Raw genomic sequence first — 61,547 nt, forward strand, 5'->3', positions numbered from 1 at the left:
TTTTTCTCATTTTCCACTTTTCCTCATTTTTCATGCATTACTGAATTTTTTTCCTTGTATATGTATGTACATTATATTTAGACTATTTTTTAGGTTATTTTTCTAGCCTTATCTCAGAAAAAAAAAATCTGAAATTTTTCAATTTTTTGCCTTACTATAGCCTTACCTCTGATTTGAGGTGTTTGTCATTTGTTTTTCACTTTCCACTTTTTCTCAATTTTCATGCGTTACTGCATTTCATTCCCAGTATAAGTATGCATATCATATTTAGACTAGTTTTGAGGGTTTTGTGATAGCGTAATTAAAAAAAAAAAAAAATCTAAAATTTTTTACCTTACTATAGCTTTACCTCTGATTTGGGGTGTTTGTCATTTTTTTCTCCTGTTCCACTTTTCCTCTTTTTTCATGCGTTACTGCATTTTATTCCCAGTATAAGTATGCACATTATATTTAGACTACTTTTTAGGTTATTTTTTATAGCCTTATCTTAGAAAAAAAAAATCTAAAATTTTTTGATTTTTTTTGCCTTAACATAGCCTTACCTCTGATTTGGGGTGTTTGTAATTTTTTTCCTCATTTTCCACTTTTCTTCTTTTTTCATGCATTACTGCATTTCATTCCCAGTATAAGTATGCACATTTTATTTGGACTAGTTTTTAGGTTATTTTGATAGCGTTATCTCAGAAAAAAAAAATCTAAAATTTTGTGATTTTTTTTGCCTTGCTATAGCCTTACCTCTGATTTGGGGTGTTTGTCATTTTTTTCTCATTTTACACTTTTTTTTTATTTTTCATGCCTTACTGCATTTTATTACCTCTATAAGTATGTACATCATATTTAGACTAGTTTTGAGGGTTTTGTTATAGCGTAATTAAAAAAAAAAAAATCTAAAATTTTTAAATTTTTTTACCTTACTATAGCTTTACCTCTGATTTGGGGTGTTTGTCATTTTTTTCTCCTGTTCCACTTTTCCTCTTTTTTCATGCGTTACTGCATTTTATTCCCAGTATAAGTATGCACATTATATTTAGACTACTTTTTAGGTTATTTTGATAGCGTTATCTCAGAAAAAAAAAAATCGAAAATTTGGGGTGTTTGTCATTTTTTTTCTCATTTTCCACTTTTCTTCTTTTTTCATGCATTACTGTATTTTATTCCCAGTATAAGTATGCACAATGTATTTAGACTACTTTTTAGGTTATTTTTATAGCCTTATCTTAGAAAAAAAAAATCTAAAATTTTTTGATTTTTTTTGCCTTAACATAGCCTTACCTCTGATTTGGGGTGTTTGTAATTTTTTTCCTCATTTTCCACTTTTCTTCTTTTTTCATGCATTACTGCATTTCATTCCCAGTATAAGTATGCACATTTTATTTGGACTAGTTTTTAGGTTATTTTGATAGCGTTATCTCAGAAAAAAAAAATCTAAAATTTTGTGATTTTTTTTGCCTTGCTATAGCCTTACCTCTGATTTGGGGTGTTTGTCATTTTTTTCTCATTTTACACTTTTTTTTTTATTTTTCATGCCTTACTGCATTTTATTACCTCTATAAGTATGTACATCATATTTAGACTAGTTTTGAGGGTTTTGTTATAGCGTAATTAAAATAAAAAAAAATCTAAAATTTTTAAAATTTTTTACCTTACTATAGCTTTACCTCTGATTTGGGGTGTTTGTCATTTTTTTCTCCTGTTCCACTTTTCCTCTTTTTTCATGCGTTACTGCATTTTATTCCCAGTATAAGTATGCACATTATATTTAGACTACTTTTTAGGTTATTTTGATAGCGTTATCTCAGAAAAAAAAAAATCGAAAATTTGGGGTGTTTGTCATTTTTTTTCTCATTTTCCACTTTTCTTCTTTTTTCATGCATTACTGTATTTTATTCCCAGTATAAGTATGCACAATGTATTTAGACTAGTTTTTAGGTTATTTTGATAGCCTAATTAAAAAAAAAAAATTCTAAAATTTTTTGCCTTACTATAGCTTTACCTCTGATTTGGGGTGTTTTTTGATTTTTCATGCCTTACTGCTATTTATTACCTCTAAAAGTATGCACATCATATTTAGACTAGTTTTGAGGGTTTTGTGACAGCATAATTAAAAAAAAAAAATCTAAAATTTTTTGATTTTTTTGCCTTACTATAGCTTTACCTCTGACTTGGGGTGTTTGTCATTTTTTTCTCATTTTCCACTTTTCCTCTTTTTTCATGCGTTACTGCATTTTATTCCCAGTATAAGTATGCACAATGTATTTAGACTAGTTTTTAGGTTATTTTGATAGCGTTATCTCAGAAAAAAAAATCTAAAATTTTTTGATTTTTTTTTCCTTACAATAGCCTTACCTCTGATTTGGGGTGTTTGTCATTTTTTTCTCATTTTACACTTTTTTTTATTTTTCATGCCTTACTGCATTTTATTCCCGCTATAAGTATGTACATCATATTTAGACTAGTTTTGAGGGTTTTGTGATAGCCTAATTAAAAAAAAAAAAAATTATCTAAAATTTTTTGATTTTTTTTTTGCCTTACTACAGCCTTACCTCTGATTTGGGGTGTTTGTCATTTTTTTCTCATTTTACACTTTTTTTTATTTTTCATGTCTTACTGCATTTAATTACCTCTATCAGTATGCACATCATATTTAGACTAGTTTTTAGGTTATTTTTATGGCCTTATCTCAGAAAAAAAAAAAATCAAAAATTTTGTGATTTTTTTTTTTTTTTTTTTGCCTTACTATAGCCTTACCTCTGATTTGGGGTGTTTGTCATTTTTTTCTCATTTTCCACTTTTCTTCTTTTTTCATGCATTACTGCATTTTATTCCCAGTGTAAGTATGCACATTATATTTAGATTACTTTTTAGGTTATTTTTATAGCCTAATCTCAGAAAAAAAAAATCTGAAATTTTTTTGATTTTTTTGCTTTACTATAGCCTTACCTTTGATTTGGGGTGTTTGTCATTTTTTTCTCATTTTACACTTTTTTTTATTTTTCATGCCTTACTGCATTTTATTACCTCTATAAGTATGCACATCATATTTAGACTACTTTTTAGGTTATATTTATAGCCTAATCTCAGAAAAAAAAATCTAAATTTTTTTTATTTTTTTTTGCCTTACTATAGCCTTACCTCTGATTTGGGGTGTTTGTCATTTTTTTCTCATTTTCCACTTTTCTTCTTTTTTCATGCATTACTGAATTTTTTTTCCTTGTATAAATATGCACATTATATTTAGACTATTTTTAAGGTTATTTTTATAGCCTTATCTCAGAAAAAAAAAATCTAAAATTTTTCAATTTTTTGCCTTACTATAGCTTTACCTCTGATTTGAGGTGTTTGTCATTTGTTTTTCACTTTCCACTTTTCTTCAATTTTCATGCGTTACTGCATTTCATTCCCAGTATAAGTATGCATATCATATTTAGACTTGCTTTTATGGTCTTGTGATAGACTTATTTCAGAGAAAAAAAATCTGAATTTTTTTGATTTTTTTTGCCTTACCTTTGATGTGGGGTGTTTGTCATTTTTTTCTCATTTTCCACTTTTCTTCTTTTTTCATGCGTTACTGCATTTTATTCCCAGTATAAGTATGCACATTATATTTAGACTACTTTTTAGGTTATATTTATAGCCTAATCTCAGAAAAAAAAATCAAAAATTTTTTTTGCCTTACTATAGCATTACCTCTGATTTGAGGTGTTTGTCATTTGTTTTTCACTTTCCACTTTTCTTCTTTTTTCATGCGTTACTGCATTTTATTCCCAGTATAAGTATGCACATCATATTTAGACTATTTTTTAGGTTATTTTTATAGCCTTATCTCAGAAAAAAAAAATCTAAAATTTTTCAATTTTTTGCCTTACTATAGCCTTACCTCTGATTTGAGGTGTTTGTCATTTGTTTTTCACTTTCCACTTTTCTTCAATTTTCATGCGTTACTGCATTTCATTCCCAGTATAAGTATGCATATCATATTTAGACTAGCTTTTATGGTCTTGTGATAGACTTATTTCAGAGAAAAAAAATCTGAAATTTTTTGATTTTTTTGCCTTACTATAGCCTTACCTTTGATGTGGGGTGTTTGTCATTTTTTTCTCATTTTCCACTTTTCTTCTTTTTTCATGCATTACTGCATTTTATTCCCAGTATTAGTATGCACAATGTATTTAGACTAGTTTTTAGGTTATTTTGATAGCATTATCTCAGAAAAAAAAAAATCTTAAAATTTTTTGATTTTTTTGCCTTACGATAACCTTACCTCTGATATGGGGTGTTTGTCATTTTTTTCTCATTTTACACTTTTTTTTAATTTTTCATGCCTTACTGCATTTTATTACCTCTATTAGTATGCACATCATATTTAGACTAGTTTTGAGGGTTTTGTGAAAGCCTAATTAAAAAAAAAAAAAATCTAAAATTTTTCAATTTTTTTTTTTTTGCCTTACTATAGCCTTACCTCTGATTTGGGGTGTTTGTCATTTTTTTCTCATTTTACACTTTTTTTATTTTTCATGCCTTACTGCATTTTATTACCTCTATAAGTATGTACATCATATTTAGACTACTTTTTAGTTTATTTTTATGGCCTTATCTCAGAAAAAAAAAATCAAAAATTTTTTGATTTTTTTTTTTTGCCTTACTATAGCCTTATCTTTGATGTGGGGTGTTTGTCATTTTTTTCTCATTTTCCACTTTTCCTCATTTTTCATGCATTACTGAATTTTTTTCCTTGTATATGTATGTACATTATATTTAGACTATTTTTTAGGTTATTTTTCTAGCCTTATCTCAGAAAAAAAAAATCTGAAATTTTTCAATTTTTTGCCTTACTATAGCCTTACCTCTGATTTGAGGTGTTTGTCATTTGTTTTTCACTTTCCACTTTTTCTCAATTTTCATGCGTTACTGCATTTCATTCCCAGTATAAGTATGCATATCATATTTAGACTAGCTTTTATGGTCTTGTGATAGACTTATTTCAGAGAAAAAAAATCTGAAATTTTTTGATTTTTTTGCCTTACTATAGCCTTACCTCTGATTTGGGGTGTTTGTAAATTTTTTCCTCATTTTCCACTTTTCTTCTTTTTTCATGGATTGCTGCATTTTATTCCCAGTATAAGTATACACAATGTATTTAGACTACTTTTTAGGTTATTTTGATAGCGTTATTTCAGAAAAAAAAAATCTTAAAATTTTTTGATTTTTTTGCCTTACGATAACCTTACCTCTGATATGGGGTGTTTGTCATTTTTTTCTCATTTTACACTTTTTTTTTAATTTTTCATGCCTTACTGCATTTTATTACCTCTATTAGTATGCACATCATATTTAGACTAGTTTTTAGGGTTTTGTGATAGCGTAATTAAAAAAAAAAAAAAATCTAAAATGTTTTGCCTTATTATAGCTTTACCTCTGATTTGGGGTGTTTGTCATTTTTTTCTCAATTTCCACTTTTCCTCTTTTTTCATGCATTGCTGCTACCTTTGCATCCACTGGGCATACTCATCCTTGTCCCACTTGCTGACCGAGATAAAGAACGGATCATTTTCCAAACTCACACTTTGAGAGGTTAAGAGTCAATGAGGCAGACAACAAACCACTAAACACCACCCTCAATTTTAAGATGTGGCTTTCCCAGTCTGATGAATATATAACTATATAATATATATCTACATCATCCAGATATGCTCTACAATCCATATGTATGCACATCATATTTATACTAGTTTTTAGGGTCTTGTGATAGCCTTATCTCAAAAAAAAAAAAAATCCAAAGTTCTCCTTTTTTTGCCTTACTATAGCCTTACCTCTGATTTGGGGTGTTTGTCATTTTTTTCCTAATTTTTCACTTTTTCTTATTTTTCATGCCTTACTGCATTATGTACACATCATATTCAGATGAGTTTTGAGGATTTTCTGATAGCCTTATCTCAGAAAATAAAATTAAAAAAAAAAAATCCAAAATTTTTCAATTTTTATGCCTTACTATAGCCTTACCTCTAATTTGAGGTTTTTGTTTTTCTCCTCATTTTTTATGCGCACATCATATTCAACACCCTTAGGTACAAAAAAAGACATAAATCCAACAAACTCTAAAACTGGAGTAAACGCTACAGGCATAAACCTGACAAAAAATAACATTATTTAATTCCAAAAAATAATAATAATTTTGTAATGGATCATTGTGATGCTTGTCCTTCTCCCTTAATTTGGATGTGACCCAGCTGAATAATCTGTGACCCACTTACAGCACCAGTGTGTGACTGTCTACTCCACTGATCCCACTGCCAGCTGCACTGTGCTATAACCTCACAGGCTGAATTAGCTGAGTGCACACAAAACTGCCTTTAGCTGTCTGAAGGTTGACTTTGGTGCTGATGACACATCTGTTTGTGTCGCGTGTTGTGAATTCATAGGAAGACAAAGAATCGCAGAACAGGTTTTTATTTAAAGTTGTAATATCCAAATGTCTATTCAATTATTTATTGTTTTTTTATTGATGTGTCACATAATCTAAAACTATGGAGGCCCAATTCCAGTAATAAAAAAATAAAATAAAATAATAATTGTGAAATAATAATACAAAAATTAAGATACTAAAATACTAATTGAGATAGGCTACTACGATACTAATTCAGATACTAAGTCATAATTATGAAATAGTAACTGATAATTATGACTTACAATGAAAAAATTCATCAGAATTATGAGTTACTAAGTCAAAATTATGAGATAGTATCTGATCATTATGATTTACTACAATATAGCATCTCACAATTTTGAGATACTATGTCATAATTACAAGAGTATCTGCTAATTATGACATACTATGACAGCATCTCATAATAATTAGATACTTAGATCTCATTGAGATATAATTATGAGATATATATGAGAGACTATCTAATAATTATAATTTCATAGCTTATTTCAGAAATATGACTTAATTTTGACTTACAAATGCATTATTATTAATTTACTTTAAGTTTTTTTCAATTCCAGAAATGAGCGTCAACATAAAAAAGCAAAATGTTGAACAATGATTAAGTAAATTAATGTGTTTTTTTCCCTCACTAGTTATAGAAAAATAAATATATCCTTAAGGCACTATACTAAAGGCTAGGTTTAGGTGCATTCTGGTAATTTTTTTAAAAATTTATGGGTGCAAGAAAATCACTCCAGTAAACACTATTTCTACATATAAATATAAAGGTTTCCATGTTTATTAGTCTGTGTTTGTACTGCAGCTAACAACTACTGCACTGTCTTTTTCACTCCTCGGTTTTTTGTGAATGAGTCGATCCTCCCTCAGATATTGATTATCCTTCATTTGCCCTCGTGTTGAATTGCATTGCTATCAGCAGCTGAAATAGACTACATTTTCACTGAGTTAGCATTTCGCTTTGGAAACATGACTATACTTGTCATAGCTGTTCAGCTAGGTTTTTACTTAAAAACACTCTCCATTCTTGGTAAAATGTGAAGATTTCAGCACTACAGCAAGCCACTGAAGTTTAAGATTTTGAAAATTCACAACAACTCATCCATATGTTCTACAGATTTAGAACTTATATCTAAAATTCAGCCCCAATACCAAATAAACTTTTGTACATTGAAACCCATTACAAATTTTGACTTTTATCACTGTTTTTTTTCTTATATCCTCCCAAAATGTTTGCTCAATTTACACCAAACTTACTACAGCACATCTTCAGACTGTCCTACACAAACCATCTGCACAGATTTTTTGATTCATCAAGAATTGAGCTAAACAGTAATGTAAACACATACTTACAAATTACATTTTCAATTTTTTTAGTAGAGGAGTTGTGGTAGATGATGTTTGAAAAACTATTTCAATTTTATGTCAAAAACTGAATTATTTGCAGCATTTTGAATTGCGCTCTCATGCGAACAATGGAGAGATGACATTTTTAAAAATTGCGTTGTAACCTATGTTGCCAATACATCATTGTTTAAAACAAATGACAGGAAAATCGCCATGCTCTCTGGATGCAATATATGTATTTTTTTATTTTTATATTATATATATATATATATATATATATATATATATATATATATATATATATATATATATATATATATATTAACACATGAAATTCTGACTGCTGCTTGAAATCTGCTGCTGTCTTGTTTGGCCTAAAATTGCTATAATTATCCTTTGAATTTCAAAGCGTTTACCCTAACCTTCTTAAAGATATGATGAAGGGAAAAGTCTTAACACTTCTGATACTGCCTCTTAACATGTTGCCAGTTATTTTCTATACTACCCCACAATGCTGCTTTAATTTCTCTCCATAAAACAAGACTGAAACCAGGCCACATGCATTGTGTCTTTATTAAGAATGTGCTGCAGATTTACACTCCCTTAGTGCCAGCTTTGCCTTCGTTTTCATCAATCGTCGTTCACTAAATAAAAATCCACAGCATGCCAATAAGTAGAAATACAATGACTGCCAGCACCTACGATAGATAATGTTATTTCTAACTCCGATTAACTACAGGATGATCACATTATTAAGAATAACACTTGAAGAATACAATACCTCAGATTACAGTATTATAGCAAAAGAAAGAAACGTATTTGCAGTATTCTTTACACAAGTTATATGCAGGTGAGGCTTTGCAATGAAAGACCTGAATATTTGGATTTATCTGTACATGATTCGTGTTTCAGATCACAGTAAAACTTTTTTTATCTGTTCTCCATTACACTTGAGATCACAGTGAGATTTGCATATGATAAGGTTTAATTTATTCAGAAAACTGGTTTTCAGAAAATTTACTTTGATCTTCTGTAATGTTTGGAGTGTCAATTGCCAGTCTTCTTCAAAGGTGTGTGAAGAAGACTGGCATAACATATTATTCAAAAAGAAGACAAAAAGAACTTTCTGGAATTATGACACGAAAGTCAAGGAATCATCAAAAGTGATTAGCAGACGCTTCTGAAGAAAACTGACAGTTGACAGTCAAAACATGTCAGGAGATCAAAGTAAATTTTCGAGAAAAAAAAAAGTTGTCTGAATAAATTAAACCTTAACATATTGTTCAAAAAGGAGACAAAAAGAACTCGCTGGAATTAATACGCAGAAGTCAAGGAATCATCAAAAGCAATCAGCAGACGTCTCTGAAGAAGACTGGCAGTTGACAGTTTAAACATGTCAGGAGATTAAAGTAAATTTCCTGAAAAACTGTTGTCTCTGAATAAATGAAACATAAACATAATATTCAAAAAGAAGACAAAAAAACTTGCTTGAATTATTATGCCAAAGTCAAGGAAACATGAAAGCGATCAGCGGACGCCTCTGAAGAAGACTGGCAGTAGACAGTCGAAAGATGTCAGGAGATCAAAGTACATTTTCTGAAAAACAGTTGTCTGAACAAATAAGACCATAACATATTAAGAAAATAATCTTGCTGGAATCATTACGCAGAAGTCGATAAAACTTCAAAGGAAACATCAAAGTGATCAGCAGACACCTCTGAAGAAGAATTGAGGTTGACAGTCGAAGCATGTCAGGAGATCAAAGTAAATTTCCTGAAAAGCTGTTGTCTGAATAAATGAAACCTTAACATATTATTCAAAAACAAAACTTTCTGGAATTAGTGAGATTTACAGCTGAACAACAAATATTAAAGGTTAGTTCAGGATATACAAGCAATATCATACCAATATTAGTCAACCCTATTTGATAGTTAGTCATACCATTGCTACACTAATCTTTTTAATTTTCATTTCCAATCGGAAAACCCTGTCAGAACCAGTTTTTTTTTTTTTTTTTTACAAGTTTACCGATGACACCATTGTGTATGTTAAAATTAGCAATTCACTATCCAAAGATGCTGCTGGCTCATGTAATTCACCACAGTCTTTCTGCGACGTGTGCCACATCCTTCATCGCCATCATGCTACAAAAGTGTTTGCGAAAACGTGTTTTTAAAAACATTATCAAAACACGACGGCTTTTCAAATGAAAGGGTATGAGTATAGCTTCACTTATACAGTAGATGGTGCTGTGCTACAGTGGGGGAGGCCTGCACCATTTTCTGCTCACAGTGGTGTCGACGGGGAAGTTCAGTAGAAACAAAACACGGCGTTTAGAGTCTAGTCCTCGCCAGTGTGTTGATTTTCCTCTAAATCTCTATTATTTGGCACGCGTTTTGAGAATAACCATTAATCCTTTCGTTCTACCACCTACAGCCAGTCCTTGATAAGATTCTCTGTTATTCTCTCCACCCCCTACTCGCTCAAATCTCACATGCTCAAGGTAGGAGGGCATTAAAGAGTTAGAGAGTCAGTGAATCAAAGTGTTTCTTATCTGTGAGGGGGTGCTATGCTGTGAATCCTTGGAGGAACTGAAAGGGATTTCTCTGCCAACTTGACGTCCAACATGTCCAGTAACGCTGGGATTCTGACGAATTAGCATCTTCCAGAAGAGTCGTTTTAAATGTGTTGGTCTCACAGTCTCTTTGGACAAAAACCTCCTCCTCAGGCACAGAGCTGCAGATTTACTATATTGTATTTAAGGAGATGTGAAACGATTAGAGGTGAAAGCGTTGTGTAACTGGTACAATTTGTCACATGTCCAGGTGGGCAAAGACGAGGCGGTGCAGAGGTGAGAGCCAGACGACACCCAGGGATAAAACTCAGGTTTTCACATTGACTAAAAGAAAAAAAGGAAGTATATTAGCCAGAGTTATATTTTCAAACACACATAAAACACATTTTTAGGATATCTCACACACTTGGGTCTCAAAAAATTGGGAATTTTTTACCAATTGTTCCTTAATAATTCAGTGGGAATTTTTTTTGTTTTATCAGATGAATACTTTTTGAGATATGGACAATTTAATGAGAGGGGTACAGTATGTGTTGATTTTTGCGGGTCCTTACAAAATAATTCTGTATGTTAATTCTACTACAGCAGGGGTTCTCAACCTTGGGGTCAGGACCACATTTAGGGTCATGAGAGACACTAGGAGGGGGGTTGCCAGATGCCTTAAGAAACCAAGAATATTTTCTGAAAAATTTTAGGCCATTTTTGCGCATTTTTTACCATTTTTTTTGCAACTACACCAAACTTGCCATATTTTAACCTATTTTCATCACATTTTCTTGCCATATTTTTATTCCTTTTAATGCATTTTTGCTACATTACTCCCATTTCTGCCACTTCTCCATTAAATTTCAAGGCCATTTCTGCACCTTTATTCCACTTTCAAGGCATTTTCAGCTCTTATAAACCCATTCCACCACTTTTCCACCTTATGTCACATATGTTGTCACTTTTAACCTCTTTACACTATATTTCATGCTTATTTTTGACAATTTAACCACATTCACAATATGTCAAAACGTAAGTTTAAACTAATTGTTCCTACTTTTTAAAATTACACTACCCCAAACCACCCTCCTTCCATTTCTAAGATAATATTGACAGTATGAACCCTGTTTCTGTCTCTAATTTGCAACTATTACACTACGATAGACAAGAAGTCAGTGTTTACAAAACACACAGCTCCGGCTTTGGGTCAAAGGTCAGATCTGGGACTCACTGGCTAGGTTGACAATGCAGGCGATGATAATAACCGCCCCTCCCACTAGTGACACAATGGACAACATTTTGGCCACTCGCCCCAGACGCACGGCACCGTCCAGGTTTCCCTGCTCCAGGCTGTTCTTGGACTGAAAGAGAAAGAAAACCGTTATCAGATCAATACTTAAAGACTCATAACAAACAGAGAGCGACGGATGCTCTCACCATGACGGAGTAAACAAATCCAACGATGTTGATTGGCCACACAGGACAAAAGCAGGCCAGCACGGATAGGAAGAGGTAGTCTTTGATCTTGGTCCGATCCAAGGGCGGGTTGGTGGCGATGCTGGAGTGGCGAGAAATGGACGGCCTGGGCGAGAAGGCAGTGTAAGCGATGGAGCTCGCCCTGCTTCCCTTCCTGGTCTTACTGGCGTGATGAGGGTAGGAGATGGAGTGCTGTCTTCTAGGAGGGGATGAGATGACTGGAGAGGAGCTTTCAGCAGGAACCGGATGAATTCCATTACCTAACGAAGATACAAGTACAAAGAGGTTAATGTGTGACTGCTTATACCAGATATGAATATTTGACTTTTCCACAGGAAGGCTGACTAAGCAGCTTGACTCCGCCCACTCCCCCATCACATCTATTGAAGGTCAAACTCAGTAGGGCTGGGCGATATAAACCAAAACTCAAAGCTCTATATTTTTTCTCAAAAAGGCAATATACGATATAATTCTTGATATTTTTAACTCAAAGACCTTTTTTCTCTTTTTTCTTTTTCTTAAAAAACCCAGAAAACAATACGAAACTCAATAAAGTATTTTTTCCATTTTTTTTTTTATTCCCCTTTTTCTTTTCTTTTCTTTTATGGTTTGTTCTCTTTTTTCTGCCTTTTTTTTTTTTTTTTTTTTAAAGAAAAAGGTCAATAAAGTATTTTTTTCTCTCTCTCTTTCCATTTTTTTTCCTCTCTTTTTCTTAAAAAAACAAAGGAGAAAATGCAAAACTCAGTAGTAGAAGTCTTTTTTCCATTTTTCTTTTTTTTTTTAAATCTTAGCCATAAACTATTCTGAGTTAAAATGCCACACAGGCACATTTATTATCAAACAGCTTCACAATATGTGCCACGTTTGGCTTTTTCTCCTATATGGGACAGCACGTGTGAGTGAGTTTTGTAGTGTGGCTTGTTTCAATCAGTGCTGCATCTAACTGTGATTTTTGCAATATTCTGAGAAGTAGTGAAAACAGCGACTCCTAAAACAAGTGCTTTAACACAAAATTTTAAAAATATATTGCTAGAGGCGATATTGTCATTTTCTATATTAGCAATATAAAAATCTCGATACATCTTGAATCTCGATATCTTGCCCAGGCCTAAAACTCAGTCACTTACTGTTCTTCAGTTTCTCGTTGATCACGATGACGAGTTCTTCTTCGGATTTGCTGCGAGGGGGCCCTGTGGAGGGGGGGCGGGTGCTGCCATGGATCTCCTCTTCACTGAGCAGTGGGCGGGGCACAGAAACGGGGCCGTGGCTCATCACTGAGGCTTCCTGGTCCAGCAGGGACGTCGGATGTTCATCCTCGGGCCAAATGCTGGGAGGTGGCATCGTGTTTGCATCCATGATGTCAGCAGAACCAAGATTCTGTTTGAGGTTGTGTCCTTTACCTTGGGTTAACCCTACCAACCAAAAAAAAAAAAGATATATTATTGTTAGTAACAGAGAACTGAGTACTCAAATACAAGTAAAAAGAAGAATGTATAAAATAAAAGGTTTGTCAAAATGTACTGTAAGGTTTTCTTTCTCTCCCTTTACTTTCTTCCTTCCCAGATCTTTAATGAACAGCTTTCGAGGGAAGATAAAAAGAGTAATTCTATTTCTCAGTGTATTTTATTCTAAATGGTCACTTCCTGCAACCAGCACTCAGGCTGTTCACAGGCTGAAATGAGATTTTAAAAACCACAGAAATAGATTAAAAGTTGCAAATTAGAGTGACTAAAAAGTAAAAGAAAAAATGATAAATAAAAAAATTTAAAAAAGGGGGTTCAAAGTGTCAATATTATTGGCTTAAAAGTGACAAACTGTGAATATGGTTAAATTGGCAAAAACATGCATGAAATATGGGAAAAGAGGTAATAAAGTGACAATAATGGGTCAACATTAGGTGGGAAAAGTGGTGGAAAGGGCTTTTCAGTGCCGAAAAGGTCTTCAAAGTGGGTAAGGCAAAAGAAAGCAATTTATTACCAAAAATGCATTATATTAGCAAAAACATGGCAAGAAAAAGTGATGAAAATAGGTTAAATGATGGCAAGTTTGGTGTTGTTGCAGAAAAAGGTAAAAAATAAAATAAGCAAAAAAAATATTCTTAGTTTCTTGAAGGCATCCAGGACTCCTTCCCAATGTCTTGCGACCACAAATTAGCTCCTGACCCCAAGGTTGAGAACCCTTGGTTTAATGACACCTTTATGGATACACATTAAGGTATTACTGCAGCTTCCCATTCTGCATTAAATGACTGCCCAGAGGCTAAAATGTCCTTTATATAAAATGTATTGGACAGTCGGAGTTTTTCTTTTTAAAAAGCACGTTTACTACACGGATTTACGCTATAAATGTTATTTTGATCCTGCTACACAGTGATTTGTAGGCACTGCTGTTTGCTCTCAGGTAACAAACACAAACACAAAAGCAGGTCACAATGACACAAAGGCAGGGCACTGGGCAGATGGAGGGATGTGTGCACAACAACCTGCTTTAGACCATGGAGGAACAAAAGGATGGAGACAAAAGGCAAAAGAAGGGTGGATTCATCGTGCTTAGAAAAGAATATCAAATATCACACGTCATGCACGTCGTGTTTTCACTGCATGCAAACTGACCTTCCTTTAGCCCACAATGATTAGCTTTACAACAACATGGTCGGCCTCAGGCTCTGGTGGATGAAGAAACAAAGTAGGAAAAAAAATCAAACGCAATCCAACATTTGTTAAATGAGGAGGACGTGATCTCGGGAAAAACGTCAGTAATCCGTGCGTGGTGTGCGTATGCGCGTGCAGCTGCTGGACGGGACTGTTGGACGGGACTGTTGGGTGCTGGCGGTGCGCTCAACTGGATGATGGATGGAGGGAGGGGTGGGTGCGCGCGCGCGTGTGTGATTTCACTTTCATTCCAGTGTACGTGCTGAGTGGAGAGGAAGGTGGAGCAGAGTCTTCCTCACCACACCAATAAACATCCAACAGCACTGAATATTTCATCCAACGATGCTGCTGCACCATCACAGCAGGACACACACACACACACACACACAGTTCAATTACATCTTTCAAGTACAATGACGTCTTCGATTATCTATATTTATTTACAACTCCATAACGATTACTGCCTTTTTCTTTTCAATTACAATTAAAATGACAAATATTTTCCTCCTGAAAGTAAATTACAACTTAATTCTCACTAAAAATGTATTTACTGAGCCTGAAATAAAAAATGTATTTGTATCATTCAATTTCTTTCTCATCTCTTGGATTCATTGTTATTAAGCTTCCTTATCCATGAAAATATTGATATTAATAGCATTTATTTGGGGGTATCTGAGCCTTTTTTGTGGTGGTATACCCCTGAATTTCGAGTTTATTTAAAAAGTAATTAAAAAAAATTGTAAAATGAGAAGGTAGTGGGAAAACTTGATATGAAACATATTTCAATAATTGTTAACTACATATTGTGTAAGACAGAACTGTAACATGGTTCCACAGGTTTGTAAATTGGCATGAAAATTCTATAAATTTTTTTTTTAATAAATTACCTGAATAATTTACAATTGCAGCAGAAACAGCTATTTTCAATTACAATTATGTCATAATTGTAATTAATGATCAATTACACAATTCCAATTGTAACTGATGCACACGTCCACCTGATTGTGGCGCTGCAGGCTCACACAGGCATGAAGAAGATTCGTCACTACAAAAACAAACAAGCAAGCGTTCAATAAAAAGTCATTAGAACTTTATTAAAAACAGCAGCAGTGCGCCCCCAGGCGGAAAACGGCGGCAACTACAAAAAACAACAATAGCATAAAAAGAGGAAAACAATAGGTTTTGGTTTAAAAAGGGAAATTACATGCAATGATTTAAAAAAAAAAAAAATGTTGAAACGCATCACTTTCCCATGGCACTCAGGATGTTTGCCTGCAAAAGGAGGGGAAAGCATGAATGAATTAACACCACCATGATAAATATTTCTTTGCTGGATGCAACATCTTAAATGAAAACTTAAGTATAATATTTATGAAAACAGAAATTATCCTTTATTTAACCATCTCAGTCATATTGAAATGTAATATTGCTTCTTCAAAAATCATGGGAAAGTTTAACAAAACAATAATAAAAAAATAAAAAAATAAATTCGCATTCAGAAAATAAATAAATTATATACATTTCAAACCACACTCGTACACTTTCAAGTGACTCAACCATTGCCCAGTTCCTCTAATATTCCATGACATCATTTAAAATTAATAGGATCTAAAAAATTTATTTTTCCTTTCCCCAACACCGAGACAAGGTGTAGATTTGTCAATATCCACTCCTTGCCTATTGTCTTATGTCTGTGTATAAATTGTTTTCATCAAGTCTCTATGTTGCAATATAAAAAAATAAAATAACTAAAAAAATAAATGAAAATAAATAAATTAAAAAAAAAAAATCCCAATATAGTTTTCGTATTTTATTAAAAAAAAAAAAAAAAAAAAAAGTGTAGTTCACTAAACTACTATTTTGATATAAAAAAAGATGTATATACAATTTTTTTTTTTTTTTTTTTTAAAAGGGTCAGTTGTCAATTAGGAAAGAAACACCTTGCCCACCTTCATAAAAGAGGAAAATCTTTTTTCCGTCATCCCTTCAACCTTTTTCAGATCTTCCACCTGTTGAAAAACAAAGGTCATACTGAGCATTAAAGTGCGTTCACACCAAATGCGACTGAAGCAACTGCAGTCACTTCAATCACCCGTGATGAGTCGCTTGAACATAGTGGCACTTTTTGTTCGCTCCCTCACTTCATCGCTCCAGTGACATTATGACCAGGAAAGTGTGTGTGTGTGTGTGTGTGTGTGCGTCTGCAGAGCCAGTGACAGGGGAGGGAGAGGGATGATCACTTCTTCTCCGGCCGTACTTTTCCAGCACTTATAGGCAGCGCCGCTTTTACGGTTTAAATGATCAACTTACGGAGTTACTAAAGGATGAGTTCACCTAGAATGTAGCCTTAATCAAGAAGTTAACCACTTTAATTTTGCCCCGGTAAATTGAGGAAGCGTACAGAAGAGTGCAGAGGGAGGGGCTGCGGCTGCATCGGCTCTACAGACAGTGATGGCCGGGGGAGTTGACGGTTGAAGTCGCTTAAAATTTTCAAATTTATCAACTTTTTTAGCGACTAGGTCGCGCAGGACCTAGTTACCAGAATCACGCAAGTCGGGTTGCTTGAAAGGAGGTCGCATCATTTACATTGATTTTGAATGTAAGCTAGTCGCTTCAGTCGCGTTCGGTGGAAACGCACCTTTAGGAGCGTTATTTAGTGGTGTCACAGGGTAAGGTTTCTACCTTAGTGAAGTGTCCATGGATCTCCCTCCAGCCCAGAATCAGCTTTGCCTTTTTGTCACCGATCTGCTGCAGGATTTTCAACTCTTTGATGCTTCCTGTGTTTAAAACGCTCAGGATTTTCTCTCTGGAGAGTTCCAGCACCGACGTGTCCAAGTGAGACTCCCACGAGTTCATCAGGTTCTCTTTTCCATCCGGAGGCTGGGTGGGAGACATTAGCAATAAGATTGTACAGGATGAAATCATTTTAAACTGATGAAATACAGGTTGGTTGAATGATGGATGCACTACAGGACCTCTGATGCTGACCTCAACCACATCTGAAAGCTTCTCTTTCTTCACACACACAGATGGTTTCTTGACAATAGCAATCTGATGGAGAGGCTGGAGCTGGGACACTGATAAAGGAAAAACAACAAAAAACATCAATTTGTGTAGACCTGGTGTGTCAACCTCGAGGCCCGCGGGACAAATCCTGCCCGCTAGGAGATTTAGCTCAATATAATCATCAACGATTGTGTAAAATTGCTTTAAAATGTTTACGGAAATTGGCTAGCAAATTTAGGAATTTTGGAAGTAAAGGTCCTAAAACATTACAGACGTCTGATACTTATATTAAATGAAACTGATATTGTAAGTGGGTTACACACAATTTTCGAACATGCAAACTCAAAAAAATCTGGATTTTTCTGGTTTTGTCGTACAGTTGCAGGGGATTACAATTAAATGTTTCTCACAATTTGCTTTGATGTAAGAGTAATTAATAGGTTGTGATTCCATAATACAGAATCAGTCTATTTCTCTAAAAAAAAAAAAAAAAAAAAAAATTAACTCAGCAAGCTCCAAACCTCTGATTATAGGGCTTTAAAAAAAAAGTATAAATAAATACATTTCTACTTTGAATTTGAAGGTTCATATCATTCACATTGAGTTATAAAACTAGACCTTGCTTTTATGAACTTAGAGGCAGATAATCCCGCCATCTCTCAATATTCTCTATTTCCTACCTTGTAGAGGTTGGACTACCGCCTGCTTCCTGGTAGTTTTGGTGGCGTTGGACTGTTTCCTCTGCAGGGGGGCAGTGCTGTTCTTGAAAACAGGTTCTGGTTTTTCCGTTGAAGTCTCTCCACTCCTTTGACTAAACAGTCTGGCCTTACTCTCAAACTCCTTCTGCTTTTCCTTCAGCTCCTGAACAAGAACACAGAAAGAGTTGGTTATAGAAACTCGGTGCATAAATCTCATGGATAAATGGTAGTTTACAACACAAAATGCAAAAAGATTTAACATTAGAAATCCACTTATTCCAGTAGCTCAGTCAGTTATAGGCCTGTACAATATTATTTAATGTATGAGTTAAACATTTCATTTATTTCATATTGTGCATTGTTGGAATGTCAGTGCTAAATACATATTTTCATATTTCTACATGATATATTTTAAGCATTTATATTAATTTATACAATTGCAATGTTTGAAGTTTAGTGGTTAGCACACATTCAGAGCCATAAATGCAATAGGACCAATAATTTCTTTCGGTATTTTTAATTTCTCATTTTCGGTTTTCATCTTCGGCCATATTTCTGACTAAAAACTTTACAAAAATCCTGTGCTGGTTTAATAAATGCTAAGAGAGGTAAATTTGTCTCCCGTGTCAGAATACAAATGCTTCATATTTAGAAACAGCGATCACGATGAAAAAAAAAACAAAGAAAATGTGCATCTAGATTCATCAATAAATCTAACTGCAGCCTCGTTTTTAACTAAATGATGTTTTTTTTTTCCATCTCACCTGGATTTCTTTGCGGGACTGGGTCACGTACGTCATCATGGCGAGACCATCTTTGTCCTGGCAACCCATGATCTGCTTTTCCAGAGCTATTAGTCTGTCCATGACGGATGGCTCTGACAAACTAAGAGGAGCAGAAAGAATTACCGTAAAGACGATTAAAAAGGTCAGACAACTTGTACTCATCAAATGTGATTAATGACAATGCATTGCCTACACTTGACCAAGCAACACCGACTAAATCACTGACATCTTTAAATGGGTTCCATTTATGACATTTTTGTCCTGCTAAGTTAATTACCATTAATCAGGAAAATATGCATGTTTACATGTACGACATTTTTTTTTTATTTTAACCTGTGATGTCCATGGGGCGAGGAGCTCTCCTCTGCTGTTTTCCTCTCATCCTTCTGTTTTTTCTTCTGTGGCTCGGAGCCAGAAACCTTCGTTTCGTGATCCTCCCTGGATCGCTTCACTGGAGATGAAGGCAAGAGGAAAATTACCAGTTTAGTATTCAGTGCACTTGAGCAACAGTGGAATGCCTTAGAGCATTAAGCGACTCAGACTAAAAAGGCACAGCAACACTTAAGGCTGCAGTAGCTGAACTAAACCCGACAAAAAAGCATAATGTGCAAAAATTCTTTAAAAAGCAAAAACCTGCCAAATAACGGGAAATCAAAAAATTGCAAAAATGATAATGGATGTTGTGCTCCTTGATGGGACAGGGGCATCATATTGAAAATGGAAAAAAAATTTGTAAGCTAAGAATTCATCGTAGTCCATTAAATGAAATGTAATAATTCGAAGATTTATACCTAACAAAATACATTTTTTGCACCATATTCATTTAATTTATTGTTCCGCCATCTTGAAATCACGTAATTAACGATGTCCCTTGGCCCCACTGCCTGTAAACATCCCATTGTTTCCTATTGGAGTGAAACATTCAGCCTGATTTTTTTAGATCGTTTAGCAAATTTTTAGGTCAATATACCAACTTGTGCTACTTTTGGTTGCTCTAAATCAGGAAAAGTCAAGATGTCGATGAAACCCACTTGTTTACTGAAAGAAAAGAAACACCCAAAAAATGACCGCAGGGGGCGACAGTTCCCATGCTGTGGTTTCGTAGTAGACAACAAAGCAGAGAAGAAGAGCTCTCCTAAGGGGCCTTTACTCTCACTTGAGAGTCATCAGCCAAGAGTGAGTGGCTGATGTTCTGATGGTTGAAGTTATTGAACTGTTTGAAGGGACCTTTACTCACTCTTAGAGAGCTCTTCTTCTCTGCTTCATTGTCTACTACCAAAGCAGGCTGAATGTTCCACTCCAATAAAAAACAATGGGATGTTTACAGGCAGTGGGGCCATGTGACATCACATGATTTCAAGATGGAGAAACACAGGCTCTAAAAGTGTAGTCCAATTTTTAAAAAATAAAATTAATATGGTGCATATTAATGCATTTTGTCAGGCATAGATCTTTGAGTAAGTCAATTTCAAAAGTTTTAGGCCACATTTGTAAAAACAGTAAATATCCCTTTAAAACTAACTAACTAAATGAGTCTGATTCCACTCACCTGACAGCACAGGCACTGCTACAGTTTCACGTGTAAATGGTTTGTTCACGATTAACTTGGATTTCGCCGCAAAGTTCAACGTTGTAAATGTGTCAAAATAATATTTGTACTCTGGAGCAATGTTTGTGATCATGACCGAATGAGCCGAGCCTCCGAGCGAGTCCTGCAGCAGCCGTGTCAGTTTACTGTCTCTGTAGGGTACGCGGCACGAGGTGCCGGAGTTAAGGGAGTCCACCACTTTGCTCAGTGTGAAAAGTGACAAATTGATGGCGCCGCTCTCCTTCAGACGGATCCCTTGGTTGCCAGTTCTGCGGTTGTCCTCGGACCCGGCTAAGTCCACCAAGTAAAGCTTTCCCGTTTGCTGTCGATGGGGCAATGTGCGCTGTGTCCGTACAACCTGAAAAAGTGGAAAGAAAAAGTCAAAAAAATAGAAATGCATATCGCCCCGAATGAAGAGAAAACCAGAAAAGCTTTGAAGAAAAAACTCAATGACCCTCATTTATCAACCGTTCGTACGTTCAGATCTGATTGTACGATGTGCGTACGCAAGCTTCGGTATTTATCAATTGTGACATGATCGTACGCCAAGATCAGATCTCACGTCAGGTTTGGGCTCGTGTACACAAATCTGAGTGGATTTGTAGTACAGAACAGTAAAATGTGAGTAAGACTGAAAATAAGTAGTAAACAAGACTTAGCTGTCATTTAGGAATAAGCAGACACATTTAGAACAGATCAAAACAGTAAGTAATATTTATTTATATAGCACCTTTCACAGACAGAGGTCACAAAGTGCTTTACATATCCACTCATTCACACATCAATGGGACAGAGTTGACGCTGGAAGCAAGTTGGGGTTCACTGTCTTGCACAGGAGGACACTACAACACATAGACCGGTATAGACCAGAATCAAACCCCCAACCTCTCAATCAGAGGACAACCCTCTGCTACCTGAGCCACGGTCGCCACTAAATGGATTATTAAAACTAATTAAAAGGAATTTTAAAAACATCCACATTCTCACTGATACCACTTTTTAGTTTTCCTTTCGTAAAATACCGTACAACCCCGCTGGTAAACGCTGCTTCCGGAGCGCATAGGTTCACCCAGTGCTAGCACATCACTGAGGGCTACACGGAGGAAATAGGACCTCATTCATGCTTTTAAATGTAAAATGTACCTTAAACTTTTACACATATGCTGTAGTATTTAATAAGTAATGTGATGAATTATAGGTGTAAGTGGCTGAAAGCATAATAAACACAGACAATGGACAACATTTAGTCATTTCTAAGGCTTTTTCTTGCTTGACGTCAGTGGGCGGGGCTTCCGAAACAGGAGGGCGTAACAAGTTAATAACAATCAAATTCTGCCGCACATTTATCAACCCCCTAACATTTTTACACTGGGTTTAGTCAAACAAATGTTTCATAAATCACACGTTGGTCCTGTCGTACAACCAAATGTGAACTCAAATTTGCACCAGTTTTCACACAAGGTGGATAAATGAGGGTCAAAATGAGAAATGAAAATGCATATCGCACCGAATAAAGAGAAAGCCAGAGAAGCAGAAGAAACGAGGTTGGATGTAAAATTATCTGTGTTCAAATTAGGGGACGGATCTGGATAAGCATAATGCTTTTTTCCGTCGCCCTTTCCGGCATGAAAAAGGACAAAAAAAGGACAAAAAAAAAAAAAAAAAAAAAAAAACAATGATGTGATTTTGCTCTGAATGTCAAATGAATTTCTGTGAATGCAACCATGTCGGAAATGAACTGAATAAATAAAATAAATAAATAAATAAAATAATAAGCTTTAGAGAAAAACAACAAAGTGTATCTCTCCTATGAAAGTCCCAGAAAGCACAGAAGTTGCCAGTTGGATTGTTGCAGGAGAGAAGTGATCTTAGCACCAGCTACCAAATCATGGTCTACTGCTCAGAGACCACGACCTGTTAAGATGCTGTTTGGACAATCAAGCACAAACATAAGATTCAAACTGATCAGACAACACAACAAACCTTTATTAGAAGGATAGCATGGCTGCGACTGGAGCGCTGGTTCAGTTTTGTAGATGCGGTCGTACGATTTAAAGTCGCAGGGACAAAGTGTTTCTCAAAATCAGAGAAAGAGGAGATGACCGTGTCGGTGAGGCCAGGGATGAGAATGTTCTTGTCTTTGTTCTCTCTGATAGGTAAATCTTGAGAGCTTGGGGACAGAAGATCTAGAACCTGGCAAAAAACACATTGGAATCCTTACTGATCAGGAAACAATTGATCCAAAGAAAGAATGTACATATTAAAATAAGTGGAGCAAAAAAAAAAAATAAACAACAACCATTTCCAGCATTTATAAACCCTTTCCACCTAATGTTTACCAGTTTAAACTAATTGTTCCTACTTTTTAAATTACATTATAACCCACCGATCATATTAAAGCCACTTTGAAGGCTTTTAAAATTTTGTATTTTCTTGTTACAGAATAAAACTACTGATCGCAAGCCTTTTGTTTAGTTGGCCAGGACATTGTTGTGGACTTTAAGCCACCTTTCCTACCTTCTCGTTGTATATTTCCAGATAGGAGATGGCAATGCTGTAGTTCCATCCTTCTTCATCTCTGGATCTGACCTGATTAAAAACCTCGCGCACAGCTCGTGGAATCACCCCCGGCTGCTCGGAACTGCCCAACATTGTGTGGGTCTTTCCTGTGAAAAAGAAAGCATTTAATGAAAATGTGTTATTATTAAATGATAAAACACTTTTGACTTAACTCACCCAAATGAAAAATAATAACAACAATTACTTGTAATATTTATATTTATCCGTGGGCCAACATACCAGCTCCTGTGGGCCCATAAGCGAACACGCTGGCATTCTGCCCATTCAGGGCATGTGATAAAATGGGCTTCACCGATGAAAGAAAAACCTCTTGCTGCGTTGTTTTCTCACCATGGAAAACGTCAAAGCTGAAAGAGCAAAAACACACAAGTTAACAGTGTTACAGCAACCCGTAGACTGGAAACACATTACAGAAACACGGGGGTTTTAAATGATCTTTTGACAAATTACTGTGTTCTCTTCAGGTAAATAATATGTCTACATTGAAGTTTATTTAAATAAGTGTAGCCGCTCAATTGAGAGACAGATGACAATGCTGCTCAGGTAGAATGTCATGAGTTTTACATTTTGGCTTTGGAAAACCAAAAATTTTATTATTGTAAAACATACATGAGTTTCTTCCAAATACTAGAGTAAAAAATAATTCGTATTTTAATTAAAAAAATGAAGGATTATTATCTCTTAAAAACATCCAAGCAAAGACGACATTCTTGTGTGAATGCTCAGGTTTGAAATCTTGAAGATTGCCAGTAGCCAAAGATATATATATAATAAAACTTTAGCTTTACTTCACAAATTTGGCAATCGGGGGGTTATAAATTTCCAAATATTTTATTGTCGACCACCCCATAACACTGGCGCCAGACACAAACCATGAGAATGACGTTTCATGCAGTCGATGTCATGCGTTTTCACAAAAGACAAATTTTAGCGATTATGAATTTAATGAATGTAATTGGCCATCAAATAGTTCTGGGTTACTTTGTGTTGTTGATATGATATTAAGAACCACTCAGAAATTAACCTACTGCTTGTAAAAAAAAAAAAAAAACATTTTTGAATGAGAAACTTTAGTCACCTTTAACTAATGATCTATGAGAAAATATTAAAATCTCTAAATGTAGAGGAGAAAAACGGTTTGTATTCATTCTTATTTTAGTTGAGGCATAGGATGCACTCAGGCATTTTACATGGCCATACGTCACTGGTACAAAAACATTATCACAGTGATGAAAACAAAACACTGCACTTAAACCCTGGATGATCAGATAAATATGTGCAGTAAAACGAGGTTTCTTACTGGTATTTAACAGTCTCTGTAGCATTCCTCCAATTAATGATCTCCAGGTTCTTGGAGTCCAGGCCTCTCACACAGGACCCTTCGGCTTTCTCGTCCTGTTTCTCCATGTAGGGTCGCAGACGGACAGCGACACGAACCCGGGACGTCTTCTTATTAACGCCATCTGAGACCGTCACACGCTGGGCCATCGTGGAGCTAACACATACACACACAGGCCTTAAGAAAGGTTTCAGCATTAATATCGAAACAGGTTTAAATCCCTCACGCGAAGCCATTTCCCGACGGCGTCAACAAAACTAAATAAATGTTAGCAAGCAATTCAACCAAGCAAAACAAGTCAAAATTAATATGAACGACTTAGTTTAATACTTACAGTACTTTATTTGTGATTATTATTGATATAGTAGTTATATCGTCCTTCCGTCCTAAGACTCCATCACGGACTCCTTAAACAATGGCGGAGGCGAGAAACACTTTTAACGGAAACCTTTTCAAATGTAGTGCACCGCAACCGGAAGTCCTTATCAACCAATCAGATTCATCCCAAAGTCTGACGTCAAACACAAACAAAATATGTACAATTTCAAAGCTTTGAAATATTTCTAACATAAAAATATAATTTCATGTGCATTTAAAAAATATATGTTTCCACGTAATATAAATTAATATTTGAGTTTTTTTTTTAGTTTACATGAAAAAACAACAAAGGCAAATATTAAAGAGAAGAGTTTTTTCTTTGTGTTATATTTGTAAAATTAAACAAATTGGCTGAACAAACATTTATCGTTCCCATTCTCCCCCCCCCCCCCCCCCCCCCCCCGCTGAAATCTATCTTAGACAATAAGTGATTTGTGATGGATGAAAAAAAGTTGGACTAATTTGAAAAGCAATAACAAAAAAACAAAAAAAAATATAGAATTCTTTGACGACTTTAAAACATTTGATGAGAATTTGGTGAACAAAGGAAAACATATGCATTAACATGGATGTAGATTTGTTTGACTTTAATCAAAGAAAAAAGTGTTTAAATGCTTTTTTTTTGTTGAAAACATCTATTTTTAATTGAAGTGATTTTTTATTTGATTGAAATGTTTTTTTTTTTTTTAATTAAATAATAAAGACACAAATCTACCTCGTTAATGCATGAAAATTGGAAACACAATCTAATCATATAAACCATATATATTTAAAACGTACAATATATTAATAAAATTAAATCATGAAAAAGATAGTGATGTGTATATAAAACGCAATCTTTAATAAAACACCAGAAAAAAAAGATTTTTTTTTTATTTATTTATTTTAATGCAAAACACTAAAATAAGCGCTGAGCGGGTTTGTGTTAGGCGGGAAGCCGTCCTCTCTATCTGGCAACCCTGCAGGCAGGCCGTCACTACTCATGAGTGTCTTCCAAACCAAAATGGCGCTATGTTTACGTCTCTGCATGACCGTTTTTATCACTTACCAAGTCTCATGGGGAGTTTTATGAGTTTTATCGCCTGGAAAAAGATTTGAAACATAATTCCAGACCTGAAGCACTGACTCACGGGTGATCGGTAGGAATAGTTTGATTGTGAACTAGTTGCTGTTTGTTTAGCTTGGCGGACAGGCCTGACGTTAGCTAGGTTCCGTCTGAATGAGGATTACACCTAATTGTTAGTTGTGTGACAAATAATTGCAGATGTCGGATTATGACTAATTTCTACTACTATTGCGGTGTTGATATTATAGTTTTAATCAGAAGCTTTTATTGATCGCTGCTGCTAGTTTTAGTTTGTATAAAAATGTGCGGTTCTTGTGTTTTTGGCAGATCTGAGGAGGATTTGAAGTTTCCCAGGTTGTAGCAGGATGCAGGCTGAAGCCCCGGACTGTGTCCTGAGGGAGGGAATCCAGGCTTTGGATGTGAAGGACTCAGAGAAACCAGAGGAGGACAGTGTAGATGTACAGAATGCAGAGATGACAGCTGCTACAGAGGAGGACTCAACCAGCAAAGATCCATCAGGTAGAAATTCACTGATTCACTGATCCTATTCATTCATTCATATATATATATATATATATATATATATATGCAAATTTCACACATTACAGCAAGTTCTTTTAGTCTTTTTTTTGTGTCTTTTGATATTATGTTGCGGTTTCATTTATTCAGACAACTTTATATTTCCAGTAAACTTTGACCTCCTGACATTTTTCGACCGTCAACTGTCAGTCTTCTTCAGAGGTGTCTGCTGATGGCTTTGATGTTTTTTTGACTTAAACGTGGAAACATGTCACGAGATCAATGTAAATTTCCTGAGAAACAAAGTCCTGAAAAAATGTTGTCGGAATAAATGAAACCTTGACATACAAATGTAGACATTTATCTGTTTTTTTTTTTTTTTTTTTACAAAATCACACTTTTTTATGGAAATGCCAGTAAAACAAAAAATAACTAGAAAAAGTAAAACAATGATTAAAAAAAAAATTAAGTCATAATTATGAGACACTAAGCCATAAGTACGTGATACTATCTCAGAAGTATGAAGTATCACATAATTGACTCATAATTATGACGTTTATCACTTAATTATAACTTTGCATTTCATAATTATGAGACAGTATCTCGTAATCATGACTTGGTATCTCATAATTATGACTTAAGATTTTTTATTATTATTTTACGTTTCCTAATTTTTTTATTTACTGGCGGAAATGGGCTTCCATATTTTTTCGCAATTCTTTTATATTTATTTTTATTTATTAACTAAATGTTTGATAGTTTCAACAAACGTGAAAATAAAAATCACATTTGCAGGTAGTACTAAAGTACTAAACTTGCAGTTTGACATTACTATTTGCAACTAGAGCTTAACAAACACTATCCTAACATAATCCTAATTTTCCAAATTCACACTTTCACTCTGAAATACGGTAATAATTTATACACAAAACTTAACACTAATATCAATGCTAAGAAGTTACACAGAAAGGGAAAGTGATAACCATTAGAATGTGGCACTATAGAGTTATTATATAATTACAGATGAATTACTTTAGAAGCTTTCAGTATAATGTGTGTTTTCTGTGTGTGATCAGAGGGAAACACAGACCCAGTGGAGGCAAACAAACCTGATTCTGACCCAGTGCTGGATGCTGAAGGGAAGAAAACCTCCGACAGCGACTGGGAAGTTGCGTACAGCGACGAAGAAATGCAGGATTCCAAGAGTTGGATGCCTCCCCCAGCTGAGATTAAAAGACTTTATGAGCTCCTGGCTAAAGGGGAGATGCTGGAGCTAAACTACGAGCCCCTTCCTAGGAGGCCCCCGACCCCAGAACGCACCCCGTCACCTGAGAGAGACGAGGACGACGAGGCGGAGAAGGAGAGGGAGCGGCAGGAGCGAGAACGAAAGTAGGTTTTATATTTAAATGTATCTAATTTTTCTCTACAGCAGGGGTGTCAAGCTTATTTTAGTTCAGGGGGCCAAATATGAATCAGTTTGAGCTTAGGTGGGTCACAGATTTTAGGCTGAAAAAACATCAAATTCAACATTAGTGTGCCCTGATTGGCACTTCTAAATGATGAAGTATATATATCAGTCCCTGCAGGATCTTGATTTTAGGAATTTGGGGATGTTTTGTGGATTAATTTGAAGAAAATTTGCCAGATTTTGGAAAAATGAAGAGTCCTTTCAGCATTTTAAGATCAAATGTGACTGCTGTCATGTGATACAAGAACGGGAAAACTTAGATTATGGCCATTTAGGGACATTTTGTGGAATAATGTGAAGAAAATTTGCCAGATTTTGGAACAACTGAGAGTTCTTTCCATTGCCATCATGTGATATAACAACTGGAAAACTGAGCTCTGCAAATATTGTGGATTTTAATTGATTTTTTTGTATTTGGAGGGGCTGAGAAATCTACAAATGAATTAGTTGGTAATTTACAAAATGTTTCATGTTTTTTTTCCATTATTTTGACTTTCTTGAGCGGGCTGAATTTGATGATCTAAAGTAGTGTTTCTCAAATGGGGGTACGTGTACTCCTAGGGGTATGTGATGGCACTACATGGGGTACTTGAGAGAGAGAGCATTAACAATTTGGGGTTTTCTATTGTTTATTCTTAGGTAAAAATGATAATCATAATAATTAAGACTGGAAATGATTAAAAAAAACTAGAAATAAATCTATTCATTAGACACTAAATATTGTTTCATTCCACTTATTTACAAAGTTAGATTCTTTAAATTGTGTGTTATCACTCATTCTTTCTCTATAGTTGTTTTTTTTCATAGTATTCTGAGCAAAATGTAATCGGACATAAGGGGGTACTTGGCTTCAGAAATAAGACAACGGGGGTACTTGAGCCAAAAAAGTTTGAGAACCACTGCTCTGAAGGGCCGGATTTGGCCCCTGGGGCATGAGTTTGGCACGTTTAGGAGATTGTGATTAAAGTTTTACAAAATCTAATTTTATAATAAACTCCATGGTTTTGCCTAAAACTGTTTTCCTAATTTTTAAGTCGTATTCTAAAAGCATTTTAATATATGACTTCTCGAGCGAGCCGAATTTGATGATCTAAAGGGCCAGATTTGGCCCCCAAGCCATGAGTTTGACACGTGTGATCTATAGGTTTGTGAAGTCAGTATTAATGAGCTTGTGTTTTAATTCCAGGCCTCCGTCTCCGACTGAGTTTGACTTTGATGAAGAACATCTGCAAACGACACCGAAAAACGCCTTCATCAAGAGACGTAGAACACCAGGTCTGACACTGATGGATGTGTAAAGTAAAGTGTTGAAACTGTGGCGTTCTCTGACCTTCTTCCCTCTCCCTCAGGATCTTCTGCTCGCTCGTCTGTGAAACGTGAAGCGCGGCTGGACAAAGTGCTGTCGGACATGAAACGCCACCGTAAGATCGAGGAACAGATCCGACGAACGGGGCACGATCTCTTTAAGAGTGAGAAAAAGGTGGAGGAGGCGCTGTCTCCAAACAGCCAGAAAGAACGCGAGAAGGAGAGGGAGCGAGACAGCAATCCAAACACCATCTTCTCCCCCAGACAGAGAAGATACTAAAGTATTGACACACGAGGACTCGCCTTTCTGCGGCTTTTCTCTAAACTTGAATTTTGTAACGAGTTTTTGTAAGTTTTCTGTGTTTTGTATAATGGCAATAAACATTTGACCCCTTTGGAACCTCGTTTTGTATCTGAAGTTATGGGTGATTATGTTTTAAAGTTTTTATCCCCCTCTTTAAACTAACTGATTAAAAGCAAAGTTATTCCAGCAAGTTGATTTTATCTTCTTTTTTCAAGTAATATGTTAAGTTTTCATTTATTCAAACAACCTTTTCCAGGAAATTTACTTTAATCTCCTGGCATGTCTCGACTGCCAACAGTCAGTCTTCCTCAGAGGCATCTAGTGATTGCTTTGATGTATCCTTATGAGTTAATTCTTCAGGAATGAGTTATTTCCTGGAGAACTTAAGACATGTTGAAACAACTGACAAGAGATTCAAGTAAATTTCTTCAAAAAAGTTGTCTGAATAAATGAAATCTTAACATATTAGAACCAAAGTTATTGGTTGTAAATTATAATCTGTATCCCGATCGATGGATTAAATATTTTTAAGCAGCATTAAAAGCACGTTTTGAAACGTTAAATTTAAGGAACATTTCTGACTCTTTTCTATTCCTCCTTTGCTTGGAGTGAAATACGACTGGGACGGGACTTACTTTGTTGTAAATTATATTTAAATGATTAAGTATATCAGTTCCTGTGAAATTTTTACTTAAATTTCCCTGATTTTGGCCATTTAGGGACATTTTGTGGAATAATGTGAAGAGAATTTGCCAGATTTTGGAACAACTGAGAGTTCTTTCAACTGGAAAACTGAGCTCTGCAAATATTGTGGATTTTAATAGAATGTTTGTATTAGTAGGGGCTGAGATATCAACAACTATTAGTAGATAATTTACAAAATGTTCATGTTTTTTTTCTTTAAATTTTACTCTCTTGAGCAGGCTGAATTTAATGCTTAAATGGGTCAGATTGGACCCCCGAGCCTTGAGTTTGACACGTGATTTACAACATGCATTGATCGATAATTAATCAACCACACCAATAAACAGTATGTAATTATACCATATGCATCAACAACTAAATTACAATAAACACAATTGCCAATTACTAACAAATAACAGTTATATAAAAATATATTACTACTATAATTATATTTTGAGTTTATATATGTATAATTAAGGGATTTACAATATACAATAGTATAATATATAGCAATACTTAGTTGCCATCATTACAATGTGATCTTAGTAATGAATAAATATCAGTTATGGCGGTTTATATTGATAAAATAAATAATTAAAATGACAAATCTAATTTTATAATAAACTGCATGGTTTTGCATCAAAACGTTTCCCTTATTTTTAAGTCTTATTCTAAAGGCAGTTTTATACATGCTAAATTTTTCAGAAAACTATTTTAAGGGATAATTGTGTTAATATTTGTTTTTCCATTTAAAAGAAAAGGAATATCGTGTTAAAAAAAAAAAAGTAGGAAAACTAAACCTTTGTTTATTGGCTCAATTTGCACACTAATGTTTTTTTTTTTTTACTTCCATCATGAGAAAATAAATTGTAAATGCTTGAAAATTATTTAAAAAAAAAAAATAAAAAATCGAGTAAAACTCTGCACCGCCCCCTGGTGGCAAATTTCTTCTCTATTTGGGGAAGAAAAAAAAGAAGAGTCAAAGCATGTTCAGGACAGAGAAGTATATTTTAGATAAGTTTGAGTAACAATACAGCCTTCACATAAGGCTCAGAAGCATAGAGTATAATAGGTATGCATTAAATATGCATTCGAAACCACAAACCAAATAAATAAATAAATTAATACTTACAAATAAATAACGAGCATTGTGTGGAGGAATATACAGTACATCTGTTGAAATGTTTTCAGGTTTTTTGTCAAGAAGCAGTATACCTTTAGGGTTTTCCATGAAGCAGGGGAATGGCTTTTCTGCTGTTCTGTGTTCGACATGCCCACAGTATTCCAGATGCTTTGGCACACACACACCACCCCGTCTTGATGGATTTTAAGCTTTTAGGGGATTTTTTTTCCTTTTTTTATTTTAACTCTTTCTTGACCTATTTCTACGACAGTGTAGCTGCTTGAAACAAATGACGAACTCTTGAAAAACCCAAAGCCAGTTTTTTGTTCATTAAAAGGTTCATAGAACCAGCGGCTTTAAATAAACGGCTCATTGTTTGGAGCATTTCACACTGAGGTGGTTAAATCAACAAAGTGAATGTTAATAGAAATAATACTAGAAAAAAGAAACATTAAAACAAACGTGCTGCATGTTGCTTAGAGGAGAGGCTTCTACAGTTGCTTCACTTTTGGTTCCCTCGACAAAGCTGAAAAACGCTTTTGAATCCCTTTGTAAAAAATAATCCTGGCAAAAAAAAAAACACAAATGTTTTGGGAATAACATCAGCACCAGACGGGGAAAAAAAGGAAAAAATGGGTTACGTTAAGGTCCGTTAACACTTCCTGTGGATGGGAGATGAGAGAATACGGATCAAAATCTACAGAGAAACAAGCAGCAGTTTTTGTTTTTCCGACTAATGCTGAACTGGAATTGTTCGAATGCACTGAAAAAAAAGGGGGGAAAAAAATCAAATAAATAAAAACAAACTAAGAACACATCCCGACCTAACACCGATGCATGTGGAAAAGACAATTTTACATCTGCTATGTACAACCGTCACATGTTTTTTCCATCTGAGGAGAGCCATGACCTCTTTTCCAGAGGATAAGAATTAAAAAAAAAAAAAAAAACTATTAGAAAATAAACGATCGGGAGAAGGGATAAGGCAGCAGATTACAGTCGGAGATGATCTCCCTTCTAACGATGAGTCAGTCTGCAGGTTGGTTACATTTTTTGTTAGAGTGACAGTGACTACATAGAGGATACAGATAGTAAACACTAACAAGTCAAAATACTGCTTAGCTGGGTTTTCTTCTTCTTTTTTTTTTTTGGAGGCCGTCTCTTTTTACTAAGACGAACAAGGCCTTCAATCTACAGCAAACATACTAACATACAATATAATACATTCCTATTGTCCTTCTCTGCCAATACTGGGAGGCAGAGAGGACTGAGTTGGATCTAAATGAGGGGAAAAATGAGCCACTTTTTCTTACTATACATCGGGCAGATCCTCTCAGGTCAGTGCATGTTCAGTGCCTGATGACATCTTAAATACTGACTGTTGAAGCCAGACGTCAGCTAGTTGTAGTTAGCTGCTTGCTAGCTAGCTGCGGGACTTGAAGGCTATTTCAGGCCTCTGTTTCAAGCATGATTGGGGTCAATTACAATTGCAGTCATTCCGGCAATTTCTTTTTGAATAACAAGTTAGATTTAATTCATTCAGAAAAAATTCTCTCAGGAAATTTACTTTGATCACATGACATGTTTCGACTGCCAATTGTCAGTCTTCCTCAGAGGTGTCTGCTGCCCGCTTTGATGAGTTCTTTTTGGGGGAGGCAAGAAAAACATGGCAAAGAACATCAAAGCAATCAGCAAGCGTCTCTGAGGAAAACTGACAGTCGGCAGTCAAAACGTCATGAGATCAAAGTAAATTTCCTGGAAGAAAAGTTGTCTGAATAAATGAAACCTAACATGTTATTTGAAAAAAAAAAAAAGAACTTGCTGGAATTATTTTACAGTTGATTTAATAAATGGGTCAAAACTGACTCAGTGATTGTGATTGAACTTTAAGAATGTAATTGTATTTCACTTTCAGAGGGAAAATAATACTTGTAATTGTGGGAATGCAAAAATGCGAAAGATCCATTTTTTTTCTTGCTCTTCCATTCATATTTTGGCATGCTATTACTCTGCCAATTCTTAATCGATCTACACCATTCGAATATCAAAATCCTATGCTGCTTAGTGTCAATGCTGCTTTGTAATTCGTAAAATGCTAACACTTATTTTAAATGTTATATTAGGTATTTTGCCTTTACTGTAAACTGGTATATCTCTGTCAATTTTTAACTCAGAGACACCATTTTAGCTCCACAATGTTGTCCACTGTTTAATCTACAATTCTATGTAATTATACATTTATAGGAATTATTTAATTGACTGTCATGCCTAATGCAAATCTTAACCGATTTACACCATTCAAAGATCAAAATGTTCTGCTCCTTAGTGACAATAACATCTTATTTGTAAAATGATAACTTCTCTTACTTTTAATGCAATTTAATGTTTTTTGCAAATTAGGCAGCTTTTGCAATCCTTAGAGTGCTTATCTGCTAGAGTAGGACAACTCCTGGTAAAGCTTTAATCCTGCAGCTACATCCACAATTTATATCTAAAAACGTTGCTACAATGTTCCTCTTTCTTATAATTATACTTTTAGTGGGAATGCTTAGCATTTACCTCTTATTTAGCTTCCACAAGTACAACTTTTACCCACAGACTTCTATGTGCAGCTGTAGCTCAGTGTGATCAGAGCCAGCTTCTGCCTTCCTTTGAGCAATCATCATGATGAACCTGGTTCAAATCTTGCCCTGCACAATGTCTGTAACTCTGAATAACTGTTTGTTAAATACTGAATGACTTAACATAATGCTGTGAGTACTGCCTATAAATATCTAAGCTCTTGGTAATGTGAACAAACTTGTGTTCATTGACAATAAACACATACAACCAAAGGAGTTGGCAATCTTTTTTCACATTCCCATTTGCATTGGCGCTGCAATGCAAATTTGTCTAGTTTATATTGTAATTGGAAGTCAGTCACCGTAATCAAGTTGTAATTGAACAATGTAATTGACCCCAACCCTGGACTTTCAAGTCGGGCTTGTTCACTCATTGTTTTACATCCTTTACATACTCATTGGTACATTCACCTCCCCCCCATCCCTCCACTCATCTCAGTGAGCGGCCAGCTCAGGCTCTGTGGAGCTGGTGCTGTAGCCGTTAGCGGGCTGGGGCAATGTGTTTCCATCCGCCTGGTGCTCCTTAGAGGGAGCAGAGGTTTTGCTGCTGCGCGGTCTCTGAGATCGAGACGTGCCCAGGAATAGCCGCAGAGCGCGTCTGCAAATGAGCGAGAACCAGTAGAGCTGTGGAGCCATGAGCAGAGCGGCCCCCAGGTTACAGTGCCAGGGCACCGACAGCGGAACCATGTGGAAGGGAATGGACGCGTACCTGGGCCAAAAAATAAATGAAGAGAACAGACTTACATTTAGTAATTCAAATTCAACAACTCAAAATAAACTAAAGGCTTTAATCTATTTACTATTTGTTCTTTGGTTATTTTGTTTTAAAACCAAATAAAAATAACTAATAAGCTATGTGGTTATTTTGTTTTTTTGACTTAAAACCTAAACAAAATTACAGAAAAATCAAAAACCAGACAATCAGTGTTTTTTTGATTTTTTAAGGATGTTACAAAAACAATGCACGTGATTAAAGGAACCAAAGGTGGTGTAATTAATCTACTGGTGCTCCTCGTTTCTTGTGATCAACTTCAGTGTGTTGACGGTGGCTGTTAGTAGCTAGCAGTATTATAATGTGCAAAATAAATATATTTACTGGACTCAAACAAGCTGTGTAATTGTTTCTGCAAGTGTCAAATGGTAGAACTTCTAATATCCATTGTTTCTCACACCAGCTTCACAGTCGATAAGTTATTCACCAGTTTATCTGGATACTATTTGGACCGTAACACTGATCGCTCTAACAGAATGTGACGCGTTAAGGCTCATGCTTTCATTTCTTCGTAAATATCCAAATATCTCACGGACAGAACAAAATTTCACCATTAATGTTTTAATTTTGAAACAGAAAAACATTTCTTTTGTGGTTTTTGTTGTTTCTGTATTTCTGTTTTGGTTTTATGTTAGTAAAACAAAAATAACCACACTTTTTATTTGTTATTTTTGTTTTAAAACGAAATAGCCAAAAAAACGAACAGTAGACTGATTGGCTTTGACCCAGGCTCAGCGAGACGGCCGTACAGAGATGGAAAGAAAGACATACCTTCCATAGACGTAGTAGAGGTAAGGGAAGAGTAGAACTCGACAGATGAAAAAAGTGATCAGCATAAGAGCCCCATTCACTTTGTGCAGCAGAGTGTGTTGCTTTTTATACTGAGAGCGAGAAAAAACATAAGGAGAGAAAGAAAGAAAAAGAAAAGCAAGCAGTACAGTTCTGTGAAAGCCAGCGATGTTAATCTTCTTAATCTTCTGCAATTGTTATATTGTTAATTAATACCAGGGTTGGGGTCAATTGCATTTTTCAGTTACAATTATGATTTCAATTACCCATGTTCATATACAATTCAGCTACAATTACAGTAACCGGCATTTGACATGATAATTTTCATACCCTGAAAGTGAATTAAAATTACGTTCTCAATTACAATTAATCCCAATTACTGAGTCTGAAATAAATTACCCCTTAAACTTAGCCTTCCTCTTGTGTTAGCTTCCTGTTAGCATTATGATAACAGGTCAGTTTTGACCCACATCTTAAATCTAAACAGAAAACACACTAAAAAATATTATCTATCAAGTTTCGCGGTGAATGAAATTAAAATATAATTGACAGATTTTAGAGAATTTTCATGCCAATTACAATTATAAAGTCAATTATCTAAACTCAATTACAATTCAAATATGATTACAACGGCAACATATTTTTGATATTACAATTATAACTATGACATAATTGTAATTAATTACCAATTACAAGACTACAATTATAATTGACCTCAACCCTGATTAATACTGAGATCTGTTATTGCTATCTATTCTGTGTGATCGTAACACGCAGTGATGGTACAGTGGCTGATTTCTACTGGGAATAGTAGGACTGTGTCCATCAGTGCAACTCTTTTGTGTCCTGCTCATTAACTCCAATTTTAATTTATTTCTCACTTCCAGATCACCTGCACGAGAGAGATAACCACAACACACACGCATGCACACACACGCACACACACGCACGCACGCACACGCACACACCATCCCCCAATAAATACTAGAGTTGTCAACACAAGCACTGCTTTTGTTCTCTTATCTGACAGCCAAATGTTGTTAGCAGGGCGAGGGGGGAGGGGTGTGTCCCGTGACTAGAGAGAGGGACAAACTGATAGGGTTAAGGTCAATTACATTTTTCAATTCCAATGAAGTCTTCAATTATCAACAATGTTCAATTACAACTCAATTCCAATTTCCTTGAGAGTAAACTACAATTGTGTTCTCAATTACTAAAGTTCAATTACAATTCATCACAATCAATGAGTCTTTAATAAATAAGCCCAGTCAATTTCGGTACTTTAATTCAGTCTAAGTAGTATTAAGGATCCTACTAAAGAAATGTGAATTTTTTCACATTTAATTTTGCTCCAATGGCTTGTGTTTTTCAGATTTTTGGCACGTTCTGTACTTTAATTCAGTCTAACCCCCATTTAAGCGTCTTCCACATTTTGACCCATGTCTTAAATCAGCTGTAGAAATATCATCCATCATCTAATTTGGTTCTCATCTCTTGGTTAAATTGTTAGACTTCCTTATTCATGAAAATATTGGTATTAATATTTTTGGTGAGGGCGTCTGAGCCTTATTTCTGTCAGTATACCGCTCAATTTCAAATTTTTTAAATGATAAAATGATCATCAAGAGAACTGACACGTAGTGGGAAAACTTGATAAAACTGATTTTAACTGTTAACTGCTTTTAAATACATATTAAATGACCATTTTTATAGAATTTTCATGCCATTTATAATTAGTAAATTATCTGAACTAAATTACAATTACAACAGCAACAAATTGTTTTGAATTACAAATACAAGTATAATTCTGTCATAATTCTGTATCTAATTATCAATTACATGATTACAATTACAATTGACCCCAACCCTGCCAACGACTAATCACAGCTGGGATGAGAATCCTACAACATTCCTGTTTTTTTTTTTTTTTTTTGACCAATTAAAGACCGAAGCTTCTGACAGGAGCCATAGGGTATGAACACGTTGCATGCTGGGAATAACTGGAAGTACATTCTTTAATGGATTAAAAGTGGAAGTGAAAGATCAAGAATGCGAAAGAACTTCAGTGAGAAACGTGCACACATGCAGTGAAATCCTTCTTTGATGTGGACACATATTTACCTGAATGAGTATTTTTCCTAAGCAGACCGACGGAGTGCTGAGCTCAGCCATGAACATGATACCTTGGAAATAATCTCCCTTCCCTTGTCGCCAAAACTGGAGGGGAAAAAAAATAAAAAAATAAAGAATGATTACTTTCCCCACTGACAGATTTTTCAGTCCATTTGAAATCAATACTGTGAGTAGGATTTACACCAATCTGATCGGCTAGAACGGTGGACACAGAAGGCTCAAAAATCCTGATCGTGTGAAGCCAAACTGTGAGGAGGTAAATGTTTAGCTGGAGCCAAGAACAGAAACATTTTTCAGCTTCAACAAATAAAGCTCTTTGTATACTTGGCTTTAGTTGCCGTCGTAGCTTTTCCTGCATCTGTATATTTAAGAGTCAAATGATAGTCCATTGTTGTATGAATCTGTGATAACCACATTTATTTATTTATCTGAATAATATCCACTGTTATCCAGGAAGTTTAGTATTATTTGGCCCATAGTATATAGTCATCTTAAAGATGTGAATCCTTGTTTTAATCTGAATTAAAATGGCTTAAAAGTGACCAAAAATGGTGGAATAGGTGGTGAAATGAGATTTTAAATAGCACAGAAATCGGTTAAAATTATTGCAAATTAGAGTGAGCAAAAACTGACAGAAAAAGTGGTTAAAAAAAAAAAAAAAAGTTCCTAGTGTCAATATTGACTTAAAAAAGGCAGAAATTGGGGGTGGGGGGTTGGGGGTAATACAATTTTAAAAAGTAGGAACAACTAGTTTAAACTGGCAAATAATGGGCATGATAAATTGTGAATGTGGCTAATTTTTTTTGTCATTTTCTTTATTTATTTCATTCAAAAGTAAAACAATAAACTAAAAAATAAACAGTCTTAGCAACAAAACTTCCAAATCATCACATTTTGAATGAAAAGGAGTAGAAGAGAAGATGAATCTTATAGTATCTGCCCCATTGTTGCCTTTCAATACCGCAACACGGTATTGGGAAAAATAAGCATGAAATATAGTAAAAAGAGGTTAAAAGTGACAATACTGGGTCAACATATGCAACATTAGGTGGGAAAAGTTGTGGAAATGGTTTATAAGTGCTGAAAATGTCAGAAATGAGAGTAATGTAGCAAAAATGCATTAAAATAAGCAAAAATATGGTAAGAAAAAGTGACAAAAATATGTTAAAACATGGCAAGTTTGGTGTAGTTGCAGAAAATTTTCCTAGCTTATTGAAGGCATCTGGCGACCCCTTGGCAATGTCTCACGACTCCAAATGGGGTCCTGACCCCAAGGTTGAGAACTCCTGGAGTGGTGGGACTCAATCTATGGGATACTGTTGCAAAAACATTTAGACACTAAGCACCAAGACTGATGTATTACCACAGAGACAGGGAAGCAGACGGTAACCATGACGACGTGGTGCAGCACCATGAGGAACTCGCGCCGCAGGTAGCTGGTCAGCGCCGACCTTACGTGTTGCGGAGTCGCTGGGGCCTCCTCGTGCCCTTTGACCCGCGTCTTGTACCAGTAACACATGAACATAGCGTAGATATCGTATACAAAGTAGGGAACGGCGAACATGATGTAAGAGCTTGTCAGCCAGTGCCTGCAGAGAGAAGAAGAAGAGGCTGAGAAAGTGAACGTAAAAAACTGTTTACCGTTACATGAGCCAACACATAAACCAAGACACACAAATCTCGGTAAAAAAAACAAAAACAAAAAAAATGAAGAAATGAAACCTCTCATTGAAGCTGAAACCGTTGTTAATCCACTGACATTTAAAGCTAAAAGTCAAAATATCATAATAAATCTAACTTTCCTATTGTAACGCGTCTGTCAAAATAAGTAGAAAATGTCAAAATGGCAACGCAAAACCTGCACAATTCATATAATTACAAAAACTAAACACACACAGAAAATTCAATGACATATTCTCTAATAAAGTATTTCTTCACTCACTGGTCCTCAATGATGTCCTCACAGGAAGAGGCAATAATGTAGCCCGCTGAAGAGGCCATGACTGCCTGAAGTGATGACACCAACCTGGGAGCAGAAAGTACTTTACATATAACCACTAAAAAATTACACATCTTTAGCAGCAGCTACAAGGTCAATTTAATGTATGAGGTTTATTACTTATGGTCCATGTATCCACAGATATTAAAGGGAAAGATAATCAGACAATAATATGTTGTTTTCATTTATTACATACTAAAAAATACACTAATGAGATGCAGAAAAACTCAGATTTGCCTAAAACTATATGGAAATGTCGGTCCGAGGACTTAAATTAAAGCACTTTTCGTTTTATTCATGCTGTTATTCTGTCATCAGAAGCACAAACTAGACCAATGTTTAATGTAAAGAAATAGTTAAAAATTTAACTTGGCACAAATTGGTACACATATCCCAATTTTTATTTCAATTTATTTATTATTTGTTTTTTTAATTACTGTATATAATCTTAATTGTATTTGTTTATTTACTTGTATTTTAAATATCGGTATGCTCTGCGTTTAATTTTATTCTGTGTATTTTATTTATTTACTTTCAATTTATATTTTGATTTTACCTATCCGTGTAATGTATACGTGCATATATCAATGGTTATGTGTGTGTCTATATACACACACATACATTTTAACCCTTTTTTTCTAATCTTATGGGGTATCCATTATCCATTGCTTTGGTTGATTATTAGTTTAACACTATTGTTGCCATTATTCCTACTATTACTATCATTGCTACTGTTATTATTGTATATTTTCTTTTGCTGAGGTTTATCCCTAATCCTGTTGTTTTATATATTTATTTTATGCACGTAAATACTCTACTAAATGTGAAAAAACTTTGTTAATTGAGTGCCAAAAATGTGGAATAAAAATAAATTATTAAAAACTAAAATTGAACAAAAACACTTACCTTGCTGATACAATGACTGCGTCTCCTTCGCTCCACCTCAACGCCGGGATGGACTTCAGGCATTGTTTTGACAGCAGGAAAAGGCCTGGAAAGAACACAGATCCAGCAGCCAGAATGGTCAGCATGGTTCCCCGGTTGGTCTGTGAGAGGCTAAAAGTTCAGCAGGAAATCTGGTCCTTGGGATCCGTCGTTCTCTCCTCTTTCTGCAAAGCATAAAGCGTTCAAGTCAGTTCGTATAGATCCTCCAACTGGCAACTACCCCCACTGTATACGCATCGAGCTGCACTCACTTAGATAAACAGACTATCAATGTCCAACATATGTAGCAATGCCTTATCCTCAACACACAGAACGTTCATTATTATTTGAGCCATAGTGTATAGTTATCTTAAAGATGTAAATCCTTGTTTTAATCAGAAATAAAATGGGTTAAAAGTGACTGAAAATGGTGGGAAAAGGTGGAGAAATGGGATTTTAAAAACCACAGAAATTTGTTTAAAGTTGCATATTAGAGTGGCCAAAACAGACAGAAAAAGTGGTAAAAAAAAAAGGGTTCCAAGTGTCAATATTGGAAGAATTAGTAGGAACAATTAGTTTAAACTGGCAAAAAATGGGCATGACAAATCATGAATGTGGTTAAATTGGCAAAACTAAACATGAATTAAAGTGAAAAGAGGTTAAAAGTGTCAATAATGGGACATCATATGTGACATTAGGTGGTAAAAGTGGTGAAAAGCGTTTATAAGTGCCGAAAAATGTCTTGAAAGTGGCAAAAATGTGCAGAAAATGCATCAAAATTTCATGGAGAAGTGGCAGAAATGAGAATAATGTAGCAAAAATGCATTAAAAGGACCAAAAACAAGGCAAGAAAAAGTGATGAAAATGGGTTAAACAAAGGCAAGTTTGGTGTAGTTGCAGAAAAAGGGTAAAAATAAGCAAAAATGGGCTCAAAATGTTGTCTCGCAACACAAAATGTGATCCCGACCCAAAGGTTGAGAACCCTTGATCTTGAACAATAAACACAAAAAATAAGAATGAACAGTGATTATTCCTCAGAAATGGCTTCAATCACGCCATACATGTCAAGAAAATATTGATAATAATATATTGCAATAAATTTACATTTATTTATATTTCCTAATGTTATTCAATTATGTAATTATATGTATTAATTAATTTGCTGCTGGGTTTGAAAGTAAGGAAGCTGCCGGTGAGGTCACTGGGTGCAGACAGATGATGACCCTGGGAGCGTTATTCACTTTCTGGTCAATTCCCCAGTGCTCGTAGCAAAAGCCTGCTTACACCACACATACCAGCTGAGTCATTAAAAAGTTCAAAGTCCATTAGCAAAATACGCACTGCGCTGTTTTATCATCCTGCACGTCTAAAATATTGACACAAAACAGGGATGTCCTTTAAAAACTACTAAGAGATAGTAGACTTAGAGTGACTAGACACTGAAACACCTGTTCATCTTCTGGTAAACGTTGAAAAGAATAAACTCCGTATTTGTAGTTTCAATGAAATAAACGGTCCAGCACACAGTGCATGCTCATGCTAACCATCGCTTGTTGGCGTTCCAGATCTGCCGGTAATGATTTATCTGACGACCAGCTATCTAGGTGTTGATAGAAACATAAGGAAGCCTAAGTATAACTAATGTCTTTCTGCAATATACAGAAGAAAAAAAAGGTTTTGAACACTTTTGTGAACACAATACTTAATTTTAAAAGTTTTAAATTAAAAAGATATATACACAGTCATGCTCTGAGTTCTGGCATGAAATGTTGGCTTTGTTTTTGCTATTTTTTATGTAAATTATTGACTGAAAAAAGAAAGTCAGTTTAAATAAGGAGGGGGGTAAAGCACCACTATTTTTACATTATTATTTTTTTTTTTTTTCACTGAATAAGACATAAAATGTATTTTTACCTTGTTTTAGGATTTGCAAATATATATATATATATATATATATATAAAACATATGTTAACTAGTGCAAGTAAAAATACATAAATTAACATTTACTCAAATAATTTCAATGAATTAAAAAAAAAAAAAAAAAACCTTAAAAAATATGTCTTTTTTTTTTACTTAAAAATCCAATGTAATTTTTAAGTAAATATACAAACTTGTGCAATGATGCAATCGTTGTGATATACTGATATGAACATTATCCTCTGCTTTGCTGACACGTTTAATATTTTATTTTATACAACAGTAAAATATCTATAGTTAATTTGTTTTGAGCTTTAGCAGATGTTTGTGCCGGAATCGATGCATCTGGAGACACTGTGACACACACTTTTAATAAACACACACTCCATTTAGGCATTTAATTACCACTAAAACACAATGATGTATTGAGCCATTTGCTGATTATATGCATCTGTCAAACAGTGCACGATCCATAACTCTGAATATGTCTCATATATTACCGTGTTGACAGTTTTGTGAACTGAAAACTATTTAACCTTAAACTCTAAATGCGTTTCACCCATCATTAATCAGCAACAGTCTTAATTTAACGTGGGAACCAGTAGATGTGAAACTCCTGCATGATGACCCAACCTTATGCGCCTGCTAACAATAAGGCTAACAACCGCTAGCATGAGTTAGTCTTCATCCTTCAATTCGCAGCTTTTTTACACGAATAATAGCGGTTGGTGCTGTTGACACACACATAGATCACTAATAAAAGCCCAATGTGTGAGTATAAGTGCTCTGTGCTCACTCACACATCTGTTAAGTTAGAATAACGTGTGGAATTTGTCATTAGCTTTGTTTGTAGCATGTAGCTTTAGGGCTAACTATTGCCCTCACAGCGCAGCGTGTGACTAGCAGTTTAAGTTCACACATGTCATGGAAGAAGATGGAAGAAGAGTATTATTTACTCTGTGTAGAGTCCAGTCAGCGGCCGGTGGAGGGTCGCGCCCTGCCGTTTAACGTTAGAGATATCCCGGGGGTCTCCGCCTCGATGATCCGCATGTTTAGGTGGCCGTTCCGATGTCTGAAGGGTAGCAGCGGGGAGCTAATGCTAGTTTGACACAGCTTGGATGAAAATGTGAACGCGGGCGGCTCTCCAGGAGCATCTGGACTCAGACCAGCCACCAGTAAACAAGAAGTGTTGGTAAAAACTGACTGATAAACGGAAAGGCGAGGAGCCACAGTGTGGATAACCGAGGGCGGAGAGGAGCGTCTGCTCTGCTCCAGTCGCTATGTCATCTCATCTGTCTCAGATGCAACGTTGACTAACACTGTGGACCGCAGCGCCAGCGACTTCCTACAGGTCCGGTGTTACGGTTCAACTGGTCACCGTTTTACCCACCGACCAACTGTACTGCGCCGCTGGTTGCGACAAATACTCATTTTTATTTTATTTTTCTATTTTTTAACTGAGCAAAAGTGCACAGCATACTATGGAAGACCATTCTCGCCAGTAAAAAAAAAAAAAAAAAAAAACTAGGAAAAGTTAAAAAAAAAAATATATATATATATTTCTAAAAAACTAAGTCTTAATTATGAGATACTATTTCATAATTACGAGATACTTTCTATGGCTCACACTTTTTTTTATTATTATTTTTAAATTTTATACATAAGGCTTACATTACGCAGACATGTATAAGGCAAAAAATCAATTACCAGAAAATACACAAAATGTATTTAGGAATTTGGAGGGAGGTTATCAATTAACATAACTAAAACATCTCTGTACATCTATTTCTATTAATTATTATTGGTGATTATTATATATTATTTGATGTGGCATGGTGATGAGAAGTAGAGAATGTGAATGTGTATGTGTATATATGTGCGTATGTAATGATATACATGTATATATGTATATATACTGTATATATATATTGATTTTATTTAGACAAAGGGGTGAGAGTTTACAAGCTATGCGTTTTCTCCTTTTCAAAATGTAATTTTTTTTTTTTTTGTGCTTCATTATTTTATTGCTTCCTCAAAATCTTCATTTCTATATTATGGTAAATAGCAATCAGGAAGCTTTGTACTATATGCATACTTGGAATAAAATAATAATAATGATAACAGGTGTCATGTCATAGTAATGTCAGCATAATGTCATCCTTTACATATAAAACTTCAAGTATTGTTACCATACTATCGCTAATTATGAGATAATTATATGGCAGAATTTTTTTATGATTATTTTATTTTTCCAAGTTTTTTCTGTATTGTTTTTGTTTTGTTTTGTTTGATAAAGTATGATTATATTAGACAGGATCTTCACTTACATTTCCTTGATTTTGGGAGCTTGGGAAAAAATTTGTAGAATAATTTGAAGAAAATTAGCCAGATTTTGGAAAAATGTAGAGTTCTTTCAACAATTTGAGATTAAAAAAATGACTGTCATCATGTGATATAATAATTGGGAAACTGAGCTCTGTAAATATTGTGATATTATTTGTATTATCTAACAATTTATAATATAATATATATAACTATACTGATCGATATGTGATTTCACTTACTGATTAATAAAACATATTAGTTATGGAACATATGGAGGTGTATATATTTATATTGTCTGCTTAGCATTTGCAAACATTATTCTGATTAAAAACCTAGATGAAAACAATTTAACACATGTGATAAACAGTTGTTTATGTAGACAGTCGAGCGCTGTTTTCCTGTTTTTAATCACGAGGGCAACCGGAAGTCTGCCGCAAAGTAAACTGGTCACTAGCAGACTCACCACACCAGATAACGGAAGCTCATGTTCATGACAAGAGGTGCACGAGCAACAGCAGTTAATTTACACCAGCTGTTTATGGAAATAAAGCGTAAATATTTTTCCCCCAAAACAGAAAAACTACGTCTTCAGCATCAATCAGGAATTATTATTTATGTTTTTGATGTAAAAATACAGTAAGATTAACAACTGGTTACTGCTTTTTGTGGTAATTTTCAGGCAGCATGCCATTATAATCTCTTATATTAGTGAATAACTCGCTTCATTGCAACTGTAATGTGTGAGTTTAAATGTCACTGCATTGCTTAGCATTAGATTTGATGATACAATTAACATAAACTGGGATTTTTCTACAACATCCACAAAATTGTCAATTTATTATCACTGTAAATAAAATTCGGACCATTGAACAAGTGAAAAATGCTTATATTCTTTTGGACATGTCATTTAATAATTGAAATTCTTTGCGTTTGAGATACTTATTCATTTGCAGTTGTATGTCCAGTCATGCTGAGTCATGACTTGGATGTTCTCACACAAGCCTCAGCTTCCACATTAATGCATTAATGGCCCACACTGACCTCTACAGAGTGGGACAAACAGCAATCAATTATTATAAAGAATCTTTTCACACTTGTTCTCAACCTAGGGGTCAGGACCCCTTTGGGTTGGCCAGATGCCTTCAAGAAAATAGGAATATTTTTTTCTGCCTTTTTCTGCTCAGTGCAAGACATTTTCATCACCTATAAATGGTAAATGGACTTGATTTTTATAACGCTTTATTTCGACACTGAAGTAGTCTCAAAGCGCTTTTTACAATATCAGCTCAGTCACCCAAACCCTTCCCACCACTTGTCACATATATTGACTCAATGTCACTTTAAACCTATTTTCTCCACATTTCATGCTTATTTTTGCCAATGTAACCACATTCACAGTTTGTCATGCCCATTTTTTGCCAGGTTAATTACCGCGACCCCCCTTTCTGCCACTTTTAAGCTAATATTGATACTTTGAACCATTTTTACCACTTTTTGTGTCTGTTTATGGCCACTCTAATTTGCAACAAATGAAACCATAACATATTGTTGGAATGGAATCATAAATTTACAATGTTATCAAACAAGCAGTATATACTAACTTGAATGAGGAATATCACTTAGTCATTAAAGGTTTACAATATCACCGAACAAGAAACTCACTTTGGACACAAATGCTGCATCTACTGGTCAATCTCCTTGAGTTACCATGACATCTGCTGAATAAATTGAACTTTAATCTATTATTAAAAAAGAAGACAAAAAGATTCCTGCTAGAATTATCATGCTGAAGTCATGGAAACTTCCAAGCAATCAGCAGATGCCTCTGACGAAGACTGGCAGTTAAAATGAACTAAAGGAAAAAAAATGATTGTGCACGGCGGTGTATTGGTTAGCGCGTCTGCCAACACCCTGACTGTGTGGAGTTTGCATGTTCTCCCCATGTGACCCTGAACAGGAAAAAACAAAGGGGTGGAGTTTGCTGTTCAAATGAGTACACAAAACAATGATGATTTTGCTCTTTTTACTTTGAATTGTCCAAATTACAAAATAACATATCTACTTCATCTACAAAATAACATAATTCATGACTGTGGTAAGCATCATTGATTTTTTTATTAATTTTTTGTACTTTTTGCTCTAACGACCTTTGATACATGCATACTGTTGAGAAATATAAAAATATAAATATAAATACATCCCATTAATATTTTTTTAATGAACCAATGACTAGGATTTTAAAATCTTGTTTTTAGCATAAAATAATCAAAATGCAGTCGAGTATGATAAGGCATTAAGATGTATCAACAAGAGCTGTACAGAACTCTAGAGTAGAGGTATTATTTTTATTTTAAATGAAATAACGAGAGAGAGAGAAAAAAAAAAAACTAAATTAAACTTAATTACTAACTTTATCGATGAAAATAATACATGTGTAACAGATTTTTTTTTTTTTCTTTTTAAAAAACAGGAGAGAAACAACTCTACGAAGTTTAAAGATAACATAAAAACACAAAAGGTTTAAAAAGCACTCCAGTACAAAACCAGGACTGGTACCAGAACTCCATTTATCACCTGACTTTTGACTTTAAAAGCCCTTGTGACACCACAAACCACTCACCATCAGCGTTGGGGTCAATTTATAATTGATCATTAATTACAATTATAATTGTAACTGAAAAAAACCTGTTGCTGTTGTAAACATAAAGGAATTGTAATTGAGTCCAGATAATAGGCATTAAACTGCTACATATATATATATAATATATAAAAATGTATTTCAATTGAATCAAACACAAACCTGGGGAACCATGTTACATTTCTATGGCTTATACATACATAGTTAGTTTTTTAAATGTGTTTCAAATAATGTTTACCTGTTTTACCAATAAAAAAATGTAATCTAGGAGTATACAGACAGAAAAAGGCTCAGACGCTCGCACGCCAAAAATATTAATACAAATTTTCATTGATAAGTATAACAATGTAACCAAGAGATGAGAAACAAATTGCATGATAGATGTTTTTTTAGTGTATTTTACAGCCGACATGCGTCAAAACTGAGATGCTAAAAGAAAGCTAACACAAGAAAATGGTTACATTATATGGGCTTATTTATTAAAAGCTCCTTAATTGTGACTAACTGTAATTGACTTTTAGTAATTGAGAATGTAATTGTAATTGACTTACAGAATAAAACATAACTGTAATTGGAAACATTGGTCACCATAATTTAGTTGTAATTGCACATGGATAATTTAAGACGCAATTGTAATTGACCCCAACCCTCATGATGGACTGAATCAACCAAATACATCCACAAGTGACCATTCGTTACATGACCAAAGATAACGAGTCGTGTTTTAAAACTTTACGTGCTTCACAGAAAGTTGAAATCACAAAATCTAATGCATTAGTTTCACTTGAAACACTAAAGACGATGGCGGTTACAGTCAAATGATGGCCAACCAAAAGTTCAAAAAGTCTCTTGATTCAAACAAATGTAGTTTTACAGATTACTAACTTTGTGAAACTGCTGACAGCTCCACCATTATAAGCATGAGGAGGCGGAGCCAGCGTGTTTTCATGCAAAAAAGGTCATTTTGGGGCAGAAAATTCACCATTTGAGAAGCCCAAGTGTTAATTTGCAGCTTAATCATTTCTTTTTTTTCTTCTTCTAAGAGATCAGACCCTGATGAGGAAGCCTCAGACCAGGGGTGTCAAACTCATTTTAGTCCAGGGGCCAAATACGGACCAGTTTGATCTCAAGTGGGCCACAGATTTTAGGGGAAAACAAGGAATTTCAACATTATTGGGCACTAGTTTGCACTTCTACATATAAATAAAATACAAAAATATGTAAGAAACAGAATATCTAAGCAATAAATGATAGATATCAGTCCCAACAGGAAAATTTCCTAGAATTTGTGACCAATTTCTATTTCATTAAGGGAAATATTATGAAATAATTCAGAATTTTGAGGTTTTTCAACTTTGTAACATTATAAATGACTACAATCACACAATATAATCACTGGGCCAGATTTGGTCCACGGGTCATGAGTTTGACACTAAATCCCAAACCCCAAATTCTGATCTTGACTGAATCCAACTATGACAGCAGTTTAAGGTGCTTGATGCTCCTGAAAAAAACAACTCTCTGTACCTTTAAAGAAATAAAAAATGAAACGAGTACATCCCACGACAACGCATACAGCCACCTATCCTGATCTCTAAACATACTACTAGCACTGACTCTAAAACCTCTTGTTATAGCCGTATATCAAATGCTGATTTTCATTTGACGACAAGCTAGCATGCGAGAGAAGTCCAGAACGCACATACACTCAAACACACTATTCTCCCTCTGATGGGAAAGTGGTCAAACTTACTTCCTTGAAACGCCTCAGTTTGAAATGTTTAATTTATTTGTTTTTTATAAAAAGCTATTTATTCCCTATTCGCTACTTCTTTAATGTGAGCGTTCATATTCCTAAGGAAGTGAGCTGCAAATGGAGGTAATATCAGAGCTGGTGTGAGATATACAGTACTTGATGCACTTGCAGAGGGCAGCCAATGCCAGGGTTGAGGTTTAGGAGCAGGTAGAAGAAAAAGAGCAGGTGGAGAGAGGGGAGAGTAATACAGTAGATGCTTGTGATGCGAACCACAGTTCCATTGGAGTCTTAATGCATCATGGCTGATTGGACGCATCCGTGTTTGTTTTAAGTGTAAGGGTGCATTCACACAGGTTTGGTCCCGGAATCGGTCCGAATGGTGATAATTTTACCACCTTGGTTTGGCTCGAATAGCATTCAGAGCTCAACTTCTGATATGCTCCAAACAGAATCTGGTGCAGTTACATTAAAACGGTCTAGGATCCTTTTGCTCGGATAGTCTGAATCGTTTGGTGTGAACACGCAAACAAAGTCTAGAGCGGATCAAACAGGAGCGTTTGTTTCTAATGGAAGTGTAGAGCGATTAGGAGCACTGTGAACACAACCGCTCTCGGAGCGGATCAAACACAAAGTATTGGCAATAATATAGATTGCACAGCATTGTGGGTAGTCAGAAAGAAGTGGCGACGGCGCAAAACAGGCCTTTAAAACCACAAAAAGCATAACAACTTGTTGCTGCTCCAATCTTGAATGTTGGTGAAGAACAAAGAAAGATGTTTGTGCACACTCTTAAAGCTGCAGTATGTAGAATCGTGAGAAACAACTTGTTTCGAATCCTATCGTATCCTCTGTAGTTAGTTACTGTCCTGTGCAGTGGCAGCCAAATCTTGCCATTGTACTTTACTACCGAGAACGTGAACTCGCATTGACTTTAGTAAGGCAGCCAATAATAATAACACCCCAAAACAGCTCATGGAGCACTCCGTTTGTAGAAACATCTCTGATTGGCTGAAATCCAGCGTCACGCTCCTGGTTTTTTAAAGCTTAAATATAAAGAGAAGAGAAGGTCCAGAGATTTTTTGTCCACTCGGAACACTTTGAATTACAATATATTATATACTCAAAGATGATTGTGGATTTTTGACCAAATGACGGCAAAAAAAAAAAAAACTTACATACTGAAGCTTTAAGCGCTCAGTTTGACCCATAGTTGAGAGCCTCTTCTTCAGGTTTCTGTTTTTCTGCCAAGAGAAGTCTCTAGTCCAGTACTCTAGCTCATGCAACTGTACCAGAGGCTGTTTGAAGCAGATCAGAAGTTTTTCTGTGAACGCAAACCGAGCCAAACCAAGATGATAAAATCATCACCTGTCCTCTACCCGTTACATCCAGGACTAAACTGATGTGAAAACAGCCTATTAACTTGCTGCACAAACAAGTCCTTCTTTTCCTCTCATCAGTCCTTTGCCAACAGTTCTTCCTTCTTTTCTCTGCATGCTCACTAGTGTTCATCCTGTAACTACTGGACAGGACGGCATCTACAAGTACCTCCACCCTTCTCTAACCCTGCCCTGGGCCTGGACGATCCTGGGTTAACTGTGGTTCTGTGGCGCGGCGATGCTGGAGCAGTCCGTCACTAGCAGGTCCACCACCGTGTTACCGGTGACGTAGACGGTGGACGCCGTCACCATGTTGCTCAGGGAGACGGAGCTGCTCGCCGCCACATGGGAGGTGACGGGGCTGGGGACCGCCTGGTTGTTGTTGTTGTTGTTGTGGGTGCCCATGTGGCCCTGGAGCTGGGTGGGCGTCTTGCAGCGGACGCCGCACAGGTGGCAGACGAGCACGCCCCCCGAGGTGGTGCCGCCGAAGCCCCCGGGACTGTCCTTCCACTCCTGACCGTGGTGCTTCTGGGCGTGGACGCGAAGGTAAGTCAGAGTAGTGAAGCCTAAGAGGAAAAAAATAAACACATTTTGGACAATTTCATTCTCCTAACTTTGTGGAAACTCTTGACAAAAATTAAAGTAAAGGATTACAGGTACTCACGTTACAGTGATTAAGTTATTTTTATGAGTACTTGTAATGTTTTGAGTATATTTCTAAATCAGTAATTTTACTTGTACTTAAATACGTTTTAAAACGTGTGTAAAACTCAAGGCCCGGCAGCCAAATCCAGCCCTTTAGAACATCCAATTCGGCCCACAAAAGAAAGTAAAAATGACAGAAAAAACATGAATTATTGTGTAAATTTCCAAATAATTCAGTTGCAGATCTCTCAGCCCTTCTAAATGCACAAATTCAATGAAACGCCACAATATTTGGAGGATGGCAATTTTCCCCATGCTTGACTGCAGTCATTTTAAATCCCAAATTGTTCCAAGAACTCAAATTTACATACTTTATGTATAATTTACAACCTGCAGCCCACTCAAAATCAAACGACTTTGATATTTGCGCCCTGAACCAAAATGAGTTTGACACCCCTGTTTTAAAAGAAGTGAAGTAATTTGTTACATTGCTACACCCAACCATTACTGAGTAAATTATTTTGTTTTAAAATGACCAACGGACATTGTGAAACTACAAAAAAATAAAATAACCACACAACAATTAAATGCACCACATCATAGCCGACCAATAAGATTTAACATAATGCACTGCATCAAAACAGCATTGAATGGAGGTTATTTTCTCAGTTTTAGAGTTTATAAATGTAGCTTTAATTAGAGCCTGATAATTGTTTTATTTTGAGTTGAATATGTGTTATTGTGTTATTTTATTTTAAAAACAATTGAACATTTTGATTTTATACAGATTCCTTTGTGGAAAATAAATTCGGTTCCCAAATGTACAACAAGATTTGGTTTGAGCTACTTTTTACTTGCACTTGAGTATTTTTGTTTGACATACCGATACTTCTATTTGAGTAGGATATATCAGTACTTTTTACACCTCTGCTCTTTGAAGACAACATAAAACTAATACCACTACCAAAATGAACACACTAGAGCCCTTTCCCTTCATGCAGTCTAAGGACTAACTCTATATTTATTCTAGTAATTACTGTGCGGGAAAAACAACAGGGTTCCGTGTTCTTTTCTTACTGCGGTTACAGAGATGGCATGCGTGGTGCTGCGACTGGTTGTGAACCCTCATGTGGTCTGTGATGTAAGCAGCAGACAGCAGCTTCCCACAGATGTGACAGGGCACCTTCTCCTCGTGGCGGATCATGTGAGCACGTAGACGATCCTTAGTGGCAAAGCTGGACTCGCATGTCTGTGGAGACCAGAAGAAAGCGTCAAGACATGAAAACAAAAGTCAACAAAAGGGGAAAAATAATGTAAAATGCTATTTGTGCTGACACCACTGCCTGAATTTGCTAATGCAGCGCAGATACCTTGTGTCTTGTTGTCTAAGGAGGTTTTGCTTCATTTTTTATTTAATGACTGTGTGTATATGTAAAACTGTAGTACTAGTCACTAATCTGATTATAATGCAAGAATGATTCATGAATTTGCACAACAGTACAAGTAAAAATTGGTTGACCAACAAAGTAATATATTGCTGATTTTACTTAAAAAAAGCTAAATAATCTGACAACAGAGCAGAAAAGTGTGGCAGAGTTAAAAAAAACAACATACAGGACATTTGAAGGGTCTCTCCGAGGAGTGCACTTGTCTGACGTGACTGTTGAGATGGTCAGGCCTGAGGAACAAGAGGACAAGAGAGCACTTGAGAAACCTCACATGCACTGTTTAATTTTGTTAACTTACAAGATTTCCTCAACCCTAATTAGAGACAATAACGAGACGATGGCTGTGTTGTAAATGTCACACTAACGTACAACTCATACTAAGTTTGACTCAAAATTAGCATGTAGTGCGTTCACATTAGATAGTATGAAAAAATTGAGTATGCGAAAAATAGTATACCACTACATGGGGACATTTTTTAAGTGTGCATTGTGGGCACGCTAGTCATACTAAACCGCGGTAACCGCCCCATGATGCATTGCGAGCGGAACGTAAAATCATCCTTAGACCTGCTTCAAGCTAAAAATCAAACATCCCCTTTTCAAAATAAAAGCATCTCTTCTTGTCTTCCATTAGTTTTTTTTAACACGTTTGTAAATCGGGCTCGATTTCTGAAAATCTCTGAAATGTCGGCACAAAATGTGTATACGTCAGTTTTATGGATCAAATGAGCACAAGTTGATATTCTACTTGGTCACTTTCTCATTTAAAATGTTTTAAGAACTTTCAAAGGTGGAGAATCAACGGAGATATTTAACCTGAGTGTGCTTCAGGTAATCATACTTATAGTATATAGCAGACAGTATTTACACTGAGTGTACAGTACGGAGTGTGACAGACTATGACTAATAAAAAAATTTTTTTAAAAACGTGAAGAAAAACCATATCAAAATATATTGTATTGATATTTTCCTCAACTAACAAAACTAAACCATAATTTTGTCAATCGGTACTAAATCCAATCAGAACTCATGTGATCATTAAATCTGTCAAACATTAATACCATCCAATATCAAGTTGGTCAATGGTAATTGAATCAACTATATCTGTAAAAGATTTAGTCGACTAAAGTCTTGATGTCATTTAGTTGACTAAAACTAGACTACAACTGAAATAGTCCTGTTGACTACATTTGGAGTAAAACTAAGTTGCATTTTAGTCAAAAGACTATGACTAAAACTATATTAAAATGCATTTAGTTCAAATTAAAACTGCTTACATGTCAATACAAAGACACTTCCTCACCTGGAGAAGGCTTTCCCACAGTGTTGGCAGATGTAGGGCTTCTCCACGCCGCCCTGATGAGAGCGCACGTGGTGGCTCATGCGGTCCTTCCTCTTGAAGCGCTGCTGGCAGATGGGGCAGGAGAACGGCTTCTCGTCCGAGTGCGACAGCCGGTGGCGGTTGAGGTGGTAAACGTCTCTGAAGGCCTTTCCACACGTTTCACAGGCGTGGTTCTTCCTCACCGGGTTGGGGTTTGGGTTGGAGGGTCGCTATGGAAACGGAGCACACAAACATAAACATACTCCAGAGTTTAGATTTTAAAATATGTGCAACAACAACAGACATCATGCAACATGAATTTGCATTTGATGATTCAGGATGGGTTCTGAACAGGGTTGGGGTCAATTATAACTGTAACTGCGTAATTAATTACAACTGTGACATCATCAATTGTAATTGAAAAAACATGTTGCTGTAATAAATAATCGTAAATGAGTTCAGATAATTTACTTTGTAATTGGCAATAGCATTCTATAAAAACTGTCATTTTCAATTTAATTAAACGCAAAACTTGGGAACCAACCATGTTACAGTTCTACGGCTTACACATACGTAGTTAACAATTATTAAAATACTAAGTTTCCCGTCAGTTCTCGAGGATAATTTTACCATTTAAAAAAAATTGAATTCTAGGGGTATACTGACAAAAAAAAGGCTAAGATACTCACTCTAAAAATATTAATACCAATGTTTTTATTGATTAGGACGCCTAACAAAGTAACTCAGAGATTGGATGATAAATAATATTTTAGTGTATTTTACAGATGATTTAAGGCATGGGTCAAACTGACCGTTACCATAAGAGATGCTAACAAAAAGCTAACACGAGGAAGGTTACGTTTTATGGAGTGATTTATTAAAGGCACAGTAATTGTTATTAAACTTGAGTAATTCAGAACTCATTGTTTTTATTAAAAAAAAATAATTCTGCAACTCAACAGCCAAGCGTTTTATTAAACGATTATCTTTTAGTTCTGATGAACGTGCATATAAAAAAAGGCATGTTACAGAAGGTAGATTTACTCTACCTAAAGCAAACACAAATAAAATGAAGAGATTTAGATTTTAAGACAACGGGAAAAAATGCATTAACAAAACAGCTCGAAGTGTCTAATGATGTATAATCAAAGCTACGGAATACATTAATTAGGGTAAATTTGATTAGTTTTATGTGATCTATAAATGCATATTAATAAATAACTGTAATCCATTATTATTATAACTGTAAATGTATATTGCTCAATAAACAATCATTTGACGTTAAAAGCCACATGTTGGAGGAACTGTTGAGTGGAACTAGTTCTGACTGTATGAATGTTGTTTTTGTTTTGTAAATTGTTTAGGTTGTTTGTGTTGCTTTGTTGTGTGATATGTTACATGTAATTGTGTACCGCACTAACGAAACAACTGTATTGGGTGTAGCCAAAGGTATATATCCAAATAAAAAGAAAGAAATAACAGTTGTAATTGACTTTCAGGGGGAAAATAATGTTAATTTCATTGTAATTGGTCAACGTAACTGTAATTGGAGACATCATTGTAATCTTAAAATGAAACTGACCCCAACCCTGGTTCTAATCATGCAGACACACACGCACACACACACAGATGTTAGAGGACAATAGTTCCTCCAAAGTAAACTTCTGATCTGTTTAAAACTCTTTTCCTTTCAGAGAACATGCAGGGGAGCCTCGGGGTCTTCTAGTGCCAAACTCTCGAATGCACTTTATCGTCTCCCTGAACTGATTGCTGTTCAAGGATTTTTTTAATCAATGTATATTTCTCACACAGAGCATTAACTCTGTGTGGCTGGGCACCTTTAGAAACAACATGCTCAAAGGTTTTGGGGTTGATGACAGCCGTCTCCACAAGGCCCTGACCCACCTGTACTGTCGTCCCTGTGGCCATGACGACAGCAGCAGGAGGCGGAGCATGAGGGTTAACACTAGCCATTACGATGGGCATGGCAACCCCTTCGCCATCCTGACCACACAGGGGAGCCTGCTGAGCGCCCAACAGCACGCCGGTAGGGGTGAGAGTGGCTGGCGAGGCGAGCTGCAGCAGGGAGATAGGCACCATGGGCCCCATGGGCCCCTCCACCCTCCCTCCAACCCCCACCGCCTGCTCCGACAGGGCTGCCCCCACCACCTGGACAGTGGTAGCCTCCTTGGCTCCCTCCGCCTGCTCTCTGGCCCTGTCCTTCATGCGTACCCCAGTGTGGACCGACTGGTGCCGCCGCAGGTTGTAGTTGTTCTTGAACTGCTTGTTGCAGATGGCGCAGATGTGCTGCACACGCGTTGGTCGAGGCTCCGACTTCACGGGAACTGAAGGAAGCAAGAACACACAGGAAAAGCTCTTTAAAAGTTATTACTATTATTAACACAATACTAATAATTCATGTTTATGTCAATAAAAAAGCAAGTAAACATGAAAGGAAACAGCAAAGTGATCAGCAGATGCCTCTGACACAGACTGGCAGTTGCCAGTCAAAAATGACAAAAAAAATATACAAAACAGCAGCAAGAAAACATTAAATTATAAGAGATGTCCAGAAAAAAAAAGTAGTAGGCTTAAAAAAAGGTAGAAGGCTAAAACTTGCGGCAAGTTGCCACCGCTGCACGCCGATGATGCGCGACACCATTTGAAATCAAATTATCGTGATTTATATCGTATATATCGCCATTTTGAGAGTTTTGGTCCATATCGCCCAGCCCTACCAATAAAAGTTTCAGCCAAAAATCATGCTTTGTTGCCAAATTATTAAAGCAAATATCAAAGTTTTCAATGCAGTCTGTGTGGGGTTTGCATGTTCTCCCTGATTGTACGATGGTTATTTTGTTTTTTTCTACACAGATTCCTGTTTTTTATTTTTAGTTTTAAACTGTTTCTCCTCCCATGAGGCCCCTCACCAGGCATGGGTTCCTCCTTGAGGGCGGTGGTGTCCACAGTGGAAGGAGGCTGAGCAGAGTGCTCCGTGGGTGGGGTCTGTGGAGAGTTTGTGTGCACTGTCATGAGCTCTGATTGGAGGCTCCCCTCCACTTGGTTTTGGGTGGGAGTACTCTGGAGGAGCAAAAAGGAGAAGGAAGAGGCCATCAGCATCAAAAAGTAAACACAAGTCAAAGCATTATCTTATGGATGGTAGATGTTGGGAGGACTGTGGTGTGAATGCAGCAGAGTAAGGCCCTGCAGTGCCTTCCTTCCTACCTGGAAGAGGAAATTGCTCCAAGCAGCATCCATTTTGCGCCACAGTGGTGGAGATTATGAAGTCAGCTGGTGGTTGGGAAGGCGCAGAGCAGTGTTGGCATGGCTCTGGACCGAGGCTCACACATGCAGCAGCAATAGCAGCAGCAGTAGCAGCAGAGCTCACACACTCCTCCTCCGGTGTGTCCCCGTGAAGAAAAGAAGCGTCCGCAGTGAGCCGTTCTCTCTCATGGAGGCAGACTGGTGCCGTCCATTAAAAAGGCCCGGGCCCAGAGCAGCAACACTAAATCAACCGCTCGTCTTTCACTTTTGGACTCTAACTTTCCCCAATCTCTGCACTCCAGCTCACATTCACAGCACTTAACTCCTCCAACTAGCAAAGAAACAGAAAAAATAAACACCGCATATCTAAAGATGGCACTTCGGCAACAAACAATATCCAATCTACGTGGAAATCAATGCGTTTTAACGCCAGAGTAAAAAATATGGGTTATAACACACGCCTCTGGCAGCACAGCAGCTCATGCTTTGATTTTAGTGTATTTAATCTATGTGTCCGATTTCGCCCCGATAGGCCATTCGGGTGTTAGTCGAAGCCTCGATGTTGATTCAAGCCGTGACCCCGGTGAGCGGCGCTGTCGCCCGGCCGCAGCCTTCCGCTCCACCTCGGCCGCTCAGCTGCGAGGATGTCATCTTTCTTTTTTTATCGGCCGCGCTCCCTCCTCCCTCCCTGTCTCTTTCTTCCTTTTCTTTTTTAATTCCTCTTTCTTCTCCCCCTCCTCTCCTTTTCTCGCACAGCTATGTCCCACTTGCTCTTAAAGGGAAGGCCTCTTTCCCCTCCTCTCCCTCATTTCCGCTTCGGCCTTTCGTCCCTTCCTTCTCTTTTTTATTCCGCCGACGCAAAACTTGATCCCGTGTATTCTTCCTCCTCCTCTTTCTCCTCCTTTTCCACTTGTTCCTCCTCTTCCTCAGTCCACAGCGGGTCGCGTTGACGAGTTCCGCAGCTGCAGAAAAACCGTATAAAAACAGCCTGAGCGTCTCTCCATTAACAGAGGCGCGTTAAAGGGATGGTGACACAGCCTGCGATAATAATGATGATGTCAGACACGCAGCTCCGATTACTCACACAAAGAACGGGAATTAAAAAAATAAAAACGGGATTTACTGTCAACAACACATGTCCGCCTGGAGGAGAAAGCCATTAATATTTAAATATTTTAAGGTACAACCTTTACATTTTACATCTTTAGGTGGACTGACTGAAAATTACAGAAGCGTAGAGCTTGATGTTATATTGTTTGTACAATATAATATCACGTTTGTACAATATACTATATTGTTCGTACAATTCAAGTATTTAGTCTGTACAATATACTATCATGTTTGTACAATATAAGTATTTTGTTTGTACAATATACTATCATTTTTGTACAGTATAATTATATTGTTCGTACGATATGAGCATTTTGCTTGGACAACATAATATCATGTTTGTACAAAATAATTTGATTTGATATTATTATGTTATAATAACAGTATCGGCTTATAGAAGCCTGCATCTAAAATCTGTGATACAAGCAGTCATTTTATTGGATTTATTGGGATTATCTTTCAGTGTCTTCAAAAAAACAAAACAAAAAAACGTTTTAATTAATTTCTTGCAATTGTAGAATATTCTTAGTTTAGGGTTAAAATGTATGTCACCCATTGGTTAATAAAAAAATACAGCTTTTTTCATACCTAATGTGTGACTATTAAGCCTTCCCTAAAATTCCACACTACAAAATAAGCAATAAAAAAATGTATGATTTGTGCCGATATCGTACCGGATCGTCATCGGTATTGTACAAAAAAAAAAAAAAAAACTCATAAGGACACATGAAAGTGATCAGCAGAAGCCTCTGAAGAAGACTGGCAGTTAACAGACGAAACATGTCAAGAGATCAAAGTAAACTTCAATGAAAAAAAGTTGTCTGAATAAATGAAACCGTAACATATCATGAATAAAGTTTCTCATTACGTGCATGGACACATTGGTTCAAAATACATGCAAATAACTCTAAATCATGACAAGTCGGTGTGTTAATATCATTTTATTGGCTTTTTTTAAAATTACTTTTTAAAGCACCCCCATTTTTTCTCTAATACAAGTGTTGAGACCCTACTTCCTTCCCCTCGTCAAGCTCGAATGTACTTGATTTGAGTATTTAATTAGAATTTAAAAACACAGTGTGTTTCATCCATCATCACTCATCCAGGCAGAGACTCTCTGCACCTCCAACACTTTGACCCATGGATCTAAAAACACAAGCACACACTAAACACCGCCTCGAACTCTCCAGTCTTAAGTTTATATAATGAATTTATGCATGCACTGAGATTCCAACCGAGCATTTAAGTAGTAGGTTATAGAGGGAATTGTCTTTAGCTGGTGTTTCTGAGTCATACAAACAACAGGGTGATCATCTTTTCTAACCCCTTTTAAGTTAAATTATTAATAATAATATTAACAATTATATCAATGAAAACAACATCAACTAAAATGAAGAAAAAAAAACGCCCAGTTAGTTTATGTTTCCTTCAAGTAAACAGATGCCTCAGAAGCATCTCTTCAGTAAACACTGTGTTTGTTTGTTAGTTTTTGGTGTTTATGAACGGGCTGCTGCTTTCACTGCTGCTGTTTGGCCACCAGCAGCTCGGTCTAAGCCCGTCCATTCACCTTCTAACGTTTGATTTGATTGCACACAGCAACAGCATTCAGCACCTAGAACATCAACTATAAGTCACAAACTAAAAAAACATTAAAAAAAGAGCAAATAAATTGAACAAAAAAAACAAAAAATAGTGTTTACATTCCTGTGGCCAAATTTTTCTCTCCAAAAAAACAAACTTTGTCCTTATGTTTTTTCCAGAGAGAGTCCAGCAGAGGAGGTCAGACTTCACATGGACAGTCACCATCAGTGTCACTTTTGTTCTCTTTTCTTACAAAAAAAAGTGGCAATATTACTATACTGTACCGCTCGACACACACACACACACACATAAATCTTTAACAATTATTAATAATCGCTTATCAATTATCATAAGGGGCCTGTACTACGAAGCTGGATAGGCATATCTGGGATATCTCTCCGTTAGCAGGTTATACATAACCAAACATTCTCCGTCAGTGAGCCCCTGTACGACGAAGCAGGATATAAAGACGTTCCCTTAAACCAGTTGATTTCAGCCTGGCTACGTGTGCGTTCTGGTGAAATAGGTGGAGATTGCGGCTTCAGACCAATCACAATCATGGAGTAACTGTGTAGAGCAACTTACGTCACAATTGAGGAATAATTCTTCCAAAATATGAAGAATTAAAATAAAACAAAATCAGACCAAAAACAACAACGTTGCTGCAGAAAAAGCAGGAAGGAAGGAATACAGGAATTGATGAGTGTTAATGCTTAAATTAGTGAGATTATACAATCTTAATTCATCGGAGAATAAGTATTTTTACTGTCAGTCAGTTGACATTGCCAACCTAACAGCATTTGTCATTTTAGTCCAGAGATCTTTAGTGTTTTAATAGTGTTCATATTATTCATATTCCACATATTCGGACTCGGGGGAACCAGGGCTTTCTGTTGATACCACTTCCTGCCTGATCTGAGCTCTTTTTAAAACCGATGGGAGCAACAATATCCCTTGCTTCTACACTCCTTCTACCATTGATGGGAAAAGCAAGATTTCCGAGTGTGTGAAAAGGCTTGTAATCCATGTAGTCCGTCACCATCATAGGTCTGTCAATACGTTTGTTTCCTCCATACTGGATCGTTTGATTCCTAGTTTTTTCTAATCAAAATACCAATACAGTGGTTCCCAAACTTTTTACGCCCAAGGTACACCAAAGGACAAGTAAAAATCTGGTTGTGCAATATAGCCTTCATAACACGTTATCACTCATATCATGTACAATATCTGTAAATGTGCATAATTATTTACTAATGCCAAATAAAATGTGACAGACAGCTATATTACTCATGAAATATCTATTCACGAAATATAAAAAAAAAATAGGTATAGAGTTTGCCTCTGTATTATGAAATGAGTGCATACAAAGAAGTAAATTAATTTTTTTTTTGTGTACTTGTATATTGCAATATGTATGTTGTCACAGAATCCCACGATACACCCAGACTTGCCTCATGCACACCATTTGGGAACCACTAAACTGACACATTACCTATGTGTTTACCTTTGTTTAATTCAGCTTTTGGTAAGTTATCCTGATTTTACTTCTCCATTGCATGAACATTAGCTTCTCAGAGAACTCACAAGATTTGGGTTCATGCAGTC

At 35.9% G+C, this 61,547-nt stretch overlaps 5 protein-coding genes across 6 annotated transcripts; 1 reads left to right on the top strand and 4 right to left on the bottom strand.

Annotated features, from left to right (window-relative positions):
• Positions 1 to 8,303: 8,303 nt before the first annotated feature.
• On the bottom strand, positions 8,304 to 14,661 carry prrt2 (proline-rich transmembrane protein 2). Its single transcript, XM_028477061.1, has 5 exons — positions 14,441 to 14,661; positions 12,956 to 13,240; positions 11,790 to 12,088; positions 11,584 to 11,713; positions 8,304 to 10,691 (listed from the first exon to the last, which is right to left on the bottom strand). The coding sequence occupies exons 2-5, from the start codon at positions 13,182 to 13,184 to the stop codon at positions 10,675 to 10,677; spliced, it is 675 nt and encodes a 224-aa protein (XP_028332862.1). The 5' UTR covers positions 13,185 to 13,240; positions 14,441 to 14,661; the 3' UTR covers positions 8,304 to 10,674.
• A 973-nt stretch (positions 14,662 to 15,634) lies between these two features.
• On the bottom strand, positions 15,635 to 24,941 carry kif22 (kinesin family member 22). 2 transcript variants are annotated; one of them, XM_028477060.1, is made up of 13 exons: positions 24,810 to 24,923; positions 24,437 to 24,652; positions 23,356 to 23,483; positions 23,074 to 23,222; positions 22,540 to 22,749; positions 20,518 to 20,914; positions 19,302 to 19,419; positions 18,948 to 19,068; positions 18,166 to 18,346; positions 17,468 to 17,556; positions 17,162 to 17,359; positions 16,429 to 16,488; positions 15,635 to 15,751 (listed from the first exon to the last, which is right to left on the bottom strand). In XM_028477060.1, exons 2-13 carry the CDS (start codon positions 24,622 to 24,624, stop codon positions 15,722 to 15,724), a joined length of 1,869 nt encoding a protein of 622 aa, XP_028332861.1. In that variant the 5' UTR covers positions 24,625 to 24,652; positions 24,810 to 24,923; the 3' UTR covers positions 15,635 to 15,721. The 2 variants fall into 2 exon arrangements, with proteins under 2 accessions (XP_028332861.1, XP_028332860.1); XM_028477059.1 differs by having other exon boundaries at positions 15,636 to 15,751; positions 24,437 to 24,631; positions 24,810 to 24,941.
• An 877-nt stretch (positions 24,942 to 25,818) lies between these two features.
• Positions 25,819 to 29,611, top strand: pagr1 (PAXIP1 associated glutamate-rich protein 1). The gene is made up of 5 exons (XM_028476565.1): positions 25,819 to 25,992; positions 26,247 to 26,438; positions 27,515 to 27,827; positions 29,093 to 29,181; positions 29,256 to 29,611. The coding sequence occupies exons 2-5, from the start codon at positions 26,285 to 26,287 to the stop codon at positions 29,489 to 29,491; spliced, it is 792 nt and encodes a 263-aa protein (XP_028332366.1). The 5' UTR covers positions 25,819 to 25,992; positions 26,247 to 26,284; the 3' UTR covers positions 29,492 to 29,611.
• A 1,958-nt stretch (positions 29,612 to 31,569) lies between these two features.
• On the bottom strand, positions 31,570 to 43,831 carry tlcd3bb (TLC domain containing 3Bb). Its single transcript, XM_028476756.1, has 7 exons — positions 43,435 to 43,831; positions 40,543 to 40,745; positions 39,580 to 39,663; positions 39,001 to 39,226; positions 37,626 to 37,721; positions 35,487 to 35,596; positions 31,570 to 34,652 (listed from the first exon to the last, which is right to left on the bottom strand). Exons 2-7 carry the CDS (start codon positions 40,665 to 40,667, stop codon positions 34,379 to 34,381), a joined length of 915 nt encoding a protein of 304 aa, XP_028332557.1. The 5' UTR covers positions 40,668 to 40,745; positions 43,435 to 43,831; the 3' UTR covers positions 31,570 to 34,378.
• Positions 43,832 to 48,677: 4,846 nt separating this feature from the next.
• mazb (MYC-associated zinc finger protein b (purine-binding transcription factor)) lies at positions 48,678 to 58,240 on the bottom strand. Its single transcript, XM_028477105.1, has 7 exons — positions 57,213 to 58,240; positions 56,918 to 57,068; positions 56,220 to 56,332; positions 53,970 to 54,217; positions 52,833 to 52,896; positions 52,296 to 52,467; positions 48,678 to 51,139 (listed from the first exon to the last, which is right to left on the bottom strand). Exons 1-7 carry the CDS (start codon positions 57,243 to 57,245, stop codon positions 50,787 to 50,789), a joined length of 1,134 nt encoding a protein of 377 aa, XP_028332906.1. The 5' UTR covers positions 57,246 to 58,240; the 3' UTR covers positions 48,678 to 50,786.
• Positions 58,241 to 61,547: the final 3,307 nt, after the last annotated feature.

The sequence above is a fragment of the Gouania willdenowi genome, chromosome 19 (genome assembly GCF_900634775.1).
Source record: "Gouania willdenowi chromosome 19, fGouWil2.1, whole genome shotgun sequence".
NCBI classification, from domain to species: domain Eukaryota; kingdom Metazoa; phylum Chordata; class Actinopteri; order Blenniiformes; family Gobiesocidae; genus Gouania; species Gouania willdenowi.

Excerpts from the sequence above, each read along its gene's own strand:
- kif22 (XM_028477060.1), bottom strand. The coding sequence starts at position 24,624 with ATGGCCCAGCGTGTGACGGTCTCAGATGGCGTTAATAAGAAGACGTCC. Across the intron at positions 23,223-23,355 it reads TTATGGGCCCACAGGAGCTG|GAAAGACCCACACAATGTTG; the intron begins GTATGTTGGCCC and ends TCTTTTTCACAG. Across the intron at positions 20,915-22,539 it reads ATGCTATCCTTCTAATAAAG|GTTGTACGGACACAGCGCAC; the intron begins GTTTGTTGTGTT and ends CCACTTTTTCAG.
- pagr1 (XM_028476565.1), top strand. The coding sequence starts at position 26,285 with ATGCAGGCTGAAGCCCCGGACTGTGTCCTGAGGGAGGGAATCCAGGCT. Across the intron at positions 26,439-27,514 it reads AACCAGCAAAGATCCATCAG|AGGGAAACACAGACCCAGTG; the intron begins GTAGAAATTCAC and ends GTGTGTGATCAG. Across the intron at positions 27,828-29,092 it reads CGGCAGGAGCGAGAACGAAA|GCCTCCGTCTCCGACTGAGT; the intron begins GTAGGTTTTATA and ends TTTTAATTCCAG.
- mazb (XM_028477105.1), bottom strand. The coding sequence starts at position 57,245 with ATGGATGCTGCTTGGAGCAATTTCCTCTTCCAG. Across the intron at positions 57,069-57,212 it reads GGAGCAATTTCCTCTTCCAG|AGTACTCCCACCCAAAACCA; the intron begins GTAGGAAGGAAG and ends TTGCTCCTCCAG. Across the intron at positions 54,218-56,219 it reads ACCAGTCGGTCCACACTGGG|CGACCCTCCAACCCAAACCC; the intron begins GTACGCATGAAG and ends CCGTTTCCATAG.
- tlcd3bb (XM_028476756.1), bottom strand. The coding sequence starts at position 40,667 with ATGCTGACCATTCTGGCTGCTGGATCTGTGTTCTTTCCAGGCCTTTTC. Across the intron at positions 37,722-39,000 it reads TCTGCTTCCCTGTCTCTGTG|TTTTGGCGACAAGGGAAGGG; the intron begins GTAATACATCAG and ends TTTCCCCTCCAG. Across the intron at positions 34,653-35,486 it reads CTCTACTACGTCTATGGAAG|GTACGCGTCCATTCCCTTCC; the intron begins GTATGTCTTTCT and ends TTTTTGGCCCAG.
- prrt2 (XM_028477061.1), bottom strand. The coding sequence starts at position 13,184 with ATGGATGCAAACACGATGCCACCTCCCAGCATTTGGCCCGAGGATGAA. Across the intron at positions 12,089-12,955 it reads CAACGAGAAACTGAAGAACA|GTAATGGAATTCATCCGGTT; the intron begins GTAAGTGACTGA and ends TATCTTCGTTAG. Across the intron at positions 11,714-11,789 it reads GATTTGTTTACTCCGTCATG|TCCAAGAACAGCCTGGAGCA; the intron begins GTGAGAGCATCC and ends TTTCTCTTTCAG.